Genomic DNA, 72,089 nt, shown 5'->3' on the forward strand with positions numbered 1-72,089 from the left:
AATTTCACATCAAGGAGAAGCATTCTGCTTCAAATGCAGATCAAGGCTTCGGCAAGCGCAGCTGCTAGAAATGACCAGAGAAGAAACCTGCTTCTAAAAAGAAGCACCAGAGCCAACAAGGAAATGGTGGTGAGGAAAGAAGGCGGACAAATATCTGGAACAGTTTGCTACAAATAATTTCTCCACTGAAAATTTAAAAATAAAATGAAAGTGATGAAATGCTCTGTTGACCTCACGTGAATGGGCTTCCTTCGGTGCTCGATTGTTCTGTAACCCCGATTGAGAGACTCAGGAGAGTCAGCATGGCTCCTGGGAGTCCCCAAGTTACTGCCCACCAGCACGCTGACCACCATCACATCTGCCAGGTTTGAATTGCAAAGAAGAGACCAACTTCTGAAAGGCAGAAAATATGTTAACAAGGGAAGAAAAGGCTGCAGTCAGTCCTGGGACAGAGGCCCTGAGAGCAGAGGCCAGAAGTCTGCAGGTGAACTGCTGTGGCCCAGGGGCAGGAAGGGAACACAGGGGAGCATATCTCAATTACCTCCTCTCTCTCCCTCGGGTAGGAGATATAAAGCCTGCATCGTTCTCACCTGGAACTGTGGGTTCTGGCTGGCAGAAGTCTTACCTACAGGAAATGATTACTCCAGACTTTGTGGAAAAAGACAAGAAATTGAGAGGGATTAGGGAGCCAACTCCAAGAGCCTCTCAATTTCTCCCATATTTATTGTGTATAATCAAAGGAAATATTCATTAACAGTTATGTGATAGTAAGGAGGAACTCCGGGAAAGACAGGGTGAGGCAGAGATTGTACAATACACAATGAGTACAAAGGATTATTGTATCTTTAGGGAAGTCATGGGGTGAGGGGAACAAGATATATTTTAAGATATGTGAATTACAAAGCAGACTACCAGACCAGCCAGGTCCTTGTTTTCGGGATAATAGAATATCTAACAGCACACAAGCCCAGCGTTTATACCTTAGGGCCCCGGTCCTTGCTTTGCAACCAGCAGAGTGCTATCTAAAACCTCAACTATGCAAGAGAAGCATTGTCTCTCCTTTTTAAGGCAAGGAGGCTGGAGAGAGGATGCACAGGCACTTGCTTGCAAAGCAGTTTCAAAGCATATTTTTTCTTCTTAAAGATTACAGGCGACTGGGTGTGTTACAATTTGTTAACCCAATCATGGGCTCCCACATGGAACCATTATGGAGGACAACTTAGGGTGACAAATCCTTATTGTGGGTCTTTTCCTGCCAGCTTCAGCCACTCTAGCAGTGTCTAGGCACATCCATGAATAACGATCATACAGAACCACCCACACTCTTAACTCCTGGTGCTTGAAACTTAATTTTAGCTCTACACAACTTACCGTAGAAAAGTTTCAGAAATAAAAAATATAATATTCCTTTTATATTTCAGCATATTACTGATTTTTCTGATTGCTCTAAGCTGCTTCATCTTGGTAAAGCACATAATTCTGCAGCTGAATTCAGTACTTTCCTTTGGGCATATCTAGACAGTTTGGGCTCACTAACTTCTGTTGGTCAACTACAGATACACTTAATTGATTTTTTTGTTTATCAATTTCAGCTGGGAGGAGAGGGAGTGTCACTCTGTTTTTCAGCCCACCCTCAACTCTTTTCTCATCAACTCAGGCCTCCTGAAAACAAAACAAAGAATTTGTTTCCCTTCTACTCTTTCCACACACCCAACAGGATACATCAGCCTCGAGAAAGGATTCAACAAAAGTGTTCAAACAATAATCTACAAACCTGAAGCAACTCCATCTAAGAATCAAGATACACAATGACATGAGAGTGTGTCAGGCACAAAGCATGGGTGAGGCTGACCACCTCATTTCTATTTTTCAAAGGAAGGAAGTTTCTCATACTTTTTTATTATCACTCTTTGTCATTGTTTCTGCTTAAGCCAATAAATAGTTTATGAAATAATTAAGCACTGCAAAAACAGATATTTGCTGTATTAATTACAGAAGGCATTCAGAGGTGATAGGAAAATCCACCTCTGTAAATAAACAAAAGTTCTTCCCCTCTGAAGAACACGTATACAAAATGCAACAGAGAATTCAAATTCTTGTGGAGAGGAGGAAAATCCAAAGAATCAATGCAACGTCATTACTATGAGTCAGTAAAAAATTCACTGGACAAACATGCTCAATGCATTCAAAGAATTTAAAGGCACACTGCAAAGCATTCACTTAATGATCTGCAGGCTAGAGGAAGAATTTCCCTCTTTAACCGACAACAGAAATCAATAGGGTGCCCCACCAAACAAGGACCAAAGAACAATCAGGTTTTTAACAGTTCTGATAAATCAGCATGTTCTAAAGATCAAAATCCAGAAATTTTAAACATTCATTCAAACCACAATGAAACAAGCACTTAAAAAAAAACAACAGAGAAACTAAGCACATAGATCATGTACATATATCAATGAGAATTTCTTGTACGGCTGGAAGTAAGAACAGTCTACAGCTTTTACTTGAAAAATAAAAAATACTTTTAATGATAACTGCTGAAACACATTTCATCATTCATGTTGCCTTGAAAAATCTGAGGCACTTGTATCTGATCAGAAAAGCCATTCTGAGAAATAGTAGGTTACAATTCAGTGCCAGTTTGCTTTAGAAGAAAAGAGAAAAGAAAAGCTACAGTTTCTCATATCCTGCACAAAGTGTGAAGTGCCTCCTTGCCTCTTTCTCCTCCCATTTTCTAAGCTCATGCTCCCCAACACTTCTGAAACAAGTACGAGAACTCTTATTCCCAATATGCCAAATGACAAAAGAATATCAATTTATTTGTGTAAATATATGACTACACCATGAACTGGAGGAGAAAGGTATCAGAAGTCTATATGGAAGTTATTTCTACCTTCCTGAAATCACACACAAAAACGTTCACACAGACACAGACACATACCCCCTGGATTACTGGGCACTTCACAAGCTTAGTACTTACAACTTCTAGAAGATAACTTTGTAGTTAGTTTAAAATACAAAACTGTCAGCTTTTGAAAGCCTAGATCATCTGCTAAACCATCCAAACATCAAAGAGACCCAATTAGCCTTTTCTGTAGAATGTAATTTCCCTTGATGGCAAAAGGGACCCTAAGAAGTACTGGATCAAAGATTCATGTTTATCACTACCTATGATCGTTTTTAAGCACATTAACAGATTCAGAAATGTATGTCCCAACAACATCTACTCTTATTGAAATAGCATACGTTTTCAACTGTCTATACAGAGACTAGATCCCATGAGGGTGTTTAAGAGCTATTTTGTGTATTGCAATATTTATTTTAAAGTGCAGACAAGGAGGGTGGGTATTACTTAGTTGTAGAGCATCTGCTTAGCATGCACAATGTCCTGGCTTCAGTCCCCAGTACCTCGAAAAAAATAAATAAAAACAAGTGCATATTGAAAAACAAGAATAAAGTTATAAAAAAAAATGCAGACTTAAAACCACTGCAATCTAGGTGCTACAATTATACTAAAAAAAACAAGTGTTTCTATCAAATATTGACTATATGCCAATCACAGAGACAACCACAAATCACACCTGACAACCATCACGTGTGATTCTCAGCAACCCTACTAAGTAGACACGGATGAGAAACCCAGCGCTGCAGAAGAGGAGACGGAGTTCGGAGGAGCCGGGGACCCTGACAGTCCTGGTCTACGTGACACCGCGTCAGCCCAGGGCAAGCGCTGACGGAGCTGCTCTGAGGGGACACCCAGCTGCATGGAACCTTGGGCACTGTGGAGTCCTAGAAAACACTAAAAATTTTTCAGTGAAAAACCAGCTCAAATGTATTACACTGTGTCGCATCCTTTAAAAAGGGAACATGACTGAGACCTTTTTGATGCCTCCGTGTCCTTTCTGCCATCATCAATTATTTGCCCTCTCAGCACGACCAATGATGAACTAGACCCCATATGAAGTGCACTCAGATGGAAGAGCTTTTAAAGTTATTTTATGAAGTTTGTAAGACTCTGTCTATGCCTCACACAGGCAGTCATCCATCATTTCTCACCGGTGTGGACGTACCACCTGAAATCACTCCTTTCTTCTATTTAAGATCCCTTCATCTAATCCAGACATTTCAAGGGCAAAGAAGTAGCTCAACCACAGACAGTAACAGCTTTTCACCAAACGGACTCGAACAGCCCATCGGACTACCTGGAAGCCCTTTTCTTCTATTAAACCCACTTCCAGGTACTTCATCATTTTCTGATTGGTGAACTTGGCCTCTGACTGGCTTACTCAGAGAGCTCCCAGCCTCACATCCGGGGTTGGGAGAGGACCCTGCAGTTGGGGGAAATCAGTGCTGATGGTGGAAATCCTCCAGCCAGGTCTGCATGGGTAGAAGTGCCACACATGCTCAGAAATTATACCGTCAGCACCCCTGGGCTCCCATTGACTGGTTTCCCATTAACCAAACTCATGACACACTGATGAAGGGAAACAAGAAACTTAACTTATTAATGTAACAGAAGATGTGAAACTATGAACAAGGCTGAAATATCAGAGTTCAACCATGAGTACATTTTCTCCTCCACCTCCCAATCATGGGCAGGCAGTCACATGGCAAGCATGGACAGAAGCAAAACAGGAAGGGTTTCTAGATTAACTCAATGGACTAAATTTCTGTTATAAGAACAGATATACTGCCTGGAAAACAATTAACATCAATCACGGTGCACTCTCTGTGGACAGTGGCCGAGACACGACTATGAGAACCTGTGTAACTCTCCTTTCCCTGTCCTTTCTGGGCTAACTGATGCACAGAGGTACAGAGATTCTGGGATGCAGATACATCTAAACACCCAAAGCCCATCTCTGGGAGCCTCAAAACCAGACAGCCAGGGTTTAAATACCAGCTGTGCCACTTGCTGGTTCTGTAATTTTGGCCAACTTACTTACCCTCTGTGTGCCTCAGTTTCCACACTGTAAACCTGGGACAACAATCAAACCTTCCTTACTCGCTTGTTGAGAAGATTGAAGGATTCATTTCTGTAAAACTCCCAGAAAAGAATGTAGCACACTTTTGGTGCTCGATGAATGTCAACTTAATATCAAAGTGATTTACAAGTCTCCCTTCTAATCATCTTATGTGTTTCCTGGCTAGTCTAAGTCCCAAAGAAAATCCTTATTTCTACTTTTATAAACTCTTGGGGAGCACCCTTCTGTTCCATCCCACCACCTGTTTAAACCAAGGGAGGTGATGCCTCCTAACCACTCCTCTGGGCCATTGAGAGTGCTTCTCCCTTCACACCTCTGGCCCCTGGCCCACACCTAGCACTCATCACGCTAACAGAGTGAGGTGTGAGTCCGGGGAGACAAGCAGGGTATTTGAAACCCTTCCTTCCCCTCCAGTGTTGGTCACCAGTGGGAAGCACCCGGGATGCTCAGCTCCATGGCAGGAAAGCCCTGTGCTTGAAGGGGCAGGTCCTTCTCAAGGGAAGGCTCGCTGTGGCATAGAGCTACATGGGATAGGGTGAATCTCTAATTCTGGGACACATTATCATGACACGCATTTCCCACAGGCCTGAAGTTCATGGAGAACGTGGCTTCATCAGTAACAAAGAAGACATTTATCAACTGTCTACTATTTTGTGTCATTTCTCGGTTGGCTGCTGGAGACAACATGTGTATAAGTATTGGCTCTCCTTAGGCCCCAACATATATAAAGTAACAAATAATTCTGTGGCTTAACGTTGGTTCAGGGCGACTGTGTAACAATTCTTACTCTGCTGATTCTTACTTATGCGTATAGGAACTATGGAACCTCCTCAAATATCTTTCATCATAAAACCAGCTTTTCTTATTTTCCTGTTTCTTAGTAATTGCCAAAGACTCTCAAATGATGACTTCACACCAAAGAGCAGCTAAAGTTTATGAGCCCTCTTGACATACCCACTGAGGTAAACACTTTACATGATTTCTAATTCTCACAATTCAACAAAGCAGATATGAATGTCCCTGTCTCACAGACGAGGGAATATCTCAAACGAACTGACTCAGGCTCATATGGCTCAGTGGCAGCACGTGCACGCAAACCCAAGTCAAAAAACTACACACCTTCGTATATGTACCAAATCTCCTACGACCAATTAACGCACAGCGGCGGGGTCAATACTCAGGGAACTCAATACACTTCTTAGCTTTAAGGTGCTCCAGAGGCCGCTTCTAGCTGTTTTATAAAATCCCAGCTCACTGGTTTCTAACACTGGAAGAAAAGTCCAAGTTTTCCATTGTTTGCACAACAAGTCTGAAATGTTCACAGTGACATAACAGAATAAAACTAAGATATAAGCAGAATAATTTTTCGAGGAAGACAGACGTAATGGACATTGTGCTATTCTGAAGCATTAAGCAAAGAAATCAAAATAAAATAACTTTGTTTAAACCTTCTATTACAAATAGGTAAATTAAGACAGTAAGAAGGTGCAACAGCGCTACCTATGGCTAAAATGACCTTCCATGTTGCTGGGAAACATGCAACACAAAAATTGCCTGTAGGATCAGAAACGAGAATCAGATAACTAAAAACTTATGTAGCACATACTGCACTTTGCTTCTGGGGAAGGGTGGGGTGTTCAGTATTTAATCTCATATTGCTAATACTCCTGTATATAAACAGAAGACATAGGCTCATGGAAACTCATCTTAGAAAAGGAAAGAATACAGTCCAGCCACTTTATTTTACAGGAGGGGAAACTGAGACATGGAATCTGTCCTCCTGGCAATCAGCAGCAAAGCTCTCCTAGGCCTCATGTCTTGCACTGTAGCAAAAACCAACAGATTTGTACTAGACCTATATTCATAAAAGTCACATCTCTATTTTTCCAACAGTAGGTTATCTAAGTATCTTGCAAAATAGTTCTCAAAGAGCCAGGATATCATAAAAGTTTGTTGAATACAAAAATATTTATTTACATAATAAAACAGCATGAGCTTCATTCTATTAAAAAAGTGACATGTCAAATCAATCTTTTGATATTTTAAACCTGTTAAGAGTGCAGGAAAAAAAATCAAAATTTTCTTTAATCACAAAAGAGAGAAGCTTATTCCCTGAAAATGATCAATGTGGGTTTTACTAAACTTAATGGATCTGGTCAGAATCCCACGAATTTAAATGTCTGAGTGGATGGTTACACGGCAACATGAATTCTGAGTTGTAACAACACATTGTCTGTGTAAATAATCTTCAAGGTCATCTGATTAAGGCTATTTAACTATTCCCTGTCTCAGTAGAATGATACAGATTTCATTAAAACTTCATACTACACTAAAAAAAAAATGAATCCTTGTTACTTTAAACCATATTCAAATATAACATATATATACATATTGAATATGCATCAGAAATAAGCGACATTCTTCAGTATTCAGAGTTGATACTTCTAAAATATCTCTCATTGTGACAGCACATTTTTATTAAGCACCTCTTGGGTTCTTTGTATACAAGGCGTATAACTCTCACAGTCAGACACTTTAAACGATATTACTCAAATTTCACAAATGAGGAAATGTACTTAAGCCATGAAAACAACTTATATTTTCATCAAAAGGAAACAAAAGAGTAAAGATTTTACTTACAATATTCACTGACAAACTTTCTTCCCTATTAAGGCTACATAAAACATATTCAGTCTCTGTAAGTATTTCTGTCAATAAGGGCCACTAGAGAAAAACAAGTAACATCATTAGAAGTGGTTGGACTTTCAAAGCCCACTTCTCTTTTGCACTATAATTATTTTTAATGTTTTGTTTTTAGTGCTTACAGAGCACTAAAATAAAAAAAATTAACTTTTTAAATAATTACCTGAGAATGCAACATTTGTGAAACTGTACAATTTTAATTTATGCCACTCTGTCTCACATTCTCAATGGTGTCTCTCTTTTGAAGGCCTCATCAGGCTGAGATCACTATAATCAGCCATTTATGGAGTCACAGGTGTTCGGGTAACCACTCAACGGGAGGCTGATTAGAGGAGCAATTAAGAATGCATCCTGTGCAGCCTGGGTTCCAGCACCAAGCTAGTCACTGCCAGCTCCGTGTGATTTGGGACAAGCTTCTCCATCTCACAATCCCTCAGCTGCAAAAAAGGAGACACTGATACCAACCCGCAAACACCTGCTATGAAGTAAAACGTGAGGAAAGCATTTTAGCCTTAGGAAGGTGTCCACTCAGAGCGAGTTTGGTCATTATGATGATGAGGATAGCTGTTAATAAATTAAGATAGACCAAAAAGGAGAAATCACCTTAAAGGAGAAACATTTTAAGTCAATGAGCATTTCTTTTTGGATGGATTGCAGAATATTCTTTTGATTTTTTTAATAAACCAAATTTTGTAAACTAATTATAGATTTACAGTTTCATGGACAAGTCTCCAGAAAAAGAATTAGAGGCCTCTAACCTCTGAATACTAAAAAGTAAAGTTTAAAAAAAATCAAGGGGGAGATAATACCTCATTTGGGAAAGTATGTGCTTAGCATGCATGAGGCCCTCAGTTCAGTCACCATTAACTCCATTTAAAAGCTTTGTTTTTTAAGAAATGGAGAATTAAAGCAAAAAGATGGAGGAATACAGAATTTTTTAGAGACTCATCTCAGACTTATGATACGGAAGAAACCATCCATTTCTCACAAGAAATCTTGAGAACTATGTAAACTGGATCTGAGATGTCTAGTGTTCTAACATTATTCATGAATTCATATTACCAAGTCTTAAAACTACCTGATAACCCACAGTGGTGATACTGATCTTAACAGCTGCCATCACAGATCGAGCTCCGGCTTGGACTGCTCTGTTCTGACATCTCTGCCCCTGAGGCCTCACCAGGCTGACAGCACTAAATTCGGTCATTCATGAGCATCACGTGTAAGTCCTCCCATTGTGCTCCTCACTCTCCCCTCACCAGCCCTCTGAGGGAAGCACTGTTATCATCTTCCCCACCCGCAGATAAGGCCACTGAGGCACAGAGACTAAACCAGTTCCAGGTCACACCGGCATTAAAGGATGTCTGTATTTCTGCTGTTTTGCTTTTGACAAAGGAATCTGAGATGTCAATTCAAGGGAGACTGTTAAATAATCAAGTCTGTCAGGTCTTCACCCCAAAGAGCAGATACTATAAATTCCCGATGTAGGATGAGGCTGCCGACATAAACTGACTCAGCTTGAAATTAAAATCCAAGATGAAGCAGCGGATACACATAACTATTCACGACCTTCAACTCCGCTCACGGGTCTGGGCCCTTCAATGCCTGAATGGGGGTGAAATCCCCACCCGTGTCCGGGAGGGAAGCGCGGCTCTTCCCGGGTTCACCCAGGTTTCACGGGCTATTACCCCCCACAGACTGGCCTCAACAATTAAAAGTTCTCAAGATTTTTACACCATGCAAAACTAAAAGACATTTCTGCAGATGGAGCACTTTCTCAGGCTTAAACCTTTTTTGCCTACACTCAGCAAGGGGGAAAAAAGAAACATGACTCTACAAAGTCTCTGAACCTCACCTCTCACAGGAGTAGAACGGCCACAGCAGATGACTCTTCACATTGCAGGTTGAGAACAAAATAAAGCCGCCCTACAACAGGCCCTCCCAGAGACAGCATCAGCAGTCTTCTGCACACTCACGGTTGTGCAGCCCTCACCACCATCTATTTACAGAACACTTCATCACCCCAAAACAATCGCCCTGTCATTAGCAGTCACTCCCTAACACCCCTCCACCAAGCCTCTTCCAACCATCACCTACTCTCTGCCTCTGCATGTGCCTATTTTGGGCATTTCAGATCACTGAAATCAACAATATGTGGCCCTTTGTGTCTGATTCCTTTCACTTAACATGCTGTTACCAAGGTTTGTCCATTTTGAAGTGGTATCAGCATCTCTCTCTTTTATTTTTTTTGAAAACATTAAAGATTATTAGAAGGTGGTAATTACTATCAAAAAGAGTAGAGTGGAGCATAAGTGATTGGGTTTCAAAGGGAAAGGGGCGGGTTGAACAGTCAGGGTAGACTTCCCAAAACAGGTGGCCTTTTTCATTTTCCTCTTTTTTTTTTTCTTTTTTATTCACTCTTACGTGTGAATAATGTTCCACTTCATGGAGATACTACATTCTGTTCATCCATTCAGCAGCTATGAATGGACAAAGTTGAGAAGAATGAGTGTAAGGGGTGACTAGCATGGATGGCATTTAAGCAAAGGGCAAGATGTGCTTTCAAAAAAAAGCCAGCAACAGAGACACAAGGAAATTCAGTGCTTTTCTGAACAAAGTGCGTGCTTGCTTCGGCAGGACTTCCATGCAGGGCTGGGGCGGATATTGGCAGGAATCACGGTGAGGGAGTCACCTGAGAAGACTCCCCACTGCAAGCAGCTCAACCAATTCTCCTCCCTCATCCTGTATTGTTAGAGCCATGTTTCTAGGTTACTGTTATTTCAAGTAATAGCACTTTAACTGCACATCTGATCATCTCCATCAGACCACATTAACCCCAACCCACAGAAAATCATTCACTAATCGGAGTAGCTCCAGGACATAACGGTGATGGATCAGGGAGTCCTGCAGCATTCCAGCCTGCAGGCACAAACCCCACATGTGCCCTGATGATGTCCAGAAAATAAAATGTATGGAAATATCTCATTGCTGGTACACAATATCTGCCCTCAAATTGTCCCAAAATCATGCTGGCAAAGCACTACTCAACACGCTCACTACAAAAAAAAAAAAAAAGCTAAGAAGGCAAATTTAGGCTCTACCATTGAAAACCAGCAACCATCACTGCCAGTATCTGAGCTGGAATGCTCCTGACTATGAAAACCACTGCGCAGTTACTTTTCAAACTTGAAACTCATATATGTATACCACGTAGATGATATTGCAGTAGGATTTTTCTTTTCAAAATCTCCAGTTGCAACATTATCACAAGAAAGTTTATGTTTCAGCTTTAAAAAAAATTAATTGTCCTCCACTTTGTTAATTTTGAACATATTATTATTTTGTAAATAGAGTTATGCAGCGTATTATAAACCAACTCTTTGATTTCTGCAAACAAGACCTTTATGACCTCACTATTTCACAGCAAACTTTAATGATTCTTTGAGAGGTGGGGCCTAGGGCACTCAGTAACAGCTCTTTAAATACTGACAAGGATGTGCTATTAAGTAATGCAAAGGCTCTAACTCCACATTAGCTCAGAAAGCAAAGAAACTACAACAAACACTTACTTTAACAATTTTATATATTCCTGTTCTTTTGAATATTAAAGTTCTTAAAAGATATGATTTTTTTTGAAAAAGACAACAGCTGTATTAAATTTCCTCTCAGCAAGAAAGCAATCTTTATCAAGAATAAAAACCACTATGGAAATCGAAATGTCAGGACGTTTCTAGCTAAGTAAACATCCAGATCTGGAAACAAACCTATATCCTATCAGATCTCACTCGAACGAGCTCAACAAAGTCCTGGGCTACACTGGAAATTAGCTCTTCTGTTCCAAATGTTGGCTGAGCTAAAATCATCACATAAGGCAGGGAAGGAGAGAAGACAAAAGTCCACCTGGTGGCCTCCATCGGTTTTCTTCCAGCCACAAGGTGCCTCTAGGGTGACCCCGCTAACAAGCCCCCATAAGGAAATCCGGCATCCACACTGCCCCTGCCGTCCCCAAGCAGCCCCGACGCCCTTCTCCCAGCCTGTGAATGGTCTTCTAATGACACCCCAGTTGGTGGCACCCACCCCCTCTTCCCCGCTACACACAGACACACACACACACACAGAGCCACGGCAGTCTTCCCAAATCACAAATTTGATTACATCACCCCCACTTCAAACCCTTCAGAGGCTCCCTGGTGGAGTTCTAGCCCCACCACTGACCCTGCTCGCCCAGCCTCACATCAGTACCCAGGTCCCCAGTGAACTCAGGGGCCCCCTGACCTGCTCCTACTTGACACTTGCCTCCAAGATTATTTTGACTGTTTCCCAAGGAAGACTTCCTTCCCTCCAAACTCCTCAATTTGTTCCCCTGTTCCTAGAACATTCTAGCCTAAGTCAACTTCTGACAATGCTAAGATCTCAAGAAGCAAATATATTTTGCTTACTAATGTGGCTACACACTCCATCCCCTAGACTCACAGTAGTGCACGTGTTATGAATAAATGAATGATGGGGTGGGTCTCAAAGGGACAGACATACCTGCTGTCGCCCGTCCCGACCCTTCTGTCTGTAGAATATCAGAAGCAAAACCAGAAGTACCTTTCCTGAAGGTCACTTTCTGATGACACCCTTCACTGTCTATTATGTCAGTTCTAGAAAAACCCAAATTCTTCCAAACCCTCCACCCCGGACACTCCCCAGTGTCCTCCCCAGCAGGGGCTCCCTCCACCCTGGACCACACAGGGCACTCTCCCCGGGTCCCCACAACAAAAGCCTGCAGGCCTCTGCCTGGGCTGCACCTGTGACCTGAGCCACATTCTTGACTCCTTCTCCTGGCTGACTCTTACTCTGTCCTCACAACTGAATGTAGAGCCCATTTCTTTCAGGAAGTCCTCTCTGATAATGTCCTTTAGGTCTTGGCTGGGCTCTATGTATAGCAGCAGTACATGGTGATGAACTGGGACTTTGCCCGCTACGTTGAGACCATGAAATCTTGGGGGCCACATGGGAAGGAGTGAGAGATTACAAGAGGGGTGGGGAAAGCAAAAAGCAAAAATCAGCCCAAGTCCCAAATTCAAGGATAATTTCTCAGGAAAAAGTATAAACTATTTAACACTTGTGCAATTTGGCTCCTATTTTTGTGGCTTGTGGACAGCAAGAACTTGGTGTTCTAGTCCAAAGCCCAGATTACATGCAAATAAATGTATGTATTCATATCCAAAGGAAACCAGAGATGCTCAACAACAGTTTGCAGTTAGAATTGAAAGGAAGCTTGATAAAGGCAATCTCTCTCTTTCTCTCTCTTCTTTCTTTTCTGGCATCATATAATTTTAGAAGTATTTGCGTGACTAAGAGGTGGCTACAGCCCGTGATTCTGCGCTGGAGTGTTTGGGGCTGAGGAAGCCCAGATCATATTCACTGTGTAAACGCAATCACACCAACACACTGACAGGAGCCCTGGTGGTGGAGCTGATGTTCCAAAGAGGGCAACCATATGTTGTAAGAGAACTCTAAATAGAAAGTAAGAAATGCAATGTTCTGTACTCAATAACATTTGTTATATGGGCCATTAACTGATTGTATATCTTGACTAATGAAACCCAAAAATAAATTGTCAACGTCGATTTTCTTCATCTGACCATTTTCTGCTAACTTTGGACATTAAACCCTGACTCCATAAGTAAAGCTCAGCCTTATGCTGCAGCACAGCTACATCCCGTGGAAGAAAGCAGATCAAGGGAGAAATGCAGAGTTTCCCTTCAGAAGCTGCTAAGTCTGGTTTTGCACATGTACGTCATTTGCAACCACGTCATCATCAAAGGAGTGAGACCTTATATCTGTGGGGTGAAAAGCACTGCGGTGCTTCAGAATCATCAAAGAATACTGAGCTTTGTGCAACAGTCCTGAGGCACTTAAATCGCACTTTTTTTGAAAGGTTCCAAAAGTGATCCATTTCACCATTCCAGGTACAATAGGGAAGTACTGGAATTAGTAGAGAAAACACGCCCTTGAAGTCTGACAAGGCCCTGCTTGAATCCTGCTACAGCATTTACTAGCCGCTAAATGAACCAATTCCTTAACCCCTCTGAGAAGGCTTCCCAATCCACAAAAGGGGGCTGCCACCGCCCACCTGGGAGGCATGGATGTGAATGCAACACGCAAGTAGGGCGGCCGACTGGTACCTGACACAGGGCCTGGCTAGTTTATCTCCGCTGACCTTCTCCCCCTTTAAAGTTGCACTGTTCCCCCAGTAAGGATCAAGCCCCCGGAACAAACTGCCCGTATCTTCTGTGTATCCCCGGATACATGCCTTACGATTAGGAGGCCAGAAAAACTGCCTCGTCCCCAGTCACTATCAATGTTCTTAAAAGTCTGGGTATTTTTAACTGTATTTTTCAATGAGACTATTCCAGAAATTTCCAAGCACCATTTTCCAGGTTGGCTCCCCTCCCAGCGCCCATCCATTCTCACCTCAGAAACTCTGCGTGATTGCTTCTGTTCATGGGAAAGCGAGTCCGGTAGGGTGGGGACTCCCAAGGACTCCCCCCCCACAGGTGAGTGTGACTACCTTCACCCCACTCTGACTCCAGCTTCTGAGGATTCTCCCCTCCCAGACCCTGCAGCCTCTGCAGCTTCCCAAGACACACACGTGGCCACGACCCTCCCTTCAGATTTCTTCCTGGCTGGCCCTGCCCTCCCTCCAGCCCCTTAAAGATAAATGGCTTTTGTCTGAAAATCGCAAACGCCGCTGACTGACACACCATAGCTGCATGGTCTGGGCTTTCCTCCAACACAGGCACAGCCCCGCCCTCCCTCAGCCTAAGTCTGCACCTCTCGAGATGATCTAATTCACATGCAAGGCTGTGAACACCAGTTAAGAATGACGACTCCCAATGTGAATCTCCAGTCCGGCTCCTTCACCTGAGCCCCAGTCTCATAGACACGAGTGCCTCTTTGAAGTCCTAACTTGAATGAGAAATGGCATCTTAAAAATGCCTCATGTCCACCATTTACTCTGGAATTCGAATCCTGGCAGGTATCTCCCAGACTCCCCATTTTAGTAACAGCCCCAGCACCCAATGAGGTGTCTGAGGTCACATTCAATTTCCACTGTTCCCTCCCCCAAGCCCTGCCCTGGAGTCAGTCCTATTTTTTCCATTGCTAAGCCCATATCAAGTCTGGTTCTGCAGGGACAACGGCCGGAACCCTAGAAGCTCACAGCATGGTGCACTGAGTCACAGTCCTCCGTAGGGAGCTCCCTGGAGAGGGAGGCATCTCCTGGCATGGGTCACCTCAAAAGGCACTGGATTCTCACAAAGGAGGCCCAGGAGAAGGGACTCAGATTCTCCCGTGGTCTGAGCTTTGAAGGGCCCGAGGTCTGGGGGAGCTCCTAATTAGCAGACACAATTGCCAGTGAGCAGATGAGGATGGAGGATCCCAGGAAAGTCTGTTCTCAATCCGACCTCTGGACTCTCGGGAGCCACGGGAAAGGCCTGTGTCCAGGGCGCAGCCTGGCCATCACAGATCCCAGCCTGCATTTGCCAACCCAGACTCCATCTACTTGCGACATTTACTTCTATTCTGTTCCCCACCCAGAATGGACTCATTCAGATATTCTGGCCTGACTCAAGCGAGGCAAATTCAGTGAAAAATGAAGTGTCCGCTTTTGGACCAGAACATGAAAGGAGAAACAAGGCCTCATGGACAGCATGATGGTGGTGGCGAAACCCTTCCCCCGGGTGAGATGAACCAGGGTAGGGGTGAGAATGCAAGTTCCTAGGTCGGCCAAACCATCTTCCTTCACGGTTGACTGGGGTGTTGGAGACTCACTACCGCAAACTAATGACAAGGCCGACAGTGGTGGACGTCAGCTGCAACAGGCACGGAGACAGCTATTTACTGCCACCATGGGTTAAAAGTAAAGGCCGGGGCAGGGAGGCCTGCACGGCTGCTGAGGCAAACCACAGACCCGGCTCTGAATGCCCTCTGGCTGAAGCAGAGAGGAAGCTACGGTCCCCTTTAGCAGTCCTTGTGTCCACCAGACCCAGGTGAGCCAGCTAGTTAGGAGAAGGCCATGTTGTCCTGATACTCAGAAAAACAAGCCTCGTAAAGGGAACAAAAGAGTGGCATGGATTTTAGACACAATTCTGCCCCTTTATGAAGGCAAAGTAAAGTTAATGGCACGGGGAAGTTGAACGCAAAAAAAAAATTAAATAACAAAATGATGACTGATTCCTCCAACAGCATCCCCTGCAGCCACTCACCCCCGAGCCGGCCACATCCCCACCAGGGACCACCGGCCAGGAAGCTCCGTCACTCACGTCACGCATGTCATGCACGTCACACAGCAACAGCCAGGAACCACGTGCCGAGCACGTTTGTGTAAAAGCAGGAATGGAGCAAGATTCTGCAGACTTTGACTTTCCAAGTTTAAATACTTCATGAAAAGAATTCCTCAGCAGCTGCCTAAATCAATTCGCATCTCACTTTTTCAAAACATTCAAACAAATTTAATAAGGGCGCTTTTGTCACCAAATATAAGGAGGACCAAAAAGGTTCCTCAAAGCAAGGATTTTAACAGGTATCAAACTCCAGTGGGTGATGGGCTAACAAGACAAATATTCCAAAAAATCAGAAAATAAAAAGATGACTAGGATAATACATGGATCAAGGCAGCTGTTAAGTTTTTGCTTTTTAAAGAGATGAAGACAGTACGGAGGGAAATCTGGCTATTTCAAATGCAGGGTGTGAACAGCCCACATTTTCAGACGCAACAACATGCTCACTGGGCAGTACAAGAGAAAAAGGAATAAAGAAAAAGGAAAAGAGGAACAAGAGAAAATTAGAAACACACAAGAACAAACATGATTTTCACAGCATGTACAAGATTTACGTGAGTGTGTGAGGCCAGGGACGCGGGGACGATGGGACCCACCCTCACCTCCTGCTCCAGGGAAGGCAGGGGCCTGAGGGGAGTGGTGCTGCCGGGGGACCCCAACGTGGTCAGCACCCCTAACCGAAACTCCACCTGCATGCGTCTAGGCAGCTTTAGAGCTACAAATTTTGGTCGCATTTCAGGCTCGACAGTTGTACTCACGTCCACCAAGAGTAGCAGGAGAGAATTAGTCTCCTCTCCTGCGCCAAAGCATTGTTTAAAAAATTAATGACTGTGGAATAGTAAAAGCAACAATGAATTAAAAGAGACTGGAGGAGAATGTGCTTGACCCGAGCTCACTGGCCGCGTTATCTCATTGACGTTCAGATGCTGGCTGTGCCCTTATGATACCAGAACAGACAGGCCCACAAGGAGGGAGTTTTAATGCGCTGCTGTATTTTGATGCCGGAAGCCATGCCTGGTACACGAGGTTCTTGGTAAACAATGGTGACAGTGTCAACCACTATGGGCTAAGTACACATCCAGCTACTAAGCCAAATCCAAAGGGCAGACTTCAAAAGGCAAAAACAAGCTGACATTCTCTGGTGGGTTTGTAGACTCAGAGCCAAGCAGTTGCTGAGCAAAAATGTCACCAGTACCTCCTATGACAAAAGACGAGGCACTGGCCAGGGGACTGGGGCAGGGCTCCAGGCTTCCACTGCTCACCCACCTGCCTGTCCATGGGGAGAAGGTGGTCGCTGCTTATGTTGCACTGATGCACCTACCTTGACTAATGCCTGAGGCCTCAGCAGGAGGTGACATGAGAGGTGAACAGAGCCAGCCTCGGTGTAGCACAGTGCTGGCAGCTATTCCCTCAGCAGTGTCCAGGCTCATAAACATGCCAGCTCATCTCCAAGAAGCAGAACGGGAGTGCGGGCATGTAGATCACAGGGCCCTGTGTGGACAAGTACAGATCATGGTCACGACATGCCTTGCCCCTTCCTTAAGCCATAGAGGTATGTTCGGGAGGAACAGAAAATTCATCCAGAGCCCGCTAGGTGGGCTCTCACAGGTGGAACTTGGGTACCCTTTGCCTCTCACACACAGGGCTTGTCTGGACATTCTTTTTATCAATTCTCTAGCATCTTATCCTCCAACTTACCAACAACCAGAAAGTAGGATCTGATCTTAGGTAAGTTCAAGAATCACAGAGCACCTCCTCCACAGCGGGCCAGGCAGCACGTGCCAGGTCCTCTGACCGTCACCTGTGGGACCGCCATGAGCGCTCTCCAGACTCAAGGCCCGAGGAGGCCGGGGGGACACAGCTTCCCTCACTCTCCCCAGCAAAGGGGGACCACCTGTTGGCAAAGGCATCTCACCCTCTTCTTCCCGAGGAACAGCATGATAGATACACGTGGAAACAGAGCAGGTGGGGTTAAGGCAGCCCAGAAGAGCTCCTCTGTATTTCCGAGGCAAAGTGGGGCCGTTGACTTAATCACAGGGAAAAAGTGATGATGAACATTTCCCTGCTCTGTCCCATACTTCATGATACGCCTTTCCCTGCATAAGGAGTTCATTCGGAAGTCCCTGGCGGTGTTTCTGATGTCCTAAATTGGCATGCTGGCTGTCGGGCAGGAAGAGAGTGCCTGAGCCAATCAAGTTCTGGGCCTGGGAGGCAGGAGACACTGGCTCCATCCCCAGCTCAACCAGCGCTGCCTCTCGGGATTCAGCATCTCATCTATAAGCAAAGGGATGAGACTGTCTCAGGACAGGCTGCCCAACAGAAATGAAATGGGAGCCATGTAAAGGAAGTTTCCCAGTTGCCACAATTAAAATGGTAAACAAAGAAACAAACCAACAAACAAAAAGAAAACTGGAAACTGATTTTAAGAACAGATCTTACTTAATCTACTGTATGTAAAATTCTATTATTTTGACATGTAATCAATATAGGAAGTAACAAGATAGTTTATATACTTTTACTAGAAAAGCCTCAGCGTCTGATGAGCATTTGACCTACAGCACATCTCAGCTCAGAGCAGCCTCCTCCCAGCTCTCCTAGCATCAGTGGCTGTGGCTACTCTATTGGACAGCAACTCCAGGGGTCCCATCATGGTCCTGGCTGAAAAGCGGGATTAAGTGTCCACACTAACCCTAATAGAATCTCTCTGAAACAAAGGCGGATTCACTTTTAAATGTCTGTAAACCGGCGGGCTGCACCTCCCTCCCCCCTTGGCTACAAGACAGCTCTCTTCCTTTCTGATTCCTTTCTGGATGTAGGGAAGCAATCCGGCACACAGCCAGGGTGGACTGGCCTCCAGGTACTTACCTGCTGTCTGTGTCCAGTCCCATGACGTCCTCCTTCTCAAACGGGATGTAGACGAGGGGGATCTTGTCCTTAGACTTCTTGGGGGACCCTTCCAGCCACTTGGACTTGGGCAAGATGAAGAGTGACTCAATGAAGTCTTCGACCCTCTTCTCTACCACCCTGCAGTCCTCGTAGTTTGAAGGACAAGTCGGTGGGTGGCTGTTCGGTTACCTTCCCATGCAGCACAAAGACAAAGAGCTAAGAGTCATTAAGCGTGGTGCCATACAGCTCGTCTGCATGTGGAGCTTCTCGAAGGCACTGGCCGAGACACAGTCGGTAATGGTGACAAGGCCCACGACCTTGCGGTGTGTCTGGAAGCCGCTCCACCCATTCTCAGGCACATAGTGGTAATTTTAGTGGATACAGAATGCCCACTGGGGGCCACAATGGCTGATATGGCTATCCAAGGGGATTCGCTTATAGATGCAAAAGAAATTCTCCTCTGAGATGATCCCCATGGGTTGGACCACAACGGGAAGGGTCTGGTGGTCCTCAGCACACTGCACGAAGTCAGGGATGCTCATGTTGCAGGCCCTGCCGAGAGGGGAGAGGAGATTGAGGTACATACTCTGCTGTGGGCTGCAGGCCCATTTGGGTGGTGGTGACCTGGTGTGTACCAGCCAGAAGGCAAGGGAAGCCAAAGCAAATCTGGGGGTACAGTTTGTCCTCAGAATCTGCACATGGCTACCGTAGCTCGGATCACATTACCCAGCTTTTGGTCTAGGCTTCCTGCCCCTGCAGAGAAAGGTCATTTCTTATTTTCTGTTTCCAAACAACTAGCAAGGCCCTAATGCAAACTCACTGCTCAAGAATGCTAAATAAAGAAATGAACAAAGGATCTGCTTTCCCCAACCCCCTTCAGCAGAAGATAAAGAAAAGGACTACAGTAGGATCAAAAGATCTAGATTTATGTCCAATATATTTGAATCCCTAAGTTTCATAATAATGGATAGGAAAACTTGCCTTGGGAAAGAGGGTACATTTCAGTGGTAGAGCACATGCTCAGCATGTACGAGGTCCTGGGTTCAAACCCCAGTAACTCATTTTAAAAAATGAAGTAAATAAATACACATAATTACCATCCTCAAAAAATATTTTTTCACTCAAAATTCAAAAAACCCCTTGCAATTCAAAAAACATTGTAAACTTGACTATATATCAATTAAAAAAAATCCTTGCGTTACAAGAATATATCTGGATTAAGGAAGTTTGCAAATGTAAAATGCCTAGGGTACCACCTGCAGAAAAAGTGGTGACTGTGCAAATTTACTATCGCTCCTTTATGAGCTATATTTCCTTTGGGGGGATTATAACCTCTCAGAGCTAATTTTCTCAGTTTAAAAAAAATAAACGTTACCTCATTCTCAGTACTGCTGAAGAATCAGATAACCCTATGAAAGCATCTGACCCACAGAGGTTACTCAATAAATGTTTGTTGAATGAATGAATAAACAAGCAAAGTGAATGCTGCTCCCTGCCACAGACCATCATAATGGTACTGCCTGCAAATCTCAAGCTCACGTTCCTTCCATCTCTACACTAACCATGTGGGTGACTTGGGCAGGCCTGAGTGATTCTCTAAGCCCCAGTTTAATTGTGAATAGAAATGAGGGCAATAATGCAAACCTCAAATTGTTAGTGAGACAGTAATGAATTGTACCCCAACTTTGCACGATGGAACCATTCAGGAAAACTGGGCAAAGTGTCCATAGGCCCTCTCCATATAATCTCTTACAACCACATGGGAATCTACATTACATCTCAAAATAAAATATTTAATTTTTTAAAGAGGTTATTGAGGTTAAGTGAGCTCACTGTCTCAAATAAGGGACACACAGTATAAATGGGACAATGCCCAGCCCATGAGATACACTCAGTTAATATTCCCACTGAACCCACTGGTACCTCCAACTTCAGAGCACAAGGATGGGTCCTCGTGGCAATAGGCCACTGCACCTGAAGCTAAGAAAGCTAACAGTGCCCACTTCCAAGAGCCCCTGTCACCACCATTTTTCTAATTTTCTATTTGCAATTTTTTACTTTTTATTAAATAGAGACTCCCAAATGCATAGCCTTCACCTGACCAGACATCATGATGGCAGCCCTTCAAAACCTGACCACAGAGATCATGAAGGCAGCCCTCCTTGGTGAAACAATAAAATGAAAAGCCATTTCCACAAGACCTCTGTGTAAATCTAATAGGGAACTTCATCCTGGACTGATGAAGAGGACTGGGAAGTTGGGGGAAGTCTGGGGCAAAGAGAACTATGGGCCACCTGTCCCACGATGGACTTTAGACTCAACCTCACCCTCCAGGAGCTTCAAAATACAAACCGACACAGTGCTAAGGACAAGATTTTTTTTTTTTAAATCTCTGAAACCCTAGCAGGTCTGTTTCTACCGAGACAAAAATGGATTCTGTGTATAATGTTTCACTAAAGCCCTAAAATATTATCACCCCAACTTGACACATTAAGAAACTGAGGTGGAGAATTTTATCACATTGTACAAGATTAGAGAGAGGCCACGTCAGACACTATTTAAATCCAAGCCCCTGCTCCAATGCTCACACTAGAAAGTGTGACATACTGCCCCTTTCCTGCACTCTCCCTGCAATAAATCTCTGAAGTCTTTTCTGTGACACCTGGAATCACAGTCACATCAATTTTCCACAAAGAGCTATGTCACTCCTTGGAGGATTTATCAAAATCTAAAGGATTGGTTTGAGAGGAGAGATTTGCATTTTCTGTTTCTCAAAGGGACCATGGCTTTAAAAGAAACTGAAAAGCGCTTATCTAGTCTAAGCCCTCATTGTGCAGAGAAAGAAACGGAGGCTGAGAAGAGATGAGGAAAGTTCCTTATTAACAAATATTCCCTCAGCGCAGCACCAAGCCAGCCCTGGGCACTTCTGTGGGAGGATCTGGGAGTCCAAGGAGAATGAGTGTTAGAAAAAGGAAAGAGAAGAAGCATACAAGGCCCTGTCTCTACACCACCATACCATGAAATTCCACCAAATTACCCAGTGTGGGTGCAGCCAATATTAAGGTGGGCTAAACAGGTTATAGAAACCTGGAATTCTCAACCATAGTGGAAATTCCAACATTTACTGTGCCTTTTTCCCAGTTCAAGCATCAACTCAGTGGGCACTCTCTACCAGGGACTACACGAGGCCTGGAGTTCTCCCAAATACAGATCTCTATTACCCCGTGTGAAAACCACATAAAGGCCACCAGAAGAAAAGTGCCCACAGATAAGATGGAATTCCTGAAACTGAAAACAGCCAAAGAGCATATATTACTAGGAAAAACAGTGCTCCTAGAAATGGACTCATGGACATAGAAAGCAAACTGTGGTTAGCAGGTAGGAAAGGGAGGATTAACAGATACACAGTAATAAATATAAAATAAATGACAGGATCCTACTATATAGCACAGTGAACTATATTCAATTTCTTGTAATTAGTTGTACTAAAAACAATCTAAAACATATATATATACATATGCATATGTTTATAACTGAATCTCTGCTGTACACCTGAAACTAACATTGTAAATTGACTACACTTTAAAAAAATTAATTTAAAGAAATAAGTAAAAATAAAATCAATGCCATTAAGACAAAATAAAAGAACACTCAAATCTCCTTAGCTGTAGGTTGTGGAGATTTCTGGTTGCAAGCACCAACTCCACTGGATCACTGCAGCACTGGCTCTCACTCTTTCTGACCATCAGAGAATCACTTGGCTTCACTGAGGTTGCTTTTCTTTTCTGTGAATTGTTACAGTTGCAACTAATGATGTATAGAATCTCATCATACACAAGCCCAAAAATTAGTGAGGACTTCCCATGGGTCAGGCTCTGGACAGATAAAAAGATAGGGCCCCAAATATATTCATGGGTAGAAGAAGTTTATGCCATAACGACATTAATTCTTCCTGATTTGATAGACAGATTCATTGCAATTCTGATTAAAATTCCTACCAGATTTTTCATGGAATGTAGGAAGTTAATTTATGGTCAGGAACAGCCAAGAAACTTCTTTAGAACCACCACTGGGGAGGGGTGGATAGGTCATTCAATTCCACTGCTCTTTCTGAAGTGATGAAAACGTTCTGGAATAATAATGGTTGCACAACTGTGAATATGCTAAAAGCTGCTGAATTGTAACATTTAAATGGATGGACTTCATGGTGTGTGAACAAAATCACTATAAAGCGGTTATATGAAAAAATATTTCTTGACAATTATTTTTCCTTTTATTCCACTTGTCTGCCCCACAATTTAAGAAAAACAAAAAACCAAAACAGACCAAACTGTGCCAGGAGCTCTTTAGCACTTCAATGTCCCTGGATCTCCAATGCCTCTGGTGGTGCTGTTCCTGTACACACACTAGCTGGGCTGGTCTAGTTAGGGACTGTAACTATCTTTTTAAAATCGGCGGTCACACGTTTCACCCTGGGAGAGGGAAAGAAGGAGGATGTCACAGCCTCATGCCTTCAGCTCATTTTTAACTGAACCAAGCCCTGCTTTCAACACTGTAATCCCTCGCACTATAAAAACACGTGACATCAAGAAGCACTGCCATCATAACACATGAAAGTGTTCAAGGTACTTACCTGGGGCAGAAACACTGAGGGAGGTGACCGAAGCTAGCTCAGCACTGATGATCCCTTTTCCCGACTCCACCAGGAGAAGCTGGGCATTACAGCCTGAGGCTCTCAGCCCAGGGAGCAGTGCCCACACCACTGAGCTGGTCCTCAGGGAGCGGGAAAGGGAGAGGAGGGCAGCCCCGGGTTCGCGGGGCAGGGAAAGCGGGGGGGGGGGGGCGGGGACACGGGCTGCAACTCCGCTCGGAGGCCAGCCCCAGCCCCACCCGCCCACCCCTTCCAGGTCCGCAGACCACGCCCGCCAGGGTCACAGCCCGCCCAGTGGTTGGGACGGGCCGGCGGCCAAGTAGAGAAAGCCGGGATGAGAGAACTCGCGGGTGGGAGAGGGGAAGGGGACGCCAGCCGTGGACTGAGGGGAGCCCGGCTGGGTGAGTAGCGGCAGGGGCACACCTGGCCCTGGACAGCTGTGGCTGGGGCGCCAGGGCAGGTGGCGCGGCAGAGGGGTCTGGCCGGAGCAATTCAGCTGAACACAGGCTGACTGGCGCCCTGGGGGGCTGTGACAGGAGGACGGCCCTCCTGCAGCCGCCTGACCCCTTTCCCGGGAGCCCCCCACATTGCACTTCCACAGCCAGAGGCCCCGGCTCCAGGTAGGTGCCAAAGGCCTACCGGGCAACAGAGCCAAGAAGCCTTTGGGCCAATCCCCGGCTCGGAGTTGGAGCTTCCAACCAGTGGTCCAGCTGGTACCGACTGCGCATGCGCAGTAGGGCCAGCGATCCTCTGTGTTCTGTGAGGGAAGGTGGGGCAGCAAGGGAGGGAGAAGATGGGAGCGGGTGCAGAGGACGGGAAAAGTGGGGGGAGACAGATGGACAGGAGGAGCAGAGAGATGGGAGGGATCTGGAGAGGGGAGGGTCGTAGAGGAGATGGAGAGAAAAAGCTTTACCTCTGTGGCACCCCGAAGGAGGCTGCAAACCTGCCTCTGTACCCTTCTGTAACCCTTCAAGGCCCGCAGCTCAAGTTTTACCTCCCGGATCCAGCCCTCCATCGGATGCTTCTGCAGAACCCCTACGGGTATCACACCCGTTGCCCCCACAAGGAGCTGGGTTTTCTGTTGCTCTGGGAACCAAGCACCCGCAGGTGTTGTCGCTCAGAACTACCTTTGGAAGAGTACATATTCCCCTTTTACACGCTGGGAAACAGGGAGGAAGGATCTCTGCCTTAGCTCCACTCTCCCAGGTGTTGGGTTGGCGGGGAGCGTTGTGGTACAAGATCAGAGCCCCAGACGGAGGAGACTGCCTGAGTGTTGATGCATAGTCCCCATCCCTCCTGGGTAAACCACACGCCACCCTAGTGGAACTATCAAGGGCTCACAGTAGTTCCCTGGGTTTGGGAGAGCTGTACTCATGTGAAGGAAAAGTCCAGCTGGGCTAGAAAGCTAAGTCACAAATCTTAGTGTGATAAGTGTCAGTTTACTGATCTAAATTCTGCTGGGCTAACTCGTAAATCTGAAGTATAATGTCAGTTTATTGAGCTAACAAGCTAACTCGTAAATTCAAGCTCAACAAGTGTCAGTAATGTGATCTTTTACAAATTGATAAGTTCCAATGTACTGATTCTTTGTGTTTTGTTCTTTAAGCCTTATTGGCTAATACCCCCTTACTTGTAATTAAGCCTTTAAAACCTCATGTGCATGTCTTGCAGGTGCTCAGAACTTCGGAGCAGAAGCCCCTCTGAGCCCGCTGGCATAAAAAATCCGAGAACTCCAACAATTCGAGTGGTGCTTGTTTCTTGGTTAGGCTGTTTCCATAACCCTCAGCTCAAGTGCCCAGCTTTCTAGGTAGATAGGAGTGTTACCAAGTCCAAATTCATTCTCCTCAGTGCAGGACAGGCCAATAAGTTGGGAGACCAGGTGTTGGGGCATGGAATAGCAAGTTTCTGTAGACCTAGATGGCAAACTAATGTCATGGAAAACCATCTCCCCAAGTCACAATTCAGGCCCTTTTCTAAGTGCTTGGTTGTTGCAAACTTCTTGGTGTAGGAATTCCTTCTTGTAAGAATTCTTTGTTCTTGCAGCTATCTGCCTGGGTCAGATCCCTGTAAACCTCCAACAAAACAAAAGTTTTTTTCTATTCTGCAATTTGTTATCTTTTTATGAATGAAATAGTGTTAAATATCCTTAAAGGCCAGTGCCTTCAGAATAGGCTCTCCTATATATTTTAGGCTCTAAGCAACATTGTTTTACAAGCAAGATGAATCCTAGGAGACAGAAGACAGGGTTAAATTCAAAGGAACAGATCTAATATGGAGTCAGATTTGTTCTGTTCTATTATCCGGGCAGAAGCCACTTGAGGATTTAAATCCCTTTAAGTTAAAAAAAAAAAGTTTAAAGGAATTTACATACATAGGTAGGACTGTGCAAAGCATATCTGGAAAAGCACCAAAAGGATAGTAAACAGTTGCATCTCCAGAGAGGGCTGAAAGAAGAGAGGATGAGGGAAAACATCTTTCACTTGTGTATTTTTGTGCTCTGTTTGAGTTTTTTTTTTTAACCATTTGCTTGTATTTCTTTTTCAGTTAAAAAAATGTGTAATGGAGCAAAGGAGTAACTAGCTTAGCAAATACAGCAGCCATGGAATCACTGAGTCATCACTTTTGATTTAAGCCAGAAAGCATTTATTGACTCTCTCCAATGTGCTCAGTGCTGTTTTAAGACTTCTTTTATTATTATTATTACTATTATTACTATTATTATTATTATTATATGAAATTATAACATGGTATACCACACCCTGCCCATGGCTGGTGGAAAACCAACTGAATTTTTATTGAGTTGTTTTCCAAGGAGTATAGATGTGTTATAAAAAGAACACATATTCAGGGCAAAACAGGCGGAGTGCTTTTCCAGCAGGCCAGACAGCTATGAAGGGTTTTCAATAGAGGCGCCCAGAAGCTGAGAGACACGGCCACTAGGACACTACAAAAAGCTGTCCAAACTGCCTTCTCCATGGGACTACTGAAATAGGAAAGAACAAATCTGACTCCATATTTGATCTGTTCCTTTGATTTTAATAAAGCCATGTTAATATGCTCCAGTCTTTTCATGGGTTATGATGTCACAGAGGAGATGGACAGGTCAACAAGGAACCACTCTGCCGTGATCACAGAGCCGGGGAAATGGATGGGCTGCAAAATGTATGACGCAGCCACAACTGTGCCCGTGCTTCTAGGCAGGTACACAAAGTCGCTTCGACAAGGTGTCAAACACTTGTGACCACGTCCTCATCAACAGACATGTATTAAAGAGAAATGGAAACATATAAAAGACCAATACCCTTTCTGGGTACACTGTCCAAAGAGCAAAGTCTCAGTTTGACAACTGGCCATCCCGGTTCCCTGGGATTCATTCTTGGAGAACCTTAAAAACCACTCCTCTGTCCTCAAGAAGTGCTGCATATTTGTCCTATCTTTGGCTCAGGGATGGAGCACGTTCAAGTGAACTTTAATGTCTGCAAAGATTTGATTGTTTTTCTCCGGGTTCACTTGTCCATTCCAAACAGGCCTGAGCTAAGTCCATCTTCCGTAAGATCTATTCCAGTGACAGCTCATTGAGCCTGCAATTAAAAGCCAAGTGAACAAGACTGTCCTCAGCTAAAAATTTCACCCACCCTTCCCTGTTTTCTTAATCTCCTCTCCTGGCTAATTTCAACAGACTAACACCTCCCTCCACCAAGATACCCAACTATGTCATTTTGTCTCCCCAAAGAGAAAGTAAGTTCCATAAAAGAGGAGGCAACTACATAGTCACCTCTGAATTCCTAGCTTATAGTAATGTCAATAAATAGAACTATGATTATGGCTACTTTCCTTTAAAACCTTTCTGGTTATTTGAATGAGACTTTGGAAGAGAGGTGTTTGTGGTCAAGTATCTTGATCCACAGGACTCTGGAGGCCTTTTTCTGAATGGATGTTCACTGATTCATTCAAAACACATCTTCTCAATCAAGGACTAGCTGTGCTATTCTGCCAGGAGTTTGTGGTCACTCTCATGCCAGAACAGGTTTAAACTATATCCTTACTTTTGATTTGTTATTTTTCCCCTCTTCCAACAAAATTGACTTTCCTTAATTTCTTGCCTTGAGGAATATTTTTTTCCTATTTCACCCTTTATTTAACCAGGATTTCAGGATGGGCTTGGCCGATAATATGATCAGCCATCCAACTCCCAGTGTGAGAGGCATGGGGCTCCCCTCCTGCACCCCTGTCAAGGCAACTCAAAATCAGTTCAGGAGCCAACCAGCACCCCAGGGTTTCTAAGGCTCGTGTATCTCCCAGAATCCCTGCTTTCTCGTTTGTCTTGGCTTCTGAGGATTTCCCTTCACTTTCTTGACAATTTGTTGTGCAGCTTGAAAGATGAAGAAGGAAGGTTTTATTTCTTAATCAGCATTTTAAGCAACTTGTGTAATGAAGGTTTTCACGAGTTTCTAGAAACCTCCAATGCCAAGACAGAAAACACACTAGATTTTTTCTAATTTTAGCTCTCATGTGCATTTTTAATTTGGTTTTGTTTTCTTAACTGTTAACAGATATTTTTTAATTAAAAAAAAATAAGGCCCCAAATAGGATAGAACATTGAAGGGGAAACAAAATTAAAGGGCAAAGACAGAAAAATGATAAGTACTCTACAAAGTTAATAGAATACATACTCTGTGGATCAGATCAGCACTTCTCAGTAACAGCTAATTGAAACATGACCATGATGTAAAATATCTCTCCTGTCAGGACATGGCCAACAGAAAATAGAATTAAAACAACAAACAAATATCCTAAGTCTGGGCAGGTATAGAAGTCTACTAGCTAAATGTGTCTTCTTCTGGAAAAGAGGGAGACTCACCAGCTCTTTTCAGTGGAGCCTGAGCCCAGGGGAGAACAGTGAAGTGAGCTCTGTAAGTACCCAATTAGCAAAGTGAGTGATGAATAAAGAGACGTGAGCTTTGATGACAGACATGATACTACTATTGATTTGTCCTGTAAAGTATGTCTTCACGTCCAGTGATCAATACTTCGGCGTCCTCAGGGGTTGAGATTATAGGGAAATGCACAGCCCGGGCGCAGACCTCCTGTTTGAGCTCATGACACTGCACTTAGATGTCTCAAGGGCACCTCCAACTCCACCTGCAAAGAGCTGACCTCACGGTGCTCCTCCCATAGCCTTCCTGCCCAGGGCCCCTGGTCAGAGGGTAAGGTCTCCCTGTGTCTCACAGGCCCATCACTCACAGATGTGAATGGACCCCAATGATATCAGGGCCCAGATATCCTCAGTCACCGAGTCCCACCACCCTCACCTGACCTACAAGGTACTCACTGGCACTCAGCACTGACTCTGTGCTGGAGACCACGCTGCACACGTTATCTCACTGGATCTCCATAGCAGTCCTGGGAGGTCGGTACATCACTGCTTCAATTGATTAGATAAATTGTTTCACTTCCTTGAGTGTGTCATCCAAAGTGACACGGCTACTGAGCCACAAACCTGGGACTGAAAACCACTTGAAAACTGAACACTGCTACACCTCGCAGCCACCCTACTCTGACTCATCACATCACCTCCTGCCAAGCCTTCTAAATGTTTCCAAGCATTCTACAAGACAAAAGTGAACTACTAGGACACCCCACTCCCCTACTTAAAATCTGTCAATGACCGTCCACTGCCCTTAGGTGGAAGTCCCACCAGGCCTGAGCACAGCCGAATGACCCGGCATCCGCGTTCCCTGCGCAGCCACGCCACCTCACCCACCACGTAGCTCTACACGTGCCGTGTCCAGGACAGGGATGCTGACTCCGTACAACCCAGGGCTTGTCTCATTTGAACAATCATTACCTTCTTCAGTGATCATCTTCTTCATTGCTGACTCTCAGAAAAATGTTTTCTCAGGATGAATCAATATCTTTTTCCTTACAATTTCCCGTCATTCATAATGAGCTCCCTCCAAAAGAGAGAAGACCTAATGCTCAGTCTCCTTATCTGTAAAGTGAGAATAACAAGGAAATATGTGAGATTTTAAGAGAAATAATATTCATGTGAGGCTGAGGGACAATTCCATCATACAGTAAGCACTCAATATGTGCTTACTTAATATTAATAAGAATATATTGCATTCCAGCAACCTTCAATCAATGTTTAATGACTTTGTCCAACAGACTACTGACAAACTGTTGGATGAACCCCTTTGAGCAGATCAGCAAAAGCGTACTGGGAGAGGAAAGCACGGACTCCATTTACAGCTGCAGCTACCCAGCACTATGGGGTGGGGGCAGTTTGCTCAAACTCTTAGATGTTGCTTGAGCATTTAGTTGTCATTATTGAATAAAGACAGGTGTTCTTTAGTCAAAGCTCCTGAAACATAAATCTTCAAAGATTGATGCAAATTTGGTTTCAAGTACAACACTCTCACTAGAAATTATTTTAAAATGATAGTCTTAGCTCCTCTGCATATCAAAAGGGCATGTTCTTAATGTATCTGACTAAATACACCTTAAAGGGTTGTTTAAAAGGAATTAAGAAGAAGCCATCCTGAATAAGCTCTCAGTATCATCTGCACAAAGCCCCACCCAAGTGTCTCATTTCTCACTTCCACATAGGTGTTCAGGTAGCTTAACTTGTTTTATAACACAGGGCGGGGAATAGTTGTGGATAGATTTATTTAGCAAATATAAACCTAGGGTATTTGCTGTGAAGGAATTCTAGAGATAAGAAGATTGATATATAGTCCCACCCATAAGAAACTCAGCCTTTCCATCTACAACAGCATTAAAAATAAAATGAGAGATACATTTAACAAAAATTTACAAGATTTGTACATTGAAAATTAGAAGTATCACCAAAATAAATTTTAAAAGATCTACTTATATGGAAGACATCCCATTTTCATGGAAATATAGACAATATTATTAAAAATGTTAAGACTCCTCAAAGTGATCTACATATTCAGTGGAATCCCTATCAAAATTCCAGCTGACTTCTTTGCAAAAATTGGCCAACTGATCCCAAAATTCATATGGACGTGCAAGGGGCCCAGGATAGTCAAAACAACCTTGAAAAAGAAGAGCAGAGTTGGAGGACTCTCTTTAAAGTGTACTAAAAAGCTATAGTACACAAGTCAGTATGGTGCTGGCATAAGTTTGGATAAATAAATCAATGAGACACAATAAAAACCTATGGGGAAAAAACTTACATTTACAGACAGTTTTCCACAATGGTGCCAACAACACTCCATTGATAGAATAGTCTATTCAACAAATGGTGCAGGAACAGCTGGGTATCTGCAGGCAAAAGGATCAATCTGGAATCTGGACAGCCATATTTTATATAACAAATAAAAATTAATTCAAAATAGACCACAGACAGAAACGTAAAAACTAAACCTATAATCTTTCTAAAAGAAGACAGAGTATAAATTTTTGTGATCTTACCATAGGCTTTGGTTTCCTAGTTACAGTATGAAGAGCACAAGTGAAAGAAGGAAAAAGCAGATAAACGACTTCATCAAAATTAAAACCCTTTTCTTACAAAGGACATCATCAAGAAAGTGAAATGACAGGGGAAATGGGTATCTCAAGTGATAGAGTGTGTGCTTAGGAAGAAAAATAAAATAAATCAATACATCTAATTACCTCCCCTGTAAAGAAATTGTTTTAATGTTTAAAAATCTATAGTGAAAGGACAATGTGCAGAATAGGAGAAAAATTTTGCAAAGCATGTATCTAATAAGAGAGTAGTACCCAGGATATATAACAAATGCTTAGAACTGAACAAAACAAAAAAATAGACCCAATTTTTAAATTTACCACGAATTTAAATAGATATACAAATGGCCAATACGCATTTGAAAAGATGCTCAGCATCACTAACCAAATCAAAATCAAAATAACACCTCATTTTACACCCACTATTCTGGTTATAATCAAAACATGGACAATAACAAGTGTCAGTCAGGAGGCAGAGAAACCTCATATGTAGCCAGGGAAAAGGGACAATGGTGCAGCTTCTTTGGAGAAGTCTGGTATTTCCTCAAAAGCTTAGAGTTATATGACTCAGCAATTAAACTCCTATATATAGAGTCATCCCTCAGTATCCTTGGGGGGTTGGTTTAAGGAATCCCCCACCCGGGATACCATAATCCAAGGATGCTCGAGTCCCTTTACAATCCGCCATCTAGATCCATGTAGTGGAAACTACAGATATGGCGGGCCAACTGTACAGCCAAAAGAATGAAAACATATTCTCACAAAAACTTTCAGATATATAGTAATAGCAGTATCATTCAGAGTAGCCAAAAGTTACTAACAATATCCATCCATCAATGAATGGATAAACAAAATTACCAAGAATAGGCCCACAAACTTTTGGTCATTGAAACTTTGACAATGAGGTGAGAACATACAATGGAGTAAAGGCAGCCTCTTCAGCAAAAGGTGTAGGGAAAACTGAACAGCTGCATCTTAATCATTGAAGTTGGACTACTCCCTCACAACATACACAAAAATGAATTCAAAATGTGTTAAAGACTTAAACATGTAGACAAGACACTATAAACCTCTTAGAAGCAACCATAGGCAAAACATCTGACATATAACTCAGCAATGTTTTCCTAGAGCAGTCTACTCAAGCAATAGAAATACAAGCAAAAATATACAAGTGGGATCTAATTAAACTTACAAGCTTTTGAACAGCTAAGGAAACAGTAAGCAAAACTAAAAGACAACCAACCTATGGAATGGGAGAAAATATTTGCAATAAATGAACTGACAAGGGCTTAATTTTCAAAATATGTAAATAGCTTTTACACTTAATAAGAAAGAAAAACAAACAATTCAATTCAAAAATGGGCAGAAGTCCTAAAGAAACATTTCTCCAATGAAGACATACAAATGGCCAATAGGCACATGAAAAAATGCTCAATATCATTATCAGAGAAATGCAAATCAAAACTGCAATAAAGTATCAACTCTCACCAGTCAGAATAGCCATCATTCAGACGTTCACAGACACTAAATGCTGGAGAGGCTGTGGAGAATTGGGAACCCTCCTACACTGTGGTGGGAATGCAGTTTGGTGGAGCCATTGTGGAAAACTGTATAGAGGTTCCTCAAAAGAAAAAAATTGACCTCCCATATGACCCAGCAATCCCATTCATGGGTATATATCCAAAAGGATCCATAGTTCAAAAAGAAGCACCCCAATGTTCACAGCAGCACTATTTGCAATAGCAAGACATGGAAACAACATAAATGTCCAGTGACAGATGACTGGATAAAGAGGTTGTAGCGTATTTGTCCAACAGAATACTATTCAGCCATAAAATAAGAATAAAATAATGCCATTTGTGGCAACATGAATGGACCTGGAGAATGTCATTCTAAGTGAAGTATACCAGAAAGAGAAAAGAAAATACCATATGAGATCGCTCACATGTGGAATCAAAACAACAACAACAACAACAAAAAAAACAAAGAAACAAAAAGATAAACTTATCTACAGAACAGAAACAGACACAGGGACATAGAAACCAAACTATGGTTACCAGAGGGGAGAGGGTGTGGGAAGCAATAAATTGGGAGTTCAAGATTTGCAGATACTGAGTATGTAAAGAATAAACAGCAAGTTTATACTCTATAGCACAGGAGAATATATTTAATATCTTATAGTAACTTATGTTTAAAAAGAGTATGAAAATGAATACAGGTTTGTTCCTATTTAACTGAAGTATTGTGCTCTACACAAGAAACTGACACAACATTATAAACTGACTAGACTTCAATGAAAATATTTTTAAATAGACAAAAATGAAAAAGAAAGAAAAAGTATATTATCAAACAAAAAGAATAACGTACTGATTCAGGCTACAATATGGATGAAAGTTGAAACATTATGCTAAAATAAGCCAGACAAAAAAGGCCAAATACTGCCCTTTAAGGTGAACTGTATCTAAGCGTTTATTGTACTACTCCTGTAAATTTTCCGGAGGTTTGAAATCTATCAATATCAAAATAAAATGTATTATTCATTAAAAACATAAAACACTTTCTCACAGGAGGGCTTTAATTATTAAATGCAAAAATGCATGTTAAGCTCTTGGAACAACACTTTGCACGTCCACACACAATCACTACTGTCACTGCCACTCAGAGGGTGGTGCCAGCGCTGATGAGAGCTGCCTCCACTCGCTCCCCTGCAGACAATAGTGAGGGCCTGAGCTCTGACAGGCAGGGTGAGTGTGAACCTGGGTCAGACACAGCCAAGTCCCAGACTCTGCATTACCCAACTTTCTTATACAAACTGCAACATGTAATGTAATCACGCTACAGGGATGTATCTTACAACACAGTGAATACAGCCAATGTTTTACAGTAACAATAATTGGAGCACCTATTGTACACGTGAAACTTATATCATATTTTAAAACAGCTATATCTTAAGAAAAAATTAAAAAATAATTTAAAAATGTTATCACTTTAATATTCAATTCAGTTTTTAAGTAACTACTAAACAGCTTAGAATATATAAAACCATTTAAGTGTGCTGTTTGTTTACATATTTATTTACATTCAGCTTCCTGCTAAAAGAGAATTTAAACAATTTTTTTAAACACAGCTTAACAAGCATAACAACAAAAAGGCAAAACTGAGAGTGAAGAGAAAATGGAGATTCAATACTTAAACAAAACCATGGGAAGATAAATTCATAAAAATGGATTCCATGAAGTCAGAGCAAGTGTTAAAGGCCAACTAGAAATTCAGCTTTAAGATTCTTGGCAGCTAAAGCAAAAACAAAAAGATGATGGGGCGCATGGTAGAGCATGTGCTTAGCGTGCACGGGGTCCTGGGTTTAAGCCCCAGGGCCTCCACTAACAGATAAATACATCTAATTACCTACCCCCCCAAAAGAGCCCCAAAGAAAAGATAAAGAGAAATTTTGTCCCCAAAAAACCCTGATATTAAGTTTGGATTAAATACTTAAAAATATAAAAAGAAAAATAGAAAAGATAAGTGACACTGTGAAGGAAAAGCCCAGCTGGGCTAACAAGCTAAGTCACATATCCAAGTGTGATAAGTGTCGGTTTACTGATCTACGTTTTTCTGGGCTACCTGGTAAACCTGAAGTTTAGAGTCAGTTTACTGGGCTAACAAGCTAACTCGTAATTCCAAGGTCAACAATTGTCAGTAACGTGATCTGTTCCAAATTGATAAACCTCAGTGTACTGATTCCTTGCTTTTTCTTGTTTGCGCTTTATTGGCTAATAGCCCCATACTTGTAATTAACCCTATAAAACCTCATGTGCAGGTCTTGTTGGTGCTCAGAGCTCTGGAGCAGAAGCCCCTCTGAGGCCACCGGCTTAATAAATCTCAGTACTCACACCCTCTGATTGGTGCTTGTTTCTTGGCTGGCCTTTTGTTTCCCTAACAACACAAGCGATAATGCCCGTGAGATAAATCTGCCATGGCTGCTGTCAGGTCCCCATGTCTCACGTGGGAATATCTGAAACATCCTTCTCACCACTCAGAGTCATCCTCAGCCCAACCCACACCTCCCGCTGTTAAATGCAGGAGCACAGGCAGGGCCCGGCCTTTGCTCTCTCTGTGTCATCACAGTGAGACAGGATGGAAGGGAGCAGAGCACAGCCATTCTAGGAAGGCCACAGCAATTAACATCAAAATGGTGAAGGATTCAACCCCAATAGGCCTTGAGGCTCAGGATGAAGAGATTTAACTTCTAGCAGATCTTCAGCTTCATTAAACACCCATTGTAATAGTAACATGGTGAATAACATGCCCCAGGCACAATGGCAGTCCCAAGGCTAGCCACAAAAGGTCACAGTGTGGGAAATGGCCAACTCCCTGGGAATCCCAGCCCCTTGCCCTAAGGCTAGTCCTTCTACTTATTAGCATATGAAACCACCAAGCCCAAGAAAACTAGCAACACAGCACCACCTCGCGGTCATCACTCTCTCTCCCTCTTCGGAGAAGGCCCTCACTCTGTCTGTGAAGTGTGTACACACTTTTAATCTGAGCATCAAACCCTCACACCTCGTGACGTTTCTCTTGCCTTTCAATGTATCTCTCTGAATAAATCTACCTTTACTCAACACTGGCTTGCTGTTGAATTCTTTACTGCACTAAGCCAAGGAACAAAATCTGGTTGGGCATATCCCAGGGCCTCAACCAAAACATGGGTCACAGCACTTCTCATGCCTCCCGTTTTTTTTTTCTTGTGTCAACAGTACTGGGTTGTGAAGGGAACTCTGAGGCCCCGGCTAAGGGACAGAAGCAGCCTCCAGACCTTCAATTGGTGGGTAGCCTCTCCCCCAGCAAGGGCGTTGGGTTCTGCCTGGTTCTCTGTGTTTCTCTGTTGTGCTGACTTACCAGCCAGAGAGCGTTCTCCCTAGGCCTGTCTCCACAAAACCCTTCTCTCCAAAATACAAGCAGATCAAGTCACAATCCTCTTGTTCAACCAGGAAATGTTCAGCCCACTTTTTCACTCCCCAATAAATACCTAACTGTCCTCCCTCCCATCCCACCACTTCTTTCTTTGTGAGAAATCTGCACTCTCCACACACCATCCTGAACACAGGTGCCTTGCTGGCTGGGACTGAGATGTTTCTTTCTCACACAGCCTGCGTCCTTTCACTTTCCCCTTGTTACCTTAAAAAAGCCTTTCCTGAGTCACCCACTCCTCTGATTCTGAACTAACAAAGTGCTGAGGTTGCAGTCACTATGTGCATACCTCCCAGGGTTTGGCTAGGTTTCCTTTGCAACATCTTCATTAAGGAGCTGCAACAAGAAGTTTAAAGAGGCTATTCCTTCATCTTAGCGGAGGAGTCTGCAAAAAACCTAAATGGCTTTGTAGAGAGAGTTAACCAGGGACAGAGATGTCGCATGTCCTAGTCAAAACTGTCATGAAGCAAAATGTTCTTCATAGGCTCAGAGTGGCTTCTGAACGCGGAGTCGGCAGGGAGGAGATGACAGGCAGTGAGTGGTGTAATTGACACAGATTATGCTCCCCCAGCAGGGGAAGAATTGGTATTTTTCTAGTTTTCCAAACAATTTCTTACTACCTTTTTCTCTTATTGTGACATACCATTTCCTACGAATTAAGCATATCAATATCAGTTATTTGAGCCACTTGGGGGAAGCTACATGATGCCATTCACAGGGCTGGGGCATGACAGCCACACCAGTCTAGGTTGAAAGACCAGTGGGGATATTTCCAAGGTATTCACAGGCATGCAGCAAACTCCGCAGCTTCAATGACCTCATCTTAAAGCTGGGGCCAATAAAACTACCAAGCAAAGTGCGTGATGATTATGGCCGACACCTGTTTACTTAGTAAGTGCCCGTGACAGCTGCCGCTTAATGGGGAATGAGTACGATCAATGAAGCCCTGTCTACCTGGCAACACGCGCCCTGCCTTCCTGCCTTGGTGCAGCAGCAGAGTTTGTTTAGCTGAGATGAACGCCCCAAGAGCAGCCCCAACGAGAAATCTCTCAGCTCTGCACGGTGAGACGTGTTCCTTTCCTTCTCAGAGCTGATCACAGTTTGCAGTCATCTGTTTTTATGTTTATCCCTTTTCTAACTGCCTCTGCTCCGGAGTTTTTGCTCAAGCAGCGCAGGGCCTGGTGTGTCTTGCGGCCTGCCAGATATTCTGGGCTGGGAAACAGCCGAACCCACATCTAGCTTTGGTGCTGAACGGAGAGGGCAGAAGGCTCAGGGTCCCATGCTGAATCGAGACCCCTGCATCCAAAATTCTGGTCTGACTTTGGGCAAATTACCCAGTCTTCTTTACCTTGAGATTCCTCATCTGTCCATGAAAATAACTGCCCATGGCACACAGAGTTACAAAGATTAAAGGAAATCATCAAATTCACAACCTATTCAAAGGGCTACCAGTGCATCCTCAACCGACATTTGCTGCCTTTACTGCTCTGACGCATGCTAAGCGGGGTGGCTCCACACAGTGAACAATGCTAAGTGCCAGTGTGTTAAGTGCTTCATGTGTGCTATAATACTCTTTAGAACTTACAACATTCCCAGGAAGAAACGAATATTATCATGCCCGTTTCACAGATTCTCCAACAGGTTAAGAGAGTTTACAATCTAGTCCAAGACCCTATGGTGAGGAAATGGTGATTTTAACTGGAATCTGGGCCCAGGCCTTGGCTCCAACTCTCTCCCATCCACCTGACCACTTGCCTATGAATTCCACCTGTCCAATACACAAGTTTGCAGCCGGCCAGCTTTTAAATGCAATGTGTGCCAACGTATGTCATTGTTGGTTAATTACCATAATCTGTTCTCAGAAACCACTACAGTAAAGAAAGGTGGACTTAAGGAATTCTGACTTGCGTTCTCCTGTAATGTGCAGAAACCCTTCCCTATACCACCAAATCCAAATGTATGCTTCCTCCATGTTTATGTTTTCACATGGCTTATTAATTAGAAGGTACCTGCAGTAATTCCATCTTGGTTGCTTTCCAAGGTTGCAGATTATCCATAATCAGTCTGTGAAAGAAAATACTACAATGTGAATGAAAATGCTGCAACCATGTGTGTAAACAAAGAATACTGAAACCAAGTCATTAAAGGCTGCCGCCACCACCCAGCTAGGACAGGCCTGCAGCCCATCCAATACAGCAACTCACCATGGTGCCTTCTGAGCAGACTCAGAAAAAGAAAGGACAGGCTACTGGCCCTAGATAGGTAGGTGCGTGTCTAAAAAATGGATTCATTGAGTCTAAATATTTGCTTCCTCCCGTATATACAAAAGCACTACATTCTTGAACTTGAGATACCTGGATTTCTTTAGATAACAAGCAAACTTTTATTGTTCCAACAACCTGGTCCTTGTTGTAAAGCTCCTATATAACCTCGCTCTTCCTCAACCACTTGGGAGCAGTCCCTCAGAGAGATCTGAGAGGCTGTCACCCCGGCTGGAATCCTCCCACCAAATAAAACATAAGTCTTAACTTTTAGGCTGCACATGTATTTCAGTCAACAGTTTTGGACACCATGAAGGGACCCACAGCAGACTTCTCTCCACCTCAACTCTCCGAGTAACCGGAGCCTTGGTACCAGCAGTGGCCCTTTGTGCCCATCGGCCTCCTCGGGGAGTCCAGATGAATATGGGTGAGTCTCTCCTGTTTCTTGGATCTCACATATTGGTTGATGATCCTGAGTTTTATCTGGCAGTGTTTCCAGGTACGTGGCCCTCCAGTTGAAAGAAACTGCGGTGAATTACCAACCCAAAGGAGACATACTGGGTGGGGTCTGGTTGAAAGATAACAGGAAATACCCACCTTGAGGAGACGTCCGAAGTGTGTCCGGTGGAAACATATGAGGAAAATACTCACCTAGTGGAGACGTCCCGAGTGGGTCCAAGTTGAAAGACACTGGGTTCAAGACTGAGTGGTTAGGTATGAGGCTGGTCTAATGTTTTCCTCAATTTGGTTACCTCCATTTAATTTTTCAGTATAGAAGTAAAACTCTTATTAGGAACCTTTCAACTCCAAAAATGAGGCCCTCCTCCTGGCTGGTAACAGATTTCTCGGGTGTCAGGGAATCTTCCAGGGGTGGTAGAGGCAAAGACTTAATGCCACAGAGTTGTCCCTGCAGGAAATCTTACTAGCAAATTTATTCTGAGAACCCGACCTTACAATGGGGAAAAGAACTTTCCAAAAAAATAAAAAACAGAAAAAAAAATAAGAAATGACACATTGCCATCCTCCAACTGTTACCCCAGACAGGTTTATGTACATACAAAATTTACAACAGTAATTGGTAATAAGAAAAAAAAACTCACTCTGAAAGTAACTAAACAGGCCTGATAAAAACATTTTTTGGAATTCTGAACTTATAATACCAAAATCCCCTTTATGGGGAACTTGGATTTCTCTTCCTGTGTCCTTGAAATATAAATGTTTTATCTTTCTCTGGGTGTTTTAAATGTGTGTATGTATGCGTATATATGTGTACTTTTTTTTTAAAGGAAACCTTGGACTCTGCCATACAAAAGGTTCAAGTATTTTGTACATATGGTGGCCACGCAAATAAATTGGATTGTAAGCAATTCTTTGATTGTACAAATTTTCAGATATTTTGCCATCTTAAACTCTGCTTCATCAGCCTGGACCACAAAGGCCTTTAGCTTTTGGACAGTAAGCCTTTGAATTTTATTTAGGCAACACCCCCACTCTCATGTGGAAGAGCCTCTGCAACTTATTGGTTTAATATCACTATATATGTATATATAAAAATTGACGGCCATATTATGGATCCTTTAATTTGGAAAAACCTTTAAATTGGTGAAAGTTTAAAGATATATCATTATAAACAGCTGTTTTATTGGTACCTATTAAAATCAAGTTTAAAGGTAGAAAAATATATCTAATGTGTAACCTAAGAACTTAGTTAAAAAAATAAAACTGGTTTGAAAAGCTACATTTGTGTTTTTCATTTCATATAAATGTTTCTAGATATGCTAATAAAAACTTAGAATAATTAATGTTAATTAGTTCGAATAACTGGAAAAAGGATTGTAAAAATGTGAAAAAAAAAGATAAGTGGCTTATCCCAAATGGATATATATTTTTATATTGTTATTTTGAATGAGATAAATAAAATGGACATTTTTGGATTTAGATACAAGGTTTTGATACTACACTACATAAAGTTAAAATAAAAGGGCCAAAGAGATCACCTACACCCCCGAACATTAAAGTTCAATTAAGTCCATTTTATTTACCGCAGTTTAAAATATATGTATACATAGACTGAAATACTTGATCAATAATTGGGACAACAGACCAATTAATCAAGTTAAAAACTAAGAAGGGCCTAAGCTCTTTGTCTGAAACTTGGGCATCCTAGAGATGTCTATAAAATTATATACAATGCACAAAAAAAAAAAAAAGGCTTCTGGCACTCCTTCTAGAAATAAATATTGATTAAACCTAATAAATATAAAAATTAAAGATATAAGATTTAATAAAATTGAGATAAAAGTTTGTGAAATTGGTATATTTAAATGGTCTTTATACAATCCTTTTGCTTATGTTGTGGGATAGATATGTTTCAGTGGAAAAATGCTTCCCCTTCTTGGTATTATAAGGCTGGGCACATATCTGTCCCTCTGAAAATATTAATTGAACTAATTAAAGGAAACCAATATTGATACATGAGCCGTCCAATATAAAGTAAATATAAAAACTAATATTGAGTGGCTAATAAAAAAATATAATTAGAGTTTTACCCTGAGATTAACTTATAACACAAGGAAAAGAGACCTTACTAAATGCCTGATGCAAGCTTTGGAATACATGATAAAGTAAAGCTTAAAGTTTTAAAACATGGAGTTCTTTGTTTACAGCTCTTCTCACTGACACAAAAATGCCAATTAAGGAGATAAAATTGGGTCTGGGTGACAGAGCAGTTCTCTGGGGACCTGGAAGAGAGTGTCTTTGTCTTGCAGATCAGAAATATAAATACAACAAACAGTGACCTAGGACTGAGCCTAATTACCTCAAAGAAAATAGAACTTAAGGCCAAGAAATTTTTGGCAGTTGAGAACTCAGAACTCTGACGGGTCCTTCAGACTTTGTGAAGAAATCTTAACTCTGCTTCATAAATAGTAAGCCTTAGTGATTTGAGCAAGCAAATTCAGCTTACTGCAACTATTATTATACCTATATTATAAGTAAGTTTTAAAGTGAAGCTATGAGATCTCTAGCTTTTGTCTGTTTATAAGCCTACGTACACATTATAGATGTGAGATATTTCTACTGCTAAAAAAAAATCAAAGTCAAGGAGCTCTGCTTAATTGATGTAAAAAATAAGAGCTTAAAAATTATTTTTAAAATAAAAACTGAACAAATTGATTTTCAGTGTCACGTGAAATGGAAAATATTCAATATTAAGGTAATATTTGATATTGTTTAGTTTAAGTATGTTCTAATTAATATAGACATCTTTAAAGTCATCAATATTAAGTATACTACCTTTACTGTACCTAGGTTTAATGAAAATCAAATAAAATCCTGTTATATCTGTTGCAGATTTGTCAAAAAAAAAAAACAATATTAATGTGGTGTGGTAAAATTTTAAGTAAATTAAATGCAAATGAGATGAGAGCTTTGGGTAAATATTTAAAATATATTTTTAAAATGTATGCTTAAGATAATCTCTAAATGTTATCTGCAAATTCTAGAGTTGTGCTAAATTAAGTTAAATGATGTGATATTATTAAATACATATGCCATTTTCAGATAAAATAAGATTGAAATATGAATTACTTAACATTTAACTTCCTCTTACAGTGAAACTAAAGGTGTTTAGAAATATTAATAAATGATTGGTGCCACCCTGAAATAGTCTCTATTAGTAAGGGAATGATCTCAGTATCCTAGGAAAGTAAGATAAATGTGTAAAGGAAGATATAAGAATGGAATTATATTTTGTTAATGAAAAGTAGTGACTTTCTCTGGAAGCTGGTTACTTCTGAATGGAAGAGAAAATAAGGCACACACTAATATGAGTATAGAAAGCTGTGGAAAGCTTGTGGAAGAGGAAACCTGAGGAAAAAGTTTTGTACGTGGTCAGAATTGGCTAAGTTTTGAATCAAATTGGGCAACGTAAATGAATCTTAGAAGTAAGCTGGTACAAGATTAAATTTGGATTTCTCTCTGTTAAGAGGAAAATATTTTCTTAAAATGTTAATCCACCTTCAATAACAGATTGTAAAACTTCTTATACCACTTAGCTGATTTATTCTGCCTTTATCTTTGACGTATTTTCTTGTTAATGAATTAGTACTGCTTTACAGTGTTCTATATGTTTATCTGACCAAGTGTTCTGAAATCTTTTAACAAGCTCCCCAAATATCAAATTCTAATTAAAATTCTTTTAATCTCCAGTTAAGTTTGGGATGCTACAGAGGAACCCTGAAACATCCCAAAGAGAGATTTTAAACTAGTAAAATTCATTTGGCATGTTAAATAACATGGTATTGTCAAATGAATCATAAAACTTCTAAGGTTATATTGAATGAGAAAATATTATTAATATAGATATTGTAGAAATTATATGCACTCCCTTAACTTCTGGTATATCTGAAATGTTACCAGTGATAATTATGGGTATAGTGAACAGATTACTTTATCGATTTTAGTGTAACAGTGTTTAACCATGCTTTTAAATCTTTTGTTATTTATAGACAGTTAATTGTTTTCTTCTGATGATTTTGCAAAATGCTTTCTATTCAAGGAGATTTACTGATTTCTAATAAATTTCAAACTATAGCACTGAACTAAACTGGGTAAGAAATTTTAAAGTTCTAATGAAAACTCTCATTAAAAGAATTAGTTACATGGGACTGAGTAAACTGGTGAATATGGTTATAATTTTTGATATTGTTTGAAATACTACGGCTTTTAACCTGTTTCCCAGACATAAAGAATCTCTTCTCCTTAAGCTAGTTATGGTTCACAGCAATTTGATAAACTATACCTATGTAATCTGACTTGGAACAGTTATCTTTTCTCTCTATCTGATCCCTCAAGAAACTAAAAACACTTAGGCCCCCAGTGGCTCTATCAGACAAATTAGGAAGTTCATCTCCTCACAGATATAGGACAATAAAGGTATTTTCAGGATTTTAAAGAGAAAAGAATTTACCTAAATCTGTAAGGCAGAAACCCATGAAAGCCTTGATGTGGCTTTCCTGGCCTTAGCAAACCTTATTAACATTCTACCCTGAGACTCCATATTAAAACTTCCAACACAGCCAATTTAAAAAAGCCTATATGATCAAATAATCAGTCTTAACTTGTAAAGAAATAAATCTTCATTTGGCTTTATTTGAGAAAACTGAGGGTAACTTTAGAGAGAAAAATGATTATTTTATAGTGGATATTAAATTCTAGTTTTCTTAATTGAGGTCCATATTTACTAAGACACTTCCCAGATCATTCCTTGTTGTTATGTCACATTGCTGTACAGTTTAATTGAATTATGAAAAGGATACTCTAGGTTTGTTTCTGAAGCTCAGTAATCTATCCTTGGGTAAAGTTCCAATGCCCCATGACCTGCAGCCAGGGGATTATACATACTGGAACAGGCATGACTTAAAGAACTGTCTACAACCTGAATGGAAGGGCCCTTTATCAGGGACTCTTAACTAGACCATACACACCAAAGCTGAAGGAAACGGACTCTCGGATTCATTTCCTATCAGAAACAGCCCCTGCAGTGCACTGTCCTATAGAGCACTGCTCACCTTAAAACAATGCCCAAATGGAGAAAAAGCTACCAGGCCAGGATGAGAAGAAGACGACATCTGAGATAGACAGCTGACCCAAGACAACGGACCAGGTCTGTATAACAATTACTTTGTTAATTTCTCCAACCTTTGATTATGTACTACTCCAATTGTTAAGTTTATGATAAATTACCTATGTCTAGTACTTCTGTGTTACCTTGGTGGGATTCCCTACTCCAAGGCTCTAACTAGATAGCCCTCAGCAATGTTATTCTCAAAAGAAATTATAGTTCTGTATAGGCCACTGTTGATCTTAGAAGATTGGAGACTTCACCTGGCTAATTAATACCTGCTCTGACCCTGACCATAAGTATGAACTTTCTTATAAGATCAAACTCAATCAAAAACGCAAGCAAAATTTTAACCCCAAAATACAACTTCTCGACTATTAAATTCTTACTCGTGACTTTATTAACGTTACTAGCTGTATTACTTTTATCCTGTCTATTTTATAAAATTGTTGTCTATTACATTTCCCAATGTGTAACTAGGCCTACAAGATTGATGATGGCTAAACATCTTGAAGAAACAGATAAAATTTATTAACCTGAATAAAATACATATAATAGTGATTCTAGGTATGGGAATGAGCAATGAAGGGGAAACAGTTCCAGGATAATAATAGACTAGTAAGGCATGTGATCCAGAGAACTTTTAGTATCAACAGGATCTGATAAAAAAAAAACTAACACCTTGAATGGCAACTCAGAAGATTCTTCACCTGAGCTAGGAATGAGGCATTATAGCACCATGGACAAAATTGGTCATGAAATGTCTCTCAAAATGTTGGTCGAATTTAGGACCAAGGGGGAGCACTGTGAATGAAAATACTACACTGTGAATGAAAATACTGCAACCAGGTCAGGAAACAAAGAATGCTGAATCCAAGTCATGAGCAGATGCTGCCAACCCCCAGTGAGGACATACCTGCAGCCCGGCCTCTCAGCCACTCACAGAGGTGCCCTCTGAGTGGACTCAGAGAAAGAAAGGACAGGACACTGGCCCTAGATAGCTAGGTGCCAGCCAGAGGAATTCTTTCAATGACCCAAATGTTTGCTTCCCACCATACATAGAAAAGCACTAAATACTTGAACTTTTGATATCTGGTTTTCTTTAGATAACAAGCAAAATTTTATTGTTTCAATTACCTGGTCTTTTTCGTAAAGCTTCTATATATCCTACCTCCTCCGCTACCTCTTGGGAGAAGTCCCTCAGAGTGATCTGAGTGGCTGTCATTCCGGCTCGAGTCCTCCAGCCAAATAAAACATAACCCTTAACATTTAGGCTGAACGTTTATTTCAATGAAGTCCCAGAATAGACACAACTCATCAATTCTGTAATGGAACACACTGAATCAGGAACCAAAAGCATGTTTTGTTTCTGAAAAACTACGGGTTCCTTTTTCTTCCTGTCATTATACAACCCCTCCAGAACTCATTAATTTTATGTCTGCTCCTCTGGCAACCAAACTCATAGAAGAGTCAACTCAGCAAAGCATCCTGCTGGGGAGAAACCCCCACAGCAGTACTGCAGGCTACCTGCCTTCCCGTACGCTCTGCTGAACCTTGGTGTCCTCCAGGGAGACCAGGCCAACAGAGTTGTTCCTAACAGTTGCAAAGTCGCACACGCTAAATAAATCACTTGATTTTATACGATATTTTACATATATACCCATTTCTGAAAACAGCTTTGCCGGAAGCCCAAATCTTCAACACCAATCTGCAAAGTCAAATCCGGTCCCCAAGGGAAAACAAGACTTAATACGACGCTAAGGACTCCAAAGTCCACTCAAGGACCGACAACCAAACTGCCTGCAGGTATGCAGCTGCAGGCGGTTACATGTCTGCTTTTAAAGCAACCCCTTCCTGCCCTTGGGCGCTACAATGTCCCTCAACTCCTTCCCTTCTCAGGGTAAGAGCAGTCGCTGCAGAACCTTGCAGGGCAGCACTGACATGACTGGACAAAGAGGATCAGAGCTTAACTAAGCCTTCTGATGACATAAGCTTGTCACTCGGTCACTTTACAGATGAAGATATATATAGAGAGAGGTGGGGTGATATTGCTCAATGTCACACAGCTAATAAGTGGCAAAGTCTATAACTCTGCTCTTCCCTTCAGCGTGACGCCCCAGCTGTGAGGCCCACAGTGTTCTCTCGTGCCTACCTGAACAGTCCTTTCCTGTCACTCATAACCCACCACAGTGTCTAACCTTAGCCTGCCTTTTCGGCATCTTTTACCTCCAGTGTCACAGGAACAAGTTGGTTTCGGCCACTGTATGTCTTCCGGCTCCCGGGAACCTCAGTGCTAAGGCTGGTCTTCCCTGTGCATCCGACCACCAGCTCAGAGGCTCTTCCTCCTCTGCAGGAGGACCTTTCCACTCTCTGCAGGGACACCCCCTCAGGGGAGCCCTCTTCTCGCCCTCAGCACAGCAGGTGTCCCAGGCCACATCCCGAGGTTCCCCATTAGGACTGCGTGTGCCCAGGTATGCTAATCAGAACTGCAGCCTCAGAGCCAGGGATTATGCCCGGGCCACCCTGCAAACCTACTGCCCGCCTCACAGCCCCCAGCCAGCAGGTCACCTGCAAGTCACAGCAAGTGCCCCACCCAATACAGAAGCCTCTTCATTTGCCAGCAACGCTGATGACTGGTCTCCAAACTTTGGTCAATTTTGCACAAAACAGCACCTTCAACTGTGAAGCAGGGGGTTTTCGCTTCTGCTCCCCATACTTACTGGGAAAGTCAAGGGAAACAAAGAGGTCATTTCTCAACACTTTTATGATGAAACCCTCCCACCCACAATACTCATATGCTCAAGAGCTTTGGATCCACGTGATTTTGTTTCCCTTACACTAAGTGGCTCAAAACACTGAGGGATTCTTACTCTTTTGAGGGTATTTGTACCCAGTTTATCAGCTTTAATCTGTTTTTGTCTCTCTCTTCAGTATCCCTAGCAGTTGCCACCTCTTACTTTCTTCAGCAGCCTCCCTCCCAACATCGAGTCTAGGAAATCAGCTGTGATGAGGGGCCCGGGGACAGTCACAGAAGATGCAACTAAGGCACAGAGAGGCTACATAATTTGCCCAAGAAGATCAGCTTCAACCCCAAACAGTGTGTGTCACTTCCCTCTGTTTAACTCTTATGCTAAGCAAGCTAACTTTTTGTAGATTATGGTTATAAACAGATGAGGTATAAAAATACACACAAGGACACACATCAACTCTAAGATGCTCATTAACTCCACTATTTTGTTTCTTTTTCTTTCTATTAAAAAATTAAGAAACTCTGCAGTCAGTATAGCAAAATGTTACTGGGCTTTAAATCCCGAATATAGAGGTGTTAAGTGTGTCATTACCCATACTTATTTGTATGTTCACGAGACAAAATGATTTGAAAGTCCCTCTCCCCTCCCATTACTCACTACTGGCTCTCACCTGAGCTCCCAGACCACACATTTAACAGTCTTTCACTTTACCCACAGCTGAACACATCAGTTTCCCCCAGAACTCCCTCTGCAGCTTTCCCTCCTCACAGCAAAGCAGGACCATCATTTACCTCATTAATCCACACAGAAACCTTGGCCTTACTCCATCCTACATTCACAGACAGCATTCATCCTTTCCTTTTTACCATCTTAACATGCCTTCAATCTGTTCGCTTTTACCCACTGACCGTCCCACCGCTCAAGAGGAAGCCACCAACACTGCCCACCTGGACTCACAAGTCTCCCAAGTGGCCCCACAGCCACTCTCCCCTATTTGATAGAAATGGGATTGTGTCACTCTCGTGCTTTTTGGACTCTTTTCAGACCCACTGTTCCTAGAAGAAATTCCAAGTTCTTCACCTGGTGAAACTCTTTGCCATGAAACTGTCAGCACAGGGAGGGCAGGACCAGCCCTCTCCCCTCGGCCCCACCCTCTGGCAGAGCATCAGCTTTGATGGACCTGCTGAGCTACACCAGCCTGTATTCTAAACCTGGTCTTGAGTTCTTAGCAAACTGCTTCACTTATCCTTACAAATCCAAGGTAGATTGGAAAGATTTTAGATGTTGAGCTAGACTATTGATTTGGGGATTTTGCACTAGCAACCTGCAATGTCATGTTCTAATGATTCTGTCTTCTTAAAACCACACCCAGATTAAAGGAGTATTTGTGGAATGCCTTCGGAGTAAAAGGGAATGTACTTTTACAGACTTTGTGTTTTATAAAATGAACAACCCGGACAGGGTCACAAATGGAACCACCTCACAAGTGACAGAAGACAGTTGAGAGGCACAAAGCAACAGGTCACAAAGATGGTAAGAGCAAAGTTGATTCTCCAACACCCCCAAAAATTCCTGAAAGAAGCAAAAATTCTGAATTTTAAAAGTAAAAGTCTATCATATAGGGAAATGAAATAAATAATCCTCTTCATCAGGGTTTCAAGATCTCACTCCAGAGTTTTTAGCAGGCCATACTGAATCCTAGCACAGAAAAATCAGATGGACTAGTGGTGAGAAAGTTCCAGGAAAACTGCAGTTATTCCTCAACTTCTATAAGGACATACACTCACCTGCCGAAGGTGAATGTAGACCGCATTCTGTAGAAATTCGGAAGCTTCCCGGCTCCGCTTCAGGATGCCGAAGACAAGGACAGCTTGGAAGTATGCTTCTAACTCAGTCACCGGCATTCTTACACTGCAAGGGAATCGGAGGCCCCCAGTCAAGAGCAGAGATGTTCCTGTCGTGTCTCACAGGCCGTGCCTAGGGGACTCAGTGCCCTGCAGCAGCCCAGCCTCAGGTGAGGACCTGCAGCTTGGCCCACCCAAGCAGGAGGGGCACTGTGCTTGAGAAAGCCCATCCCCGATGGCGGCAAGAGGAGCTGGTGGGTTTGAGTGAACCTGAAATTACCCACAGAAATCTGCCTGCATTCATTCAAGTGATACAAACAACAGTAGCAGTCTATTTAACAAAATTTCAATTGTCAGTGGAAATTTTGCCATTCCTTTCCGGTTGTCCCCTGCACTCTGAGACAGGCTTAGGCTCTCTCACATCTGCAGCTCTGTGCAGTGGTTGTGAAGTCATTTTACTTTGCTGCAAGTGTCCTCACTCCCCGTTTCACATTTTCTCTCCTCTCTTAACACAGTCGGATATCTTCCTGGATCTCTCCCTGAGTTCCATGCTCCTCCTCCTCAGATCCTGAGATAAAGGACAAGTGAAACACATGACCAGAAATGGTACTGTGGACTTGAACGAAGTCCTCAGTGACCCCCTAGGTGAGTGCTGCCCACCCTTTACCATCGATTCTCAAGGTTCTTCCCAGGGTGACATCCAGCCCAGAGAGGTAGCCCAGGCCAATTAAAAGCTATGTGGCTTGGGCGTGGGGACAGGTACAGGAGCTGGTTCTGGAGCCAGGCCCTTCCCCACCTCTGCACCCCTCTCTACCGAGGCTCGGCTGCCAAGCACTCAGTCTCCGTGATCTTATGTCCTACTCTTCAACTCTACTCCAAACACTTTTCCTTTTCCTTTTTTCCCTAATTATCCCCAGCTGGAGTGATTTTTCAATCGCAGTATCTGAAAAAAATTCCTGCAGCCGAAAAAGAGGTCTCCAGAGGTCAATGCCCATATGCTAGTTCCTGAAGAGAGCCCCAGGCTAGGGGGACCCTCACCAACACTCACGGGGCATCACACATGTTGCAGGGTCGGCCACCCCCAACAAGAGCTTGCTGTCACCCCAATACCCGCACAGCATCCCTGCTCACAAAAATGTAGTTGGCCCACTAATCGGTTATTAAGAAGCAAAAATACAAAATTGCTCCTGTTTCTTACTAAAATTATCTATGAAGCTGAAAAGGGGAATTGTAATAAAAAAGAACAATTTTGACTCTATGTTAGATCTATTCCTTTGGCTTTAAACATGTGCCCTGTTTTCTAGGCTCAAACTTGGTAGCTCTGCACGATTTGTAAAAGAAAGTTTCCTTTAGCCTGAAATCTACAGGAAAGCCTATTCCCCTGGCCCTGATCTTTAAAAATGTTAGCTCATCTGCACTTATGTAGAGATGGCAAGTTGCAAAAAAGAGAATAACCTTGGTTTTTTTGGAGGTTTTACAGGGGCACCATGATTTAATCCACATGGACAGCTGCAAGAACAGCGGATTCAAAGGATAAACAATTCATACAGCAAGAAGTTTGCAACAAGCAACCACATCCCCGCACCTTTTTAGTATAAAAGGAGACAGAATTCTGACTTGGGGAAGATGGTTCTCCAGGACATCAGTCTGCCGTCTTCTGGGTCTGCCAGCGTTGCAAATAAAGTCACTATTCCTTGCTCCAACACCTCATCTCCCGGTTTATTGGCCTGTCATGAGGCGAGCAAAACAAGTTTGGACTCGGTAACAAAATGACTGCATTGGAGTTAGTATGTCTCCACTGTTTCCTCATTTCCAATATGTAACATGCACATCATTTATGATCTAGTGCAAATAATTCATCAAAGACAACAACAAAAAGAAACTATACTCACCTAGCTATCAACACTGAAGTCACATCCTGTCAATTTTATACGCTGTTTAACAACACAATGGAAAAACCTAACATAGGGAGTTGATTCCACGGAAATAAAATTATTTCTACTCCTTCAATACTTTTTCTTTTCTTTTCTATTTTATTTTGTTTTGATTATTGAAAGGAAAATAAAATTCAAATCATTTTATTTCACATATTTTTGTTATAGCTACATTCTTTAAATACTACAAAGAGATATAAATTGCAAAAAAAATTGTTCATATATTATTATAACGATATATACACAATCAATGGGGATTAGGAAGGGAATGGACATTTACTAAAAATCCACTGCAATCCAGTCTTTTACAAGCATATCCTGGAATATAAGCTCCATGATCCAGGGGGCCCCACCCCCATTCTCACTGCTGAGTCCCTTAGTTATCAACTACTAAGGCACCAGCATAGAACCATGTGATCAGTATTTTAGGAATAAATGAGGGAATTAGCTCATTCAATTCTAAAACAAACACCCAAAAATAAATACTGAACTTATTTACAGATAAAGAAAATTGGAACCCAAAAAAGTAAAGTTACTTCCCAAAGGTCACAAAGCTAATAACTGGTAAAGACAAGATTTGAACTAATCTGCCTGATTCTAAAAACTAAGGTTGAAATCCCATTCGACTGGGGAGGGTCCAGCAGCACAGTCTATCACCCTATTTTTATTCAGATCTAGCCTTAGACAGCCTGAGACAGCCCCCCATTCTTATGGAACTCGAGGGCAAATGATAACAATAAAGATTTTATATCCAGTAGTTTGTTAGGTCTCATTTATATATAGTGTCAGCAGGTCAGCAGAAAAACTCTGGAAAATATGAGTGGGTCCAGAGCTTTTTGCTGATTAGTAACTCAGTCTATCAAGACATAGTGACCTTCCCATGAGAGGCCACATGGACATAAACTAAAGGCATCTGAGCAATGAAAACTAACAAGACCCTGGAAATCAAGCAAGAAGGATTCCTGCCATCCCCCACCCAGTTGCCTCTTGACCCGCGTGGACACGACGGCAGGAGACCTAGGTTATTTTCCAAGTTACACCATCATGGATTCTCACCCATAAAAAGTTATGATTCTATGCTGTCTAAAGTGGTTTAAAACTCAAATATGATAACACCAATATCTCAGCAGAATATCTATGTCTCCACTTCCTCTCTTCTAATAGGAGAATATTTCTATGGACACAAAGCAGAAATCCAATTTAAAAAACCATGCACGAAGCCAGGCGAAATTCTGCTTAAGACACTTTGCTCTCACTCTCAGTAAATGAAAACTCAGAAAAAGTGGTCCTTCTCCCTCAGCAAATGGGAAGTAGCCTGATATGTGTGTGTGTGTGTGTGTGTGTGTGTGTGTGTGAGTGTACGTGTGTGTGTGTAAGTCAAATACAATCAAGTCTGGGATGTGTACACTTTTTTATGTGACTGTCATTTCATGGGGATGAGCCAACATTTAAATTAATTTGTATCTAGTGTTCTGAGAGAGTCTCAGGCTCTTGGTGGTGGAGGTGAAAGGGGAGAGTAAAGGGGGAAAGAGGTACATGAAGCAAAGAAGTAAGAGTACTGCCATGGAAACGCAAGACGTTAGTTTTTTTCTTCCTTGCACCACATACAAATTAGGGACTTGCTTTCCGCTGATGACTTATCGAGCACTGAGTTGCAGAAGAAGAGGCGACAGCTCATTTCTCACTGAGCTTGTGACTGTATGTGGCATCTTATAGACACAAATCATTTACCCTGATCAAACACTCTAGCAGCAGGCCGTAATTCTCCTGTTTTGAGAGACAAGAAAGCAGGAGTTCAAACAGGATATATAACTTGACAAAAGGCAGAGGACCAGTAAACTAAAGAGGATGAATTCAAACTCAGAGTTGAATGCAGAATCTGATTTTGCCACTCCCAGGACTGGAAAATCCTTAACACACAGGCTCCCCAGCTCCCCTGCAATGTTCCTGGCACCAAGCATTTCCCATGGTAGTGGTCACCAGTTCTCACAGACACAGCGCTCTGTGCAGCTAATGACCTTGATCAGACCTTGATCATCTACCTGCCACGCCCACCAGGCTTCACCATACAGGCAGGAAAGCTGGCTTTCAAGTGCATACAAAGCCATCCTTGGTCTAACCTGGGCTCTTCTGTGGCTCCTCCAGACTAAAGGCAGCCATGAAACTGCTCACAGTTTCTACATGAGCCACACTACCTCTCTCCATTTGTCTCCCCACCTGTACTACTTAACTATGACCATTTTGAGAATCTTGGACACAAATTTTTAAAAACAAAAAAGAAAGGATTCTGGAACAAGTATTAATACTTACAAGTTTAAATGACAAGTTACAAAGTGAGTATTTACACACCGAATCTTTCTTTTTAAATGTCAGTTTTAAGCATTTAAAAATATAATAGTAAAAAATTCTCACTTACAAAATTGACAAAAACACAAACAAACTGGAATAAATTCAAAAATAATGCCCATGTTCTAAATGGAGAACCTTCAGGACTGTACTGAGGGGTAAAGTAAGATGTGTGAATATAGAGACATCAACAAATTGCATGGAGGAAAGCAGTTTTGTAAAGATGTATGTTCTCATTAAATAATTCAAAACTTACTAGAAAATCCCATGAAAAATCCAATCTGATTTTTTTTAACTTGAACAAAATATTTTGGAATTCTTCAGGAATAATAAAGTCATAATACTGGACAAGAAAATTTGGGATGGAAGAAAAGAATCAAAAAAAATTCAGACTGACAATTATTAAATAAATTTTTACAATATGTAAGATATGGTGCTGGAGTAAGTAAGGTAGATTGACAGAAGAGGACCATGAGCTCAAAAAGAGACTCTAGTGTAGATAAGTAATTTGTACAGGTGGGATTTCAAATCAAAATGAAAAGTATGACTTCAATAATTGTCCTGAGACAATCAGAGAATCACCTGGAAAGAATAAATTCTATTCCTCTCATAAGGACCACAAGATACATTACAGACCGTGATGTAAATATTACAAAGTACTAATAACAGCAAATACAACACTTTGCTCTTATTAAGTCAACTTACCCTTACATTAACAAGTACTACTATCATCCCCATCTTAGAGATTTAAAAAAAAACCTACAGAAGAGTTTTATTCCATTATAAGAAAGTATTTCTAAGAATAATGTCAAAGATAAAACCCATAAGGAAGACATTTACTATCATAAGAATATTTTGAGACACAACCAAAATAAAAATCCTCCTGAACAAAATGAAAGGCAAGAAATGACAAGAAAAAGCTCTGTGATACATGTTGATGAAGACAAGAAGTTAATGTTCATAACATACAAAGAGCTGTCACAAAGCAACAAGAAGGTCACTCACTTAAATGTGTGCAAAGGACAAAAGGAATCATTCATTTTAAAAAATTCAAATGGCTAATGAGTAAAAAATGCTCAATACCTCACTGGTCATGAAATGCAAACTAAAATAATGAAAAAGCACTTTTGCTCATCATATGCACAAATATTTTTAATAGATATTCTAGCTAGTGTCCATCTGTGGGAGAACAAACCATGAGCGACATTTTCAGAGGACGACATGTCAATGGATATGTAAACTCTGAAAAACCTACGTACACACTGACTCAACACCACTTCTAGGAATCGTTTCCTTTAGGAAAAAGAAAAATTCAGTCCAAAAAGATGTATCAATCAGGGCATTTACACAGCACTGTTTACAATGGTGGGAAGAAAAACTGAAGTGAAATCATATCCAGCAATAGAAAATTGGTTACATAAGTAATTGTGCATCTTTTCATTCCCCAATGGAGAAGGAATTTCTAGAGTCACTTGAAAGGAGTCTGGGATGATTGTAAATGTCACATCCAGGGACTAAATTTCAAGAAGCCTTAACTAAAGAAATACTCATACAAGATCACAGGAATGTCTGTACAAGGAGGATGCCAGTCAAACATCCTTTCTGACAGTGGAAAATGGAGAAAACTTAACTGTCCACCATCAAGACAATGATGCGGTAAATCACGGCGAGCTGTGAGCACTGAGGGAGCCGGCGTTTCACCGTGGTCCAGGGCCTTGTCCACAGCATTCTTCCACCAAAAGTGTGCGTGGACAAGAGACCACAGCCGCACATCAGGAGACACCTCCAATCTATCTGAAAGGACCGGGTGAGTCTTTAGTGGGAGAACTTCTATGATATACACCTGACTGAATAAAGCGAGCTGCAGAAAAACATATAGTATGGCCTTATTTTTCAATAAAGCTTATATACACACAGGTATACATAGAATTCTCATATGTGTGTAAATATGTATGTCATAGGCATAAAGGTCATGAAATATATATACCAATTTTCAGCAGCTTTTACTCTCAGGAAATAAGGGGAAGGGAGTTAGGGGCCTTCCTGTACCACCACAGTTCTCTTTTCTGTATTTCAGTTAAGTATACTTGGAATATAAAAGTTTATTTAAGTCCGAAGTAAAATGGACAATGCTTCCACAAGACAGAATGCTATACTGGTCATCAAAATCATGCCAGGGGAGATAGAATATTGTAGAAAAACATATAAAAATCCGAATGGAAACTGGAGGTGTCCACACAGAAAACAGGCACAGAGTGCTCTCTGGTTTTTTATGACAGAGGTGATACTCAATGATGAAATGATAGAAAAAAGACGTTAACGTGTTAATTATTATCTATGATTAGTGGGACCAGGATAGCCCCTTTTGCCCCCTTTTTCAGACTTATTATTTTAAATGCACATTCTTTTTCATCTGAAAAAAAGCATTTTCAGGTGTGTAGTACCATGCCTTGGAGAATAATACATGAATACTTAGAGAAACAAGTAACTAGGAGACAAGGCAGCAGCGTCACATAATGTACAACGGGAGATCCTGATTAACACCATGCAGTTACATAAGGACCCACAAAGTGAGAGCACCTGCTGTAACAGGGCGCGGTCCCCTTCTATTTGTCAGCAGTGTCTTCAGGGCTGAGGCAGTTCTGAGCATGGCCAGTGTCAGTGATGGTGTCTGGATGGATGCTACTGGGGGTGAGGGCACCTGCAAGCCGAGAGGAAGAACAGAAATCATCCTCTGCCTTTTCTGTCTTGTTTCTTTGTTACTTTAAAAGAGAGGCATTTATAAGATAAACTGTGTATCTTCCCAAATGAAATTTCAGTAATGAAACCGTTTTTAAAGACTTCACAGCTTATATTCTGCCTATAAGTGTTTTTTCAACAAAGATCATATTTATTAAATGTTAATTAACTCACTTAATTAACTTCCTGTTGAAACATTCTAGTAAAGAACATGAAATGCCGTATGTAAAAGAACCACACCTGCAGTGACTAGCTCAGCTGTCTTGACGGCAGTGCAGTCAGCCCCCACCATCCCGTGGCCCTGAGCTCCTGATGCCGGTAAGAGAGCACGCTGCTTCCCCAGATGGAGAGAAACTGTGAAAGCATTTTTTGAACTCTACAGAACTGACAAAACATAACTGACAAATCCCAGGCTCCTCTGAGGCTGTCATTTTCGGTTTCTGGCCAACCCCCGTCAATAAGCAGAACCACCCCAATCCCGAGCCATGGGACTCACGTGGGGAGGAGTTTTGGAGAAACTTCCAGGTATAGAATGTAACCAACTATACATAGAACTCTCACAAAATAAAAGATGCAATACTCTGATTTTGGAAGACACTCAAAATATTCTTCTAAGCCTAAGTAGCTCAGCCACTTATTTATTTCACAGCCAGTGAGCATCTCCCACAAGCCCTGTGTCCCTGTGTCTGCTGGCAGCCTCAGGCACACTCTTGCTGTCCATCTTGTAAGTCACAGGGAAGAGGCATGTGTCTCACGCCTACAACCCTCACACAGGCTCGCCTCCTAGCCTCACTGTATGAATTTGGCCCCATTTTCTCACCTGTTTATTTGATATCGGTTCTTCTGTAAGCTGTCTGAAATGCATTTTGGAACATGTCAGAAGAATCAGTGGGTAGATAAATGGACAGATTGAGAGGTAAAAGATGGGCAGACAGACAGACTCCAAGAAAAGGGGAACAAATAAAATTTCCTATGCAAAACCCTCTTCTAGTCAGGGAAGGAAACCACCACAGAGAGGTGTGAAGAGGCAGGTAGCTTAGGACTGTTTCCTGAATTCCATGAAAAGTCACACCAAGAGATGAGAGGGTAGAACTTATATAGTAAAAGAAAAAAAGCATGCATGCTTGAAAAATATATCTACAATATGTACTTTCTAAAGAATAGATTCAACTCAGCAGGGCCCAATAACACTATCCTCGGGTATTTACAGAAGTGAGAATCCCATCTCCAAACCACAAGGCATCCCTTCGGAGCACTGAGAGTCTACACAGGGCAGTCATAAAGCCGTCACCGCAAAAGCTATGCGATCCTGCACTTACGAGGAATAAGCAGCTGTGCTCGGGCTGCCCACGTGCGTCATTTACACCCCACAGCACCTCTACGGGGGGGGGGACGCCTAGGGAGCCCCGTCTCTGCAGGACAGAAAACCAGTTCTGGAGAGGCTAAGCCGACCTACCATTTCTCCATCTCACAGGACTGGTCACTCCAGAGCAGGACTCAAACTCGGACCCACGTTTGTAACCACGATACTATCGTGATTTGTGTGCTGTTTGTGTGTATAATACATTTGTTTCTAGCATGAAAAGATATTTAATAAATGATCGGTTGTCTTGTCTATCTCATTAGCTCACAATCAATCTTTATACTGTTGAATTGTACTCTTTTCCCCTGGAGAAAGGAACGGAAACAGCGGGGGTCAGAATGAGGTGGGGCTCCATTCTTTATCTGGTACCTCATCTCATCCAAGTCCCCAACCAGGGAGAAGGAGCAAATGTTCTCTTCATCTTTTAAAGAGAGGGCTTCACTGATGGTGATTTACTCAACTCCAAAACCAAGGCTGGGGAAAGGGCACATGCAGCAACTTGAGCAGTATCAGCTGTAGGAAGGCGAAAAGAGCTCACGGGAGAGTTCAAGGGGCAGCTGATTTAGTTTCAATCGATAAAACAATAACACACTCTAAAAATACTGGCATACAATGGATTTGCTGTTTCTTGACATCTAGCAAGTTTCCACAGCCCATATGTAACATTATCATGAACCAGTGAAAGGAAGAGTCCACAGACAGGAAAAATCAATGCCACAGGAATGCTGAAACCCAGGCTGGAGGAAAGGAAGAGAAAGGGCATAGTTAAGAAGTGGGGAAAGCTGGGGAAAAAAAATCATCACAATGACTCTCAAGCATCATCCTAGAATCATATAATCATTCATTCAAGAGAGAGTTACTGAGATCCTATTCTGTGCAAGATTGTACAGCAGGCAAAGCAAGATCAAAGCGTCCATGGTGGCAGCAAGTTGCGGGGCTCAAATACACTTCTGATCCCGGTACCTTGCACACTTGTGCTCTGTATAAAGGCAAAGAAAAAAAAGTAAAATAATACTCTGTAAACTCAAAGCATTGTTGAAACAAAAGTTAAAGAAGACCTAAATACCAGGACAGACACTCCACGCACATGCCTCTATCAAAAGACAGCGCTCTTGGGATGGCAGTGCTCCCCATGGCGATCCGTATACTCAACATGGCTTCGATCACAATCCCTGCGGGCTCCTCTGCAGTAACTGACTAGCTGGTGCTACAATTCATATGGGAATTCGAGGGTCTCAGTAACCAAAACGTACTTGGAAAAGAAAAACAACGTGAGAAGACTTGTAATTCTCACTTTCAAACCTTACAACTGTATCTCTAGGTGAGATTAGAGGCCATTGTGAAGTTATTGCTATGTTTATCCTTATTTTCTAAATTCTCTACAATGAATATAACTGTTACAATAAGAAAAATTAAAAGTAATTTATCCTTTAAAACATGCACACCGATTCATTCATTCAGAAAAAATTATTTTATCAATAAAGATATAAACAAATATCTAGTGAAAAAGGACTACTTAAAAACAAGAGTGCATTTTCATTTTTCATTAATTGAAAACTGAAAAGCACAAACACGTCAATTTTCTAGGGAGACCAATGCAACATATTAATAGTTATTTTCAAAAATTCTAATTGAACAATGAAAACTCAGGAAAGGGAAAATCATGATTGACAGCCAACTGCAAACACATGGAGATCAAAGGCCTAGAAATCACAGTCCCTTTAACTCTACTACTAACTCAATAGGAGAGGAAATTCCTCACTGAAGGGACAGTGGAATCCCATGCATAAGACAGGATACACAGTACAAACTGCACTAGAATTGGGGGTGATTTTCTTAGAAGAATTCTAAAGTTACAAAATTGTTAAAAAAAACTATTAAAACACTGACAGAAAGAATAAAACACACAGTCATATATATTATATAGAAACATATGAAGTCTGCACCCATGTTGCATAGAAATACAAACATATTTGTTCATTTATGGGCACTGATTACTTTATCCCAGGTAGAATATTTCAACTAAAACAAGTAATCAATATTACACTCCTCTTGTTAAATCTAGTTGATAAATTATTCTGCTATGTAACCATAATGTGTCTAAGATAGATCTAAAATTAATGAAAAAATTCTTCTTATGGTTTTTTGAACTATTCTCAAAATTCAAAGCTTAATTTTAAAACATATCTGAGCAGTAATTCTATATTACCTTTTCCCTCGTGAAATGAACAACACAGTCTTTTGTCAAAATTCTGTCCTTACAATGATTCACGAGCACCGAATCCTCACAAAACTGCTGGACAGCAAGGCACTATCCAGACACTGTGACCCAACAAATGAAACACAAGGAAGACAGTGACCCTATTCTGGAAGGCTTATAGTCTGTGTCAACACCGGGCTTTTTATTTGATTGGTTTGATTGGTTGGCAAAATAAAATCAATCAAGTACCTTCTTTTTTGAGCATTCTGTAAGTCATGACTGTTTTTAGTGTCATGAGCAGGAAAGACTTAAGCATGACTTGATTAGGTCAACTAGCAACAATCATCACTGGAGTGTGAGTAATAAAGAAGTTAACTGATAGCAATGCTTCTGCCTACATGAGACCTAAAATAAACCTACACTGATCTCTGTCAGGACAATGAGGAGATGAGGTCCCCAATGAGAAAACAAACTAAAAAGAAATCAAAAAAGTAAAGACTTTTTCATTAACGATTTCTGGAAAGAGTGGAGCATGGTGGTGAAGAGCTCAGATGCTATGGAAAAACATGAGGGTCTGAATTCCCACAGCACTGGGTAGCTGTGACACTGATATGTCAGTCAAATTCTCTGTATCTCAGTCTCTGATCCATAGACTGGGGACAACAACAGCACCCGTCTCCTAGAACGGTCCTAAGAATTAAGTTATTTTATATATACAACTTTAAATAAAATACCTCAGATATTAAATAATACCCCAAAAGCACAAGGAAAAATGAAAACAGATAAATTGGAGTTCAATAAAATTTAAAACTTTGCTTCAAACGACACCATACAGAAAGTGGAAAAACAACAGAGAGGAGAAAATTTTTTCAAATCATTTATCTGATAAGAATTTGTATCTCAAACAAACAAAAAAAATTCCACAGCTCAACAATATAAAGGCAACTCAATTAAAAAATGAATAAAGGATCTGAAAACATATTTTTCAAGGAAAATAAACAAATGGCCAATAAGCACAATGAAACAATGTTCAATAACACTAGCTCTAAAGGAAATCAAGTCAAAACCACTAGGAGAAACCGCTTCACACTCACTACAATAGGTTATAATCAGAAAAAGAGTAACAAGCTCTAATGAGGACACAGAGGAAGCGGAGCGCGCAGCCCTTGCTGGTGAGGACGTAACACAGCGTGGCCAGTTTGGAAAACAGCCTGACACGTCCTCAGAGACCTGAACATTTGATTTCTGAGTGATCCAGCAATTCTGCTTCCTGGGCACACAAGTAAGAGAATTGAAAACAAATGTTCACATAAAAACTCCTACAGGAATATTCACGGCGCCATTACTAGTCAGAGCCAAAAAACAGAAACAACCCAAATGTCTATCACGTGATGAATGGGTAAACAGAGGGGCTCAGCCATACAGTGGAATATTATTCAGCAATAGCAAAGCATAGAGTACTGACCCAGGCCACAACGTGGACAAACATTGAAAACGTTACTCAGTGTGAAAGAAGTCTAGTCACAATAGACGGTTCCACTTACATGAAGTGACTCGATTTGCATGAAATGTCCAGCACAGGCAAATCCACAGAGAGAGAAGAGGGGCTCCCTGGGGCTGGGGGATGGAGAAGTTGGGAATGTCTGTTTATGCATACGGGGTTTCCTGTTGGGGGATGAAAATGTTCTAAGATTGACTAGGATGCACAATTCTGGGCATAGAGTAAAATCCACTGTACATTTTAATGGGTGAATTGTATTAAAACTGTTAAGAACAAAAGCACCTCGGTCTAGTACCTTCCCATAGTAAATGCAAATTGCTAACTTTTATTACAGGAAGAAGAAACTGCCCTCAGCATGAAAGCAGGAATCAGTAAATGTGAGTTAACCGAAATTGGGCAAGAGCATTTCACTTCAAACAGTTGCTGAGTGTACACGAAATATTCAGACATGACAAGGAAAATCAGCTTGACATCACGAAAAAGCATTCTGCTTCAAATGCAAATCAAGGATTCGGCAAGCCCAGCTGGTACAAATGACCAGAGAAGAAACCTGGTTCTTAAAACAAGCGCCAGAGCCAACAAGGAAATTGTGGTGAGAAAAGCAGGAGGCCAAAGGTCTGGAACAGTTTGCTACAAATAATTTCTCCACTGAAAATTCAAAAATAAAATGAAAGTGATGCAATGCTGTGTTGACCTCACGTGAATGGGCTTCCTACGGTGCTCGACAGTTCTTCAACCACGAATGAGAGACTCAGGAGAATCAAGATAGCTCCTGGAAGTCCCCAAGTTACTGCCCACCAGCACGCTGACCACCATCACATCTGCCAGGGTTAAATTCCAGAAAACAGACCAACTTCTGAAAGGCACAGGAAATGTTGACAAGGGAAGAAAAGGCTGCGGTCAGTCCTGGGACAGAGGCCCTGAGAGCAGAGGCCAGAAGGCTGCAGGTGAACTGGAGTGGCCCTGGGGCAGGAAGGGACCAGGGGAAGCAGATCTCAATTATCTTCTCTCTCTCCCTCGGGTAGGAGAGATAAAGCCTGCATCCGTCTCACCTGGAACTGTGGGTTCTGGCTGGCAGAAGTCTTACCTACACGGAATGAATTACTCAAGACTGTGCAAAAAGGAAAGAAAGCAAGAGGGATTAGGGAGCCAACTCCACGAGTCTCTCAAATGCTCCCATATTTATTGTGTATAATCAAAGGAAAAAGTCATTAACAGTTGTGTGATAGTAGACAGAAACTTGGGGAAAGACAGGATGAGACAGAGATTGTAGAATCCACCATAAGTACAAAGGCTTAGTGTACCTATAGGGAAGTCTTGGGGAGAGGGAACAAGATGCATTCTTTAGACATGTTCATTACACAGCAGAACACCAGACCAGCCAGGTCCCTGTTTTGGGGATAATAGACTATCTAACACCACGCAGGCCCAGCGTTTATACCTGAGGGCCTGGGTCATTGCTGTACAATGAGCAGAGTGCTATCTAAAACCTCAACTATGCAAGCAAGGCATTGTCTCTGCTTTTTATGGCAAGGAGACAGGAGTGTGGATGCACAGGTGCTTGCTTAAAAGCAGTTACTAAGCACATTTTTTCTTCTTAAAGTTGACAGGCGGCTGGGGTGTGTTACAACTTGTTAATCCAATCATGGACTCCCACATGGAACCATTATGGAGGACATCCTAGGATGACAAATCCTGGCTCTGGGTCTTTTCCTGCCAGATTCGGCCACTCCAGCAGGATCTAGACACATCCCTGAATAACGACCCCACAGAACCACCTAAACTCTTAACTCCTTGTGCTTGAAACTTAATTTTAGCTCTACACAACTTAACGTAGAAAAGTTTCAGAAATAAAAGATATTATATTCTTTTTATATCTCATCATATTACTGATTTTTCTGATTGCTCTAAGCTGCTTTACTTGGTAAAGCACCTAATTCTGCAGGTGAATTCAGTACTTTCCTTTGGGCATAACTAGACAGTCTGGGCTGTCTGACTTCTATTAGTCAAATACCGATACACATAATTGATTTTTTTGTTCATCAATTTCAGCCTGGAGGTGAGGGTCTGTCACTATTTTCCTCAGCCCACCCTCTTCTCTTTTCCCATCAGCATCACAGGCCTCCAGAAAACAAAACAAAGCATTTGTTTCCCTTCATCTACACTTTCTACAAATGCAACAGGAATCATCAGCCTAGAGAATGTATTCAACACAAATGTTAAAACAAAAATCTACAGACATGAAGCAACTCCATCTCCGAATCATGATACACAATGACATGAAAGTAAGTGTGTCAGGCACAAAGCTTGCATGAGCCTGACCACCTCATTTCTATTCTTCAAAGGAAGGAAGGTTTTCATATTTTTTCTTATCATTCTTTGTCATTGTTTCTGATTAAGCCAAAAAATAGTTTAAGAAATAATTAAGCACTGCAATAACAGATTTTCGCTGTATCAATTACAGAAGGCATTCAGCGGGGATAGGAAAACCAACCTCTGTAAAAAATGCAAAATTTCTTCCCCTTTAAGAACACGTATACAAAATGCAACACAGAATTCAAATTCTTGTGGAGAGGACAAAAGACACAGAATCAAAGCAAAGTCATTATTACGACTCAATTCAAAATTCACTGGACAAACATGCTCAATGCATTCAAATAATTTTAAAGGTACACTGCAGACCATTTACTTAATTATCTGCAGGCTAGAGGAAGAATTTCCCTCTTTAACAGACAATATAAATCAATAGGTTGCCCCAATATACGAGGACCAAACATCAGGTTTTTAAGTTCTGATAATTCAGCATGTTCTAAAGATCAAAATCCTGAAATTTTAAACATTAATTCACACCAGAATGAAACAAGCACTTAAAAAAAAAAAACCCAAAGAAACTTAACACATTGATCACGTACCTGGATCAATGAGAAATTCTTGTTCTGCTGGAAAAAAAGAACAGGCTATATAGCCTTTTACTTGAAAAATAAAACTACATTTAAAGATAACTGCTGAAACACATTTCATCATTCATGTTGCCTTGAAAAATCTGAGGCACTTGTCTCTGATCAGAAAAGCAATTCTGAGTATTAGTATGTTACAATTCAGTGCCAGTTTGCTTTAGAAGAAAAAAGAAAAGCTACTGTTTCTCATCCTGCACAAAGTGTAAAGAACCTCCCTGCCCCTATCTCCTCTCATTTTCTAAGCTCATTCTCCCCAACCCTTCTGAAAAAAGTATGAGAACCTCTTATTCCCACAAATATGCCAAATGACAAAAGAGTATCAATTTATTTGTGTAAATATATACCTACACCTTGAACTGGAGGAGAAAGGTATCAGAAGGCTATATGGAACTTATTGCTACATTCCTGAAATCACACACACACATGTTCACAGAGACACAGACATTTACACACTGAATTACTGGGCACTTCACAAGCTAAGGACTTCCAACTTCTAGAAGATAAGTTTGTAGTTAGTTTAAAATACAAAACTGTCAGCTTTTGAAAGCCTTGAACATTGCTAAATCATCCAAATATCAAAGAGACCCAATTAGCCTTCTCTGTAGAACGTAATTTCCCATGATGGCAAAGCAAACCCTAAGAAGTAGTGGATCCAATTCTCGTGTTTATCACTACCTATGATCGTTTTTAAACACGTAAACAGATTCAGAAACGTATGTCCCTACGACTTTTATTCTTATTGAAATAGCATATGTATTCAATTGTCTATGCAGAATATAGGTCCCATGATGGTGTTTAAGAACTATTTTGTGTATTGAAATATTTATTATTAAGTGCAGACAAGGAGGGTGGGTATTACTCCGTTTTAGAGCACCTGTTGAGCATGCACATGTTCCTGGCTTCAATCCCGAGTACCTTCATGAAAATAAATAAACACAAGTGCTTATTTAAAAATAAGAATAAATTTATAAAAAAATGCATACTGAAAACCACTGCAATCTAGGAGCCACAATTATAATAAAAAACAAGTGTTTCTATCAAATATTGACTATAGGCCAATCACAGAGACAACCACAAATCACACCTGACAAGCATCACGTGTGATTCTCAGCAACCCTACTAAGTAGACACGGATGAGGAACCCGGCGCTGTGGATGAGGAGACGGAGCTCGGAGGAGCCAGGGATGCTGACCGTCCTGCTCCCAGTGACACCACGTCAGCCCAGAGCAAGCGCTGACATTGCTGCTCTGAGGAGACACCCAGCTGCATGGAAACTTGGGGAACTGGAGAGTCCCAGAAAACACTCAAAACTGTTCAGTGAAAAACCAGCTCAAATATATTCTACTGTGCCGCATCCTGTAAACACGGAACATGACTGAGACCTATTTGATGCCTCCGTGTCCTTTCTGCCATCATCATTTACTTGCCCTCTCAGCACGGCCATGATGAACTGGACCCCTTATGAAGTGCACTCAGATGGCAGAGCTTTTAAAGCTGTTTTATGAAGTTTGTAAGACTCTGTCTAAGCCTCACACAGGCGGTCATCCATCACTTCTCACCGGTGCAGATGTACCACCTGAAATCACTCCTTTCTACTTTTTAAAATCCCTTCATGTAATACAGAGTTTTAAAAAGCAAAGAAGTAGCTCAACCACAGACAGTGGACAGCTTTTCACCAAATTGACTCGAACAGCCCATCGGACAACCTGGGAGCCCTTTTCTTCTATTAAACCCACTTCCAGGTACTTCATCATTTTCTGACTGGTGAACTCGGCCTCTGACTGGCCTACTCAGAGAGCTCCCATCCTCATATCCGGGGGTGGGAGAGGACCCTGCTGTTGGGAGAAATCAGTGAGGAAGATGGACATCCTCCAGCCATGTCTGCATGGGTAGAAATGTCACAACGTGCTCAGAAATTATACCATCAGCACCCCTGGGCTCCCATTGACTGGTTTCATATTAACCAAACTTATGACACACTGATGCAAGAAAACCAGAAATTTAACTTATTAATGTAACAGGAAATGTGAAACTATAAACCAGACTGAAATATCAGAGTTCAACCATGAGTACAGTTTCTCCTCAACGGCCCAAACTCGGGCAGGCAGTCACATGGCAATCGTGCACAGAAGCAGAGCAGGAAGGGTTTCTAGACTAACTCAATGGACTAAATTTCTGTTATAAGAACAGATCTGATGCCCAGAAGACAATTAGCGCCAATCACGGTGCACTCTCCGTGAACAGTGGCTGTGACACGACTGTGAGCACCTGTGTAACTCTCTTTTCCCTGTCCTTTCTGGGTTAACTGATGAACAGAGGTACAGAGATCCAGGGATGCAGATACCTCTAAACACCCAAAGCCCATCCCTGGGAGCCTGGAAACCAGACAGCCAGGGTTTAAATCCCAGCTCTGCCACTTACTAGCTCTGTGACTTTGGCCAACTTATTTACCCTCTGTGTACCTCAATTTCCACACTGTAAACCTGGGATAATAATCAAATCTTCCTTACTCACTTGTTGTGAAGTTTGAAGGATTCATTTCTGTAAAACTCTCAGAAAAGAATGTAGCACATTTTTGGTGCCCAACAAATGTCAATTTAATAAGAAAATGATTTACATCTCCCATCTGATCATCTTCTATTTCATGGCTAGTCTGAGTCCCAAAGGAAATCCTTATTTCCCCTCTTATAAACTCTTGGGGGCACCCTTCTCTTCCAGTCCACCACCTGTTTAAACTGAGGGAGGGGATGCCTCCTCCCCACTCCTCTGGGCCATGGGAGACTGCTTCTCTTTTCACACCCCTGACCCCTGGCCCACGGCTAGCCCTCCTCACACTAACAGATTGAGGTGTGAGTCCGGGGAGACAAACAGGGCATATGAAACCTTTCCTTTCCCTCCAGTGTTGGCCACCCTTAGGAAGCACCCGGGATGCTCAGCTCCATGGCAAGACAGCCCTGTACATTATGGGTCAGATCCTCTCAAGGGAAGGCTTGCTGTGGCCCAGAGTTACGTGGGACTGCGTGAGTCTCTAATTCTGGGACATAGTGTCATGACACCCACTCTCCCACAGCACTGAATTTCATGGAGAACGTGGCTTCATCAGTAATAAAGGAGACATTTATCACCTGCCTGTTCTTCTTTATCTCTCAGTTGGCTGCTGGAGACAACATGTGTATAAGTATTGGGTCCCCTTAAGCCCCAACATATATGAAGTAACAAAAAATTCTGTGGCTTAACATTGGTTCAGGGCGACTGTGTAACAGTTCTGACTCTGCTGATGCTAAATTATGAATATAGGAACTATGGAACCTCCTCAAATATCTTTCATCATAAAACCACCTTTTCTTATTTTCCTGTTTCTCAGTAATTGCCAAAGACTATCAAATGATGGCTTCACACCAAACAACAGTTAAGTTTATGAGCCCTTTTGACATAACCACTGTGCTAAACATTTTACAAAATTTCTAATTCTCACAATTCTACAAAGCAGAAATGAGTGCCCCATCTCACAGACGAGGGAAAAACTCAGAACGAACTGACTCAGGATCACGTAGCTCAGTGGCAGCGCGTGCACACAAACCCAAGTCAAAACACTACACCACATCGTATATATACCAAATCTCCTACCACCAATTGACACACAGCGGCGGGGTCAATACTTAGGGAACTCAGTACACTTTTCAGCTTTAAGGTGCTCCAGAGGCCGCGTCTATCTGCTTTATAAAATCCCGGCTCACTGGTTTCTAACACTGGAACGAAAGTCCGATGTTGCCATTGTTTGCACAGGAAGTCTGAAATATTCACAGCGAGATGATAGAATAAAACTAAGATATAAGCAGAATAATATTTCCAGGTAGACAGACATAATGGACATTGTGCTATCCTAAAGCACTAAGCAAAGGAATCAAAACAAAATAACGTTGTTTAAGCCTTCTTTTACAAACAGGAATATTAAGATTTTAAGAAGGTGCAACAGCGCCAACTATGGTTAAAAAGACCTTCCAGGTTGCCGGGAAAGATGCAACAAAAAACTTGCCTGTGGATCAGAAACAAGAATCAGATAACTAAAAGCTTATGTAGCACATACTGCACTTCGCTTCGGGAAAGGGAGGGGTATTCAGTATTTAATCTGATATTGGTAATACTCCTGAATATATACAAAAGACCCAGGCTCATGGAAACTCATCCTTGAAGAGGAAAGAATCCAGTCCAGCCACTTCATTTTACAGGAGGGGAGACTGAGATCTGGGATCTCTCCTCATGGCCATTGGCATCAAAGCTCTCCTAGGCCTCATGTCTTGCACTGTAGCAAAAACCAACAGACCTGTACTAGGCCTATATTCATAAAAGCCACGTCTGTATATTTCCAACAGTAGGTAATCTAAGTATCTTGCAAAATACTTCTCAAAGAGCCAAGAAATCATACAAGTGTATTGAAATACAAAAACATTTATTTACATATTAAAACAGCATGAGCTTTTTTCTATTAAAAAAGCTGACATGTCAAATCAATGTTTTGATATTTTAAAACCTATTAAGAGTGCAGAAACATAAATCAAAATTTTCTTTAATCACAAAAGAGAGAAGCTTATTCCCTGAAAATGATCAATGTGGATTTTTCTAAACTTAATGCTTCTGGTCAGATTCCTACGAATTTAAATATCTGAGTGGATAGTTACACGGCAACATGAATACTGAGTTGCAACAATACACATTCTGTGTAAATAATCTTCAAGGTCGTCTTCTTAAGACAATTTAACTAGTCCCTGTTTCAATAGAATGATACAGATTTCATTAAAAGTTCATACTGCACGCACACACACACGCAAATCCCTGTCATTGTGACAGCACATTTTTACTAAGCAGCTCATGGATGCTTTGTATACAAGGCGTCTAACTCTCACAGTCAGACACGGTAAACGGCATCACTCAAATTTTACAAATGAGGAAATATACTTAAGCCATGAAAACAACTTACATATTTGTCATCAGGAAAGAAAAGAGTAAAGATTTTACTTTCAATATTCACTGACAAACTTTTCCTCCATACTAAGACTACATAAAACAAATTCAGTCATTGCAAATTATTCTGTTAATAAACCACTAGAGAAAAACAAGCAACATCATTAGTAATGGTTGGACTTTCAAAGCCTACTCCTATTTTGCACTATAATCATTTTTAATGTTTTGTTATTTGTGCTTTCATAACACTAAAATAAAGAAAACATAAACTCTCTAAGTCATTACCTGAGAATGCAACATGTGTGAAAATATACAATTTTAATTTATGCCACTCTGTCTCACATTCTCACTGGTGTCTCTCCTTTGAAGGCCTCATCAGGCTGAGATCGCCAAAATCGGTCATTTATAGACTCACAGGAGTTCGAGAAACCACTCAACGGGAGGCTGATCAGAGGAGCAATTGAGAATGCATTCTGTGCAGCCTGGGTTCCAGCCCTGAGCCTGCCACCGCCAGCTGCGTGTGATTTGGGTCAAGCTGCCCACTTCTCAATCCCTCAGCTGCAAAAAAGGAGACGCTGATACCTACCCGCAAACACCTGCTTTGAAGCAAAACATGAGAAACACATTTTAGCCTTTGGTAGGTGTCCACTCACAGCAAGCTTGGTCATTATGATGACGAGGATTACTTTTAATAAGTTAAGCTAGACCAAAAATTAGAAATCACCATAAAGGAGAAACATTTAAACTCAATGAGCATTTCCTTTTGAATGGATTGAAGAAAGTTCTATTGATTTTTTTAATAAACCAAATTTTGTCCATTAATTATAGATTTACAGGTTCCTGGACAAGTCTCCAGAAAAAGAATTAGAGGCCTCTAACCTCTGAATACAAGGAAAGTAAAGTTAAAAAAATTACAGGGGAGATTATACCTCAGTTGAGAGAGTATATGCTCAGCATGCATGAGGCCCTCAGTTCAGTCTCCAGTAACTCCATTTAAAAACTATTTTTTTTAAAAATGGAGAATTAAAGCAAAAAGATGGAGGACTACAGAATTTTTTAAGAGACTCAACTCAGATTTAAGATGGGGAAAAAGAATCCATTTCTCACAGGAAATCTTGAGAACTATGTAAACCGGCTCTGAGTTGTCTAGTCTTTTAACATTATTCATGAATTCATATTACCAAGTCTTAAAACTACCTGATAACCCACAGTGGTTATACTGATCATAAAAGCTGCCAACGCGGATCGAGCTCCGGCTAGGAATGCTCTGTTCTGACATCTCTGCCCCTGAGGCCTCACCAGGCTGAGAGCAATAAATTTTGTCATTCATGAGCATCTCGTGTAAGTCTTCCATTTGTGCTTCTCACTCTCCCCTCACCAGCCCCTCTGAGGGAAGCACTGTTATCATCTTCCCCACCTGCAGATAAGGCCACTGAGGCACAGAAACTAAACCTGCTCCAGGTCACATCGTCATTAAAGGACGTCTGTATTTCTGCTGTTGTGTGATTGACAAAGGAATCTGAGATATCAATTCAAGGGAGACTGTTAAATAATCAAGTCTGTCAGGTCTTCACCTCAAAAAACAGATACTATAAATTCCTGATGTAGGATGAGGCTGCCGCCACAAAATGACTCAGTTAGAAATTAAAATCCAAGATGAAGCAGCGGATACACGTAAATATTCACGACTGTCAACTCCGCTCATGGGTCTGGGCCCTTCAATGCCTGAACGGGGGTCAAATCCCCACCCATGTCTGGGAGGGAAGCGCGGCTCTTCCGGGTCTCACCCAGGCTTCACGGGCTGTTTCCCCCAACAGAGTGTCCTCAACGATTAAAAAACTGTCAAGAATTTTACACCATGCAAATCTGAAAGACATTTCTGCAGATGGAGCACTTTCTCAGGCTTAAAACCTTTTCGCCTACACTCAGCAAGGGGAAAAAAGAAACATGACTCTACAAAGTCTCTGAGCCTCAACTCTCACAGGAGTAGAATGGCCTCAGCACAAGATGAGTCTTCACATTGCAGGGAGAGAACAAAATAAAGCCGCCCCAACAACAGGCACTCTCAGAGACAGCATCAGCAGCCTTCTGCACACTCACGGTTGTGCAGCCCTTACCACCATCTATATCCAGAACACTTCATCATCCGAAAAGAACACCCCTGTCACTAGCAGTCACTCCCCAACCCCCCTCCATCCAGCCCCTTGCAACCATCACCTGCTCTCTGCCTCTGCATGTGCCTTTTCTGGGCATTTCTGATCACTGAAGTCAACAATAAGTGGCCGTTGGTGTCTGGTTCCTTTCACTTAACGTGCTGTTATCAAGGCTCGTCCATGTTGAAGTGGTATCAGCATCTCTCTTTTTTTTTATGAAAATATTAAACTTTATTAGAAGGTGGTAAATACTATCAAAAAGAGTAGAGAGGAGTTTAAGGGGTGGGATTTCAAAGGGAAAAGGGTGGGTTGAGCAGTCACGGTGGACTTCCCAGAGCAGGTGGCTTTTTCCATATTCCCCTTTATTTATTTTTTCTTTTTTATTCACCCTTATGTCTGAATAATGTTCCACTAAATGGAGATACTGCATTTTGTTCATCCATTCAGCAGCTATATATGGACGAGGTCCAGGAAAATGAGTGTAAGAGGTGGCTTGCAGGGATGGCATTTAAGCAAAGGGCAAGATGTGCTTTCAAGAAAAAAAAGCGAACAATCAGAGGCACAACAAAATTCAGCGCATTTCTGAGAAAGTGCATGGTTGCTTCAGTAGGACTGCCGTGCAGGGCTGTGGGGGAGAGTGACAGGAGACACAGTGAGGGAGTCACCTGAGAATATTCCCCACTGCAAGCAGCTCAGCCAGTTCTCCTCCCTCATCCTGTATTTTAGAGCCATTTTTGCTAACTTTTCTCTTATTTCAAGTAACAGTAATTTAGTTACACATCTGATCACCTGCATCAGACCACATTACCTCCAAGTCACAGAAAATCATTCACTGACTGGAGAAGTTCCAAGACATAATGGTGATGGACCATGGAGTCCTGCCGCATCCCAGCCTGCAGGCACAAACCACACATGTTCCCTGGTGATGTCCGGAAATTAAAATGCATGGAAATATCTCACTGCTGGTGCACGACATCTGCCCCCAAATTGCCCCAAAATCATGCTGGGAAACCACTACTCAACCCTTGCACTACCCAAAAAAAAAAAAAAAGAGAGAGAGAGAAAAGGAAAGAAAAGAAAAGAAAAGAATAAAGCTAAGAAAGAAAATTTAGGCTCTTCCTTTGAAAACCAGCAACCATCACTGCCTGTATCTGAGCTGGAATGATCCTGACTTCAAAAACCACTGCGCAGTTACTTTTCAAACGTGACAGACATATATGTATTTCACGTAGATGATATTACAGTGGGATCTTTCTTTTTGAAATTTCCAGTTGCAACATTATCACAAGAAAGTTTATGCTTCAGTTTTTAAAAAAATCAATTATCTTCCACCTTCTTAATTTAAACCTATTATTATTTTATAAAGGGAGCTATGCTACAGATTATAAACCGTTTGATTTCTGCAAACAAGACCTATATGACTTCAGTATTTCAGA

General features: G+C 41.8%; 1 long non-coding RNA gene across 1 annotated transcript; it reads right to left on the minus strand.

Annotated features, from left to right (window-relative positions):
- Nucleotides 1-29,484: 29,484 nt before the first annotated feature.
- LOC140688675 (uncharacterized) lies at nucleotides 29,485-50,215 on the minus strand. Its single transcript, XR_012063377.1, has 3 exons — nucleotides 50,084-50,215; nucleotides 48,442-48,565; nucleotides 29,485-29,550 (listed from the first exon to the last, which is right to left on the minus strand). It is a non-coding gene; the product is annotated as an uncharacterized lncRNA (long non-coding RNA).
- Nucleotides 50,216-72,089: the final 21,874 nt, after the last annotated feature.

The sequence above is a fragment of the Vicugna pacos genome, chromosome 23 (assembly GCF_048564905.1).
Source record: "Vicugna pacos chromosome 23, VicPac4, whole genome shotgun sequence".
NCBI classification, from domain to species: domain Eukaryota; kingdom Metazoa; phylum Chordata; class Mammalia; order Artiodactyla; family Camelidae; genus Vicugna; species Vicugna pacos.